Here is a 72,089-nt window from a genome sequence, read left to right as displayed (position 1 = left end):
TCTTACATTAAATAAAATGATAAATTTCACAGTGGAGAATTGTTTTCCTCAGAGATTGGCTTTTCCAGAGTTCAGTCTTCAGAATCAGAGTTCAATGTTTATTCTGATTCTGTTCAGATAAAGGCAGAGAAGGTAGATAGGCTCTGATGAGCTGAAAGCCTAGCTGTGTCAACCTCGAAAGAAAATAAAAAATCCTAAATGATGTGGAAAGCAGGCAGGGAGAGCAGCCTGCTGATGGGAGGAAGGATGTGCAGTTCATGAGTTTAACTGACAGTCTTGGCTCCTGTGCTAAGCAATGCTCCTGCCAATTCTACCATAATTGACATTTATGAATGGTATTTCCAATATCTGTAGCTACTAGATAGTCAGCAATGCAAACGAGTGGCTGAATCAGGGATCATTAGGTGAGGCAGGCCTCGAATATTGTAGCCAGCTACATTAAAATATATAGTGGGGAAAAAAGATAGTGGATATCATCAGTTGCTGGATATTAAAGAGTACTCCAGATGTTGAGGTGTTTCTTCACATACAGCAGTGAGCATTGCCATATGAGAGGAAGTGGGACATAAGCCTAAATGAATCCTTTCCTTCCCTCCCTCCCCTCCTTTCTTCCTTCTGTTATTTAGTAAATATTTAACAAGCATGAGCATCTACCATATTATCTGTCACAGGAGATACAGCATTGAACAAGATAGGAAAGGCTCCTCTCTCATAGCGATTCTGAGAACAGAGAAGTGCATAACCAAACTAATAAATAAGATAATTATGTTTCATAATAAATGCTATAAATAAAATGATCGGGCTAAAGGTATGGGATAATACTTGGAATATGCCATGTTAGATGAGAAAATCAATGAGGGCCTCCAAGTTGAGACATAAAAAATAAAACCAATCCAGCCATGCAAAAGGTCAGTAGGGAAAAAAATTCTAGTCAAAGGGAACTAAACACCTTGAAGTGGAAAATATTTTATTGTGGATGAGAACTCAGAAAGTCAGCATGACAGAGAAAAGTCTTCACCAGCGGCCTTATAGTAAATGAAGATATAAAGAGTGTCGGGGCCAGATTTAGAGAGTTAAAAATATAGTAGCTAGTGATAACAAATCTAAGATTTATTGTTATAGAGAGCATTTCAGCTGAAAGCTATCACCACAAGCCAAGATGGCACAGGGTAAGTATATATGGACCCAAATCAACCATGTAGTAAGTTGTAAAGCCAGGACTAGAGCCTGTCTTCTGATGCTCTCTCCAGTTATCATTACACACTATCACAGTGGTCTGGCAATTCTTGGTCACAAAAGCCCAACACAGCATGGAGGAGAACATGGTCATGGATGTTGGTTCTTAGGGCTGGTGGATATATTGTTTAGACAGTTATATAAAGGGGGAAAAAACAACAGTACCATGCCAGCGATTTAAAGTTGTTACTAAATCAAAACACAAGTTCTGGAAAGTTTCTTAAACATTCAGAACAAGAGTTGTATGGCCTATAACATAGAAGGTTGGACTTAATTAGTGGTTTTAAAATGTGGCAGGACACTTTGTGTTTATTTGAAATAAATTAGATAAAGAACAGCAATAAAATAAAACCCAAAAAGATAGATATGCTCTAGGGCAAATAGAGGGTTATGACTCCAAGGGCCATTCTTGAGATACTGCCATCAAATCTAAGACATCCATGATGAAAATATGTGTTGATTCTGAAAGATATTTCAGTGATAAGACTCTGATCCTATCAGGGCATTCCTTATAGACCAAACAGATTTAAGGGGGGGAACAAACAAGCAATATACAAATAAAACTATATTTGGAGACTAGAAAGCATTACAAGAAGAAGAAGTTTATCTGCTAAAAACACTCAAGAGTTCTTAGTATTGTACTTGGTCTGCATCATATGCTAGAACTGCACAACAGGAATAAAATCAAGAAACTAGAGTGAAATGTAGGGGGCAGTAATCTTAAATCAAAATTAGAGATTTCTATCAAAATTTCAGGCTAAGGTAAGAGAAGCAAAAATAGTCAAAGTTAATACCAGTAGATGATGCTTTAACCAAACCATGAGGAGGATACAAAGTCAGAGTTCAGGCAAGTGTCTGTCATTGTAGCCTAGTTCTCTTTAAGAGAACTGACACCCACATGTGAACTGGTTGCTGTTAAGTCACAGGAAATCAACCAGGCAGTCGTGGGTCCTGGATGAAGCTCCATTGGGTTAGCTGGTTACTCTCAACTATAGGTGACCATTCTTCTCCAACTCTCCTCCACCACACTTGAACAAGGTATCCAGTGGGTCTCCTCAGTTTGTATTGTCTCCTTTCTCTCCTGCTATCTTCCTGGTCTGCTCTGGAAATCTATATGCTCACCATGAGATTAAACAAACAAACCAAAATAACCTAAACCAGCACCACAGCTATGTTCCATGACATATACTCAATGGTCAAGTCATGGTGTAGTAAAAAAGCATAAGCCTAGCTGTCTGCAGACAGACCTAGTCCTGAGCTAATTATTAATGATGTGGTTTTAGTCTACTCACTTAAATCACTGAGTCTCAGTTTGCTCATGTGAGATAATGGCATGAAAATATTTGAAAGTTATAATATGCTAAAAAAACTGAAAGAATCTTACTACTTATTTTAACATAGTGAATGAGAAATCTTCAAAAATCCGAAGTCCTTCTGATTTGTATGTAAACAGCACAGAAACAGAGCCAGAATGGAACACTGGACACATTCTTCCCAACTTTTTTGTTATTGTTAATCCTCACCCTGGGATATATTTTCCATTGATTTTTAGAGAGACTAGAGGAGGAGAGAAAGAAACATCTATGTGAGAAAGACACATTGATTGGTTACCTCCTGCACATGCCTTGACCAGGGCCAGGGATCAAGCCTGAACTGAGGTATGTGCCCTTGACCTGGAATTGAACCCAACACCCTTGGGTCCAAGAGGCAATGCTCTAACCACTGAGAAAACTGGTCATGGTGTCTTTGTTTTTAAATTCCCTGTCCCCACCTCAAATTCTCCACACAAGTCACTGTGCTCAGATACTGAAGATGATGCAAATTATTAATGTGAGCCCTGCTTTCTGAAAATGATAATTTTCTGGAAATGTTCAAGGCATATCTGTCATCTCAGGAGGATATTAGATCCTTAAAGAATTCCTCCTATTTGAGATGCAGCAGGACTGAGATTCTCTACACAATGCAGCATCTGTAATTCTCAAGCTGGGGAAGTCTCAGTGTGAACATACAGGAACTACACACATAAACATAGATGTTTCTTCAGCAAGGCAGTCACTGCAGAGAAGAAAAACATTTTAAAAATCAAGTCAAAAAATAGAAGTTTATTTATTCCCAAAAGGTATTCCCATTTTTCTTGTGCAAGAACATATTTTTGTTTTTAATCTATAAAAGCTCCTAATCCTGTTTCCCTGAGCTACTGTCTTCTTTCTTTTGTTTTACTGCCAGGATTGTTAAAAGAGTTTGCTCTTACCGTCTCTATTTTTCCTTCTATTCACTTCTCAATCTGTTGTATTTTGTTTTCAACCCCCACTACTTCACTAACAATGTTCCCAAGGAGCCCAAGTCTATACCAAATAAACATCTGACTTAATCAAAACAACCCTTTTTCTTCTTTTTTAATACATCGCAAAGAAAACTAAAGCCTGCCATTATCTCTGGTATATCGTCATCACATTTTTTTTTCCCTGGTATTGACCTGCCTCTGTTTTTAAATCCATTTGTTCCTGACAACATGTCATCTAGTGCATACACATACAGGCTGCTAATATTGGGGTCACTAGCATATCAAGGCTAACCAACAAGCTAAAACTCCTGGATAAGCAGAGGTTTCATCCATTAGTAGCAGGGTGCAGTCTGTCAAATGTTTCGACCTAACCAGAAATTGTTCAAAATTCTCTAATGTCAAATGCACCTATGATTACAAAAGAATTCATATCATGTAGTGTTGAACCCTTCAGTTTTTGTATATTAGGCCAGGTACCAAGACGCTCTAGCATCACTCATAGCTAATTCTGGCAGGACAAAGAAACGCAGAGCCATTCAAGAAGGCAGCAGATGGAAGTTCATTCCCCTTCTGTAAACTAGAATAGTTAGATGATCACATTTAAAAGTCAGGCCTAGATTGAGCAGGTTTCAAAAAATTCCTTGGATTTGGTGACTATGTGAACCATAACTAAGTTCAGAAGACCCAGATGGATATAGAAATACTCAATCACTGAACATTACTGAACAACAACAAAAAAAGAGTGTTTTTTAGCATTCCTACTCAAACACATCCACTTGTTGGTATTACACTAGGAAAACCATGTTCATTACTTTGCTAACTTCCAGCTTTGTTTATTTGTTTCTATATAATACTAGGGGCCCGGTGCACGAAATTCGTGTACTGGGTGTGTGTGGCGGGGAGTGTCCCTCAGTCCAGCCTGCCCCCTCTCACATACTGGGAGCCCTCAGGCGTTGACCCCCATAACCCCCCAATCGCAGGATCGGCCCCTTGCCCAGGCCTGACGCCTTTGGCCTAGGAGTCCGGCCCGGGCAGTGGGGACCTGCAGCTGCAGCGGCCCCATGATCGTGGGCTTCGCTTTAGGCCCAGGCAAGGGACCCCTAGCTCCTGGGACTGCCAGCTTTGACCGTGCCCAGCTCCCATCGCTGGCTCCACCCCTACTTCCTGCTATCACTGGCCAGGGCGGAAAAGGCACCTGATTCTCTGATCATGACTCGGGGGCAGGGCAAAGGCGGCCCCAGGGCTGCCTTTGCCCTGCCCCCCAGCTCTTAGCTCCCCCCTGGGTTTCCGATCACTGTCAGTGGCAGGGGGCTTCTTCCTGCTTTCCCTTTCGCCTCCCTGCATTGTGCCTACATATGCAAATTAACCGCCATCTTGTTGGCAGTTAACTGCCAATCTTAGTTGGCAGTTAACTGCCAATCTTAGTTGGCAGTTAATTTGCATATAGCCCTGATTAGCCAATGAAAAGGGTAGCTCGTACACCAATTACCATTTTTCTCTTTTATTAGTGTTGATGATTTCTTTAAATTATCCACATACTATGAAAAATATGCTCAATTTTTCCCTTAATATTACTCTGCATTATTCAAACAAATGTAAGGAGAAAAGGTCATGGGGACATAGAGTCAGCCTTTGGAGCAGTGGTTCTCAACCTTGGCTGCACATTAAAATCACCTGGGAATCTTTTAAAATCCTGATTTCTGGGCCTCATCCTCCAGAAATTCTGTTTCTTTGTTACTCATGTTGTGGCCCCACCCCATCACAAAGAAACAGAATTTCCAGAGGATGAGGCCCAGAAATCAGGATTTTAAAAGATTCCCAAGTGATTCTAATGTGCAGCCAAGGTTGAGAACCACTGCCTTTGAGGAACATGTGATTAAGCACTCAGGAAGAGAATTATAAATGGGCCATGTTGAGAAAGAATGGGGTTGAAGAGGAGAAGACAGACTTAAAAAATATTTGTGAGCCCTGGCCAATTTTGCTCAGTGGTAGGAGCCTCTGCCCTTGGACCAAAGAGTCAAGGGTTCAATTTCTGGTCAAAAGCAGGTACATAGGTTGCAGGTTCCCCAGCCCCAGTAGGGGCATGTGGTGGAGGCGGCCAATCAATGTGTCTCTCTCACATGTCTCTCTCTCTCTCTCTCTCTCTCTCTCTCTCTCTCTCTCTCTTCTCTCTCTCTCTCTCTCTCTCTCTCTCTCTCTCTCTCTCTCTCTCTCTCCCTCCCTCCCCGCCCTCCATGCCTCTAGTGAGGATTAAATATAGATAGATATAGATAGATATAGATATAGATAGATATAGATATAGAGATAGAGATAGAGATAGAGATAGAGATTAGATATAGATATAGATTAGATATAGATTAGAAGTAGATATATAGATTTGTGAGACATACTCTAGTTTGATGGAAAGCAATTTTAGGGATGGAAGGGAGAGTAGTCAAGAATAAGGTCAGAATGTTAGCGTGGGAATTTATGTGAATGAGCATGCTATTCCATGAAAAAAAGGAGTAAAGAGAATATGAAAATGTTTTGGGGAAAATGAGTTTATTTGGAACATGTTAAATTTTAGGTGCTTTAGGTCATACACACTGAAAAGTTCAAAGCGGGTTAGACTGAGTAGCTGGAACTTGGAAAGAAATTCTCCTCTCTCTTCCTCTCTCTCTCTCTCTCTCTCTCTCTCTCTCTCTCTCTCTCTCACACACACACACACACACACACACACACACACACACACACACACACACACTGGAACTGATGTTATACAAACCTCAGGAATGACTAAAACCCTCAGGGAGAACATCTAAAGCAGTGGTTCTCAACCTTCGGGCCCTTTAAATACAGTTCCTCATGTTGTGACTCAACCATAAAATTATTTTCATTGCTACTTCATAACTGTAATGTTGCTACTGTTATGAATCGTAATGTAAATATCTGATATGCAGGATGGTCTTAGGCGACCGCTGTGAAAGGGTCGTTCGACCGCCAAAGGGGTCGCGACCCACAGGTTGAGAACCGCTGAAAGTGAGGTGGTAAGGGAGCCTAGATGAGAATCTTGAGCAATGCTAATATTTAAACAATAAGTTCATTAGAACAGACTCTTGAAAACTTCAAAAGAAGTTAGAGGGAAGGCAGGATCAAATGATGAAACTAAAAACTAAAAAAAGAAACTTTGAAGTTTGAAAAGGAGCTAATTGTCAATAGTTTCAAATTATAAGAGAGGACAAGAGGATTGGCAGCCATGGGGAAAGGCTTGCAAGTGTGAAGAGGACTAAAGAACAAACAGTTGAAGAAGTGGGGACCCAGCACATAGCAACACATTCAGTATCAAAGGAAGGGAAGCCATGAAGACATCCCTGTCAAGAGGCAAATAATTAAGACAATAGCTTATTCATTTTTTTCTTAAATGGAACAGATTTGGATAGCTTTATACACTCCAGCAAAAGTTCTGGCTAACACAGAACTAAATTTAATATAGAGAAAAAATAGAGAATTGGAGCACAGTTCAAAATGAAGAAAGAGTGATCCCACTTCTAGGAATATATCCCAAGAAACTAGAAACACCAATCAGAAAGGATATATGCACCCTTATGTTCATGGCAGCACAATTCACCATAGCTAAGATTTAGAAACAGCCTAAGTGCCCATCAGCAAATGAGTGGATTAAAAAACTGTGGTACATCTACACAATGAAATACTACGCTGTGGTAAAAAAAGGAATTCTTACCATTTGCAACAGCATGGATGGAACTGGAGAGCATTATGCTAAATGAAATAAGCCAGTCAGAGAAAGATAAATATCACATGATCTCACTCATTTGTGGAAGATAATGAATAACATAAACTGATGAACAAAAACAGTTCCAGAGACAGAGAAGCATCAATCAGACTCTCAAATCTCAGAGGGAAGGTAGGGGAGGGGAGGGATAAGGGGGAGCGATCAACCGAAGGACTTGTATGCATGTATATAAGCCTAACCAATGGACACAGACACCAGGGGTGTGAGGGCATGAGTGGGGAGGTGGAGGGGCAATGGAGGGATAAGGACACATATGCAATACCTAAATAAATAAAGAAAAAAAATAAAAATAGAGAGAAAATGAGATTTAGAGCAGAGATAGAGGGTTGCCATCATTAATAGAACAACTATGTCCCTAAGTCTATCTGGTTTCTGAAAGAGGGTATCCATTAACTTAAAAATTTGAGTTGTCTCTCCCTATTCAGTTTTTCTTTGGCCAAGCATAAACATCAGCTCTAAAATAAGACACAGGTGATAGAAGTCATTCTCAGGAAGATCTCATACTGCACTCCTTCTTAATTCTACAGTAACAACTATACTGCCACCAGCACCAATACAACAAAATCTAAGCCTGGAGTATACTAGTGTCAAAAGCATTTTCACATGCCTTAACTCATATGACTTCTCATTAATATCCCCAGCATTCTATCATCAACAAATCAACAAAGGACAAGTGTCGGTGAGGATGTGGAGAAAAAGGAACCCTCGTGCACTGCTGGCGGGAATGCAGACTGGTGCAGCCACTGTGGAAAACAGTATGGAGTTACCTCAAAAAGTTAAAAATGAAACTCCCATTTGACCCAGTGATCCCACTTCTATGAATATATCCTAAGAAACCCAAAACACTCATCAGAAAGAATATATGCACCCATATGTTCATAGCAGTGCAATTTACAATAGCTAAGATTTGGAAATAGCCTAAGTGACCATCAGCAGATGAGTGGATAAAAACACTGTGGCACATTTACACAATGGAATACTACATGGCAATAAAAAAAGAAAGAACTCTTACCATTTGCAACAGCATGGATGGACCCGGAGAGTATTATGCTGAGCGAAATAAGCCAGTCAGAGACAGATAAGTATCATAAGATCTCACTCATATATGATGATCAAAAATAGACCAAGAGACATAGAAGCAGGAATAAACTGTTAAACCTCAGAGGGAAGGTAAGGGAGGGTGGGTGGGAAGAGATAAACCAATGAACATGTATGCATATATGCATAACCTGAGGATACAGACAATGGGATGGGGTGAGGGCATGGGGGAAAAAGGGGTGTGGTAGCAAACTGGAATAGGTTAATAGGGAAAAACGGAGGACCAGTGTAATAAAAAATAAATAAAAACTTGTTTAGAGGTTTCAATAGCATATTAATTAGATTACTAGAGTGTATCTTGCATGGGGTTGCCTGTAAAAGAAACCAGCATAACTGAATCCCTTTCTTGATCTTTATAATTATTTCTCAATTGGAAATCTGAAATAAAAGGACTGCTTTTTCCTGAGCCATTTTGCTAAGGGCAGCAGTCTGAATCATGCATTTATCATCATCCACCTTTTAAAACTCAATAAAAGAGTCATTATATATATTTTTATTACCCTCACTTTCTTTTAAAATCTGGAATTAAGGTATTCTTTGCAATTTAGGCAAACTGTAGGTGGGAGACCCAGGTGACAATTGGACAGAAAATTCCATTTAGTGTAACATTAAGTAACAATCTTCATTCATAGTGGCTAATGTTACATCTGAACAACTGTAATATCTGTCATTACAAGGGGTCTATGCCTCTACTAATTTTACCCTAAAAAAAATCCTCTCAGAATATTTTGTGAAGTATCATAGGAGTTGCCTAGCAACTGCTAAGAACAAATGCAAAGAAAAAAGGCTGATTTAATAAAGAATCCACACAATTAAAACTTGTAGAAAAGAATTAGATATCTGCTTTACTGAGAAAAAAAATTCAATGCTTTGCGCTAATTTAAAGGACAAAATGTTTAAGTACAAAAATTAATAATACTGTGAATCTGCTATAACATATTTAATAAAGGAGAGTAAGATACGAGGATTCATGAAAAGTAACCAATGAAGCATTTAATCATTCTTTTTTTTCCTACCCCACAATGCAGTTTGTTCAGCTATTAGATCCCAAGGCTTATGAATTCATTGTACTCACAGGCAACATTCTCTAGAAACTTCTGGATGTGAAGAAGCAAATAAGAAAATCATATCTTACTTCACATGGCAACATGGAAATTTTACAGGTTTGGAAATTGAACAGGTTCATAAGTTTTGTTGAAGCACTAAAGAATCCTAAACATTAAAGAGATGAAAAGTTAGCATCAGTAAGGGGTGCTTAGAAAAGAAGAAAACTTTAATACAGATTCCAGGAAGTTTTGAAATACAGAGAGATTTGATTTAAAATTTTATAGAAGTTCAGGTATACCCATTCTTTTGCATTAAAAAGAATGTTTTGTTTGCACATAATAGAAAGGTATCTTAACCAAGCTAGAACAAAATAAAAATTACTTGGTTACCTACTGGGCTCTTTCATATAATCTTAGCAGGCACAGAGATTTCGTTTGTCAGAGATAATGGCATAGACATTTAAATACATCCAGTACTACCTCTTTCTACTTTTCATTTTTGCTTCTCTCTGCATAGTGGCTTCTTTCTCCCAGAACAACTTTCTCCACCTGGTCCACATGGTAGAAATATGACCAATAGCTGAGTCCAACTCTCCAAAGTTTCAAGACTAGAAAGGAACTGTTCCTCTTGTCTTCATTAATAGATAAATGATAGATAGATAGATAGATGATAGATAGATAGATAAAGATTTATAGCTTGAAACTTCTCAAGAAAGGAACTGGTTAGACTTCAATCAGGAGTCCATCATACAATCATCCACTGTGGTCTAGGAGCTGGGTCCTACTATCAGTTGCCCCATGGGAACATTTCAATTGGAAAGGATAAGGAATAGTTCTCCTAAAGGAGAAGAGAATATTAGGAAGAAGATGGAAAGGCTTCAGGCCAGACATAATGAGTAAGGATATGAATGTGTTTGGCCTTTGGATTGCTATTTCTTGGTTTGCCATTTCATGCAACATTCTCATACGCTGACTATATTTATCTTATATTCATCCCTATATTTAGATGCCCAGATCTATTTCTCTTTTCATATGTTTTACACTTCGGTTAATCCTTCTCTTATAAGGAATGGAAAAACGATAGCATGGAGAAAGAGGGTTATATAGGCATAGCCCAGAGTGAGATTAAAGATCCTTGAGACCACAGAAGAAGGACTTTCTTGGAAGGAATTCTCATACTTCTGAAACGTAACGATTGAACTCACACCTCTCACCAGATGGAGAGTGAGCCCTTGTGGGTGTAAATCACATTTTCTCATTCTGTAGTTATGAGTAGAGTCTCAGTCAATGCTCAGAGTGTTAGATGGCTGTTTTGGAAGCAGAGGTGACTTGCTCTGCACTAGACATTTCTAAAGCACAGATCCTGGAGGGCAGCAGATAGCTAAGTGAAATTCTTTCCTTGGAGCAAAGAGGATTTAATTCACCTACCATATTAACTTTCCCTTCTAGAGGCATCAGCTTCATCTTATATCAGTTTACAGGAAGTTAGCTGCTGCCTCTGGGATTCTGTACCTGTCAGTTATCAAGCTCAAAATTTAAGGAAATGAACTTCCTAATTTGCACTTTGAGTGGCAGTGTAGGAAGGGTGTAGCTCCTGCATTATTCACAGGATGTCAACTAGTAACAAACTAAAGAAAGTTAAAGCTGGAAAACACTCTTAACTGCAAAGGAGTTTATTTTCTGCAAAATGAGCCATATTCAATATTTAATCATTCAAATGAGAAAACAAAACAGTTACTGTCTAAAGAATAAATACAAATGATCATTTATTTGCTACCTGATGATTTGCATGTGTTCTATATCAAACACTCAGCTCCCTTTGAACTGCCCCAAATTCCTTAGCATAACCAATTTAAGATATTCAGCAACTGGTCCTCAGCTTAATCCATTAGTACTCCTTTAACCCTTTGCGGTCGTTTGTCTACTCTCAGCCAACAAAGCTTTTTTACCGTTCCGGTCGTATGTCTGCTCTCAGCCACCACAGCAAGGAACCGTACGAATCTTAACTCTATTCATTCATGTATCAGTTCATAATTTCTCTGAAAGCTCTTATGTGTCTAAGCGACCTTGTCACGAACCAAAACATTGCCCCGACAAATCGGAGATATCGAAACTCAATATAAACAAATGCGGTCGTTCCACACTCGCCATGCAAAACACCGTGGCGAGTCAGTCGCCTTTTGAGAGTGAAGAAATTGACAAGCTTCGGAGATACTTCGCAGAATTTCAAATAAAGCTTTACAAATTACGTTTAACTGTAACTAGGCATTCTCGCTTGTTAAGATATTTCAAAATAATACTCCAAAATGGCAAAAAGAAAGTTACCGAAAGAAGTGTACTGCAAATCTGAAAGTAATGATGAAGAGTTTTATTTTGGCACCTTAAATACTGACTCTGACGTAGAAAGTGATAATGTTTGTAGTGATTCTACTAGTAGTGACGTAGTTCCAAAAAAGAATTAATAAATCTTGTTTATCCTTCAAAATCTTGCATGTTATGTATCCCTGCTCTTTCAATGGAAATTAATTCCGACCAGTACAACACCCATGTCCAAATTTAATACGACCGCAAAGGGTTAATGAGGGTATAGCCACAGAAAACTCTTCACCATTCCTAGGAGAGACCCTGTACTTCCCAATCGCTTTGTTCTTGCTCCTCCTGATCCTTTCATTCAAATGTATGCAGTCTTGGAGGTCATCTCAGATTTCACCACTTTTGTAAACTGTTCCTGATCCCCAAGCATCACCCTTCCTTCATTCCTCCCAAATTGGCAGTTACATCTCTTCTTTTATATATTTACAACATTTATGAAAAGTGTCTCATTATATAATACTAGAGGCCTGGTGCACAAAATTCGTGCATGGGGGAGTCTCCTCAGCCCAGCCTACACCCTCTCCAATCTGGGACCCCTTGGGGGATGTCTGCCCTTTAAATACAGTTCCTCATGTTGTGACCCAATCATAAAATTATTTTCGTTGCTCCTTCATAACTGTAATGTTGCTACTGTTATGAATCGTAATGTAAATATCTGATATGCAGGATGGTTTTAGGCGACCCCCGTGAAAGGGTCGTTCGACCGCCAAAGGGGTCGCGACCCACAGGTTGAGAACCGCTGCGTCTATATGTTGTCTTTCTGCTCTTTGTAACCTCCCTCCTACCACAGGAGGGGAAGAGCATGCGTACAGAATCTGCTTGTCCACACCGGCCACTACTCCTTACTAAAATCCCTTACCGGCTGAGTCAAATGGTAATTTCCAGCTCTTAATAAATTAATTGTGGTTTGCTGAACACGTGGGGGTTATTCATGCATAGGCACCCTGTTGACATTGATTTGTCGCTCAGTTTAACTAGAGATATCCAATGTGAGGCTAGACTAAATCTCATAAAACATTAAAAATGTCAAACCAGCAAGTAATAGAATACCAAAATGAGTGTTGCCTGGGCATTCTAGGATTTTGGAATAAGATCATGGCTTAGGAAAGTGTGTTTGCTGTAGAATATATGGGCAGGAAAAAGCTTAGGGGCAAGACTATAGGAGGCTCTGTGTGCCACACTGAGCAAGGCAATCAGGGACCCTTTGGAAAACTTCCAGCAGGAAAGAGAAGAGACTGAAAATGACATTAGAAACCTTAGGCCAACTAAAAAAAACATTCTAAATTTCCATTATAGATGCATCTTTAGAAGATGCAACTAGCAGAACAGCTCAAAAAGCACCATGTCTCTAATCCTATAGGGTGGCATGATAGCTTGCAACGCAAGTTAGAGAATGGGAAATGGGTTACAGTTCCACCAGCATCAGGGTACAATATATAGATTAATGGCATTGATAATTTAAAAATTGGGAGCAGACTGCTTTAAAATATTTGCAAAAAACTGGCATGTATAACTGGCAAATGTAAACAGGAAAATATAATTGATCTCCCATTCCAGATTCAGTTGAAAATAGCAGTGCTGGGGCCATTGTTAAATAACAGAGTGGGCACAGAATCTTGGAAGTCTACCCAGTTTTTATTCCCTAGGAAACAGTAGGGGTCTGATGGCTAATGGAATTGTGAATATTCAGTGAAGGCCAATATTCAGTTTACCACACAAATAGCAGCCGTCACAGCTCTGACAGTTTACAGGCTTGCCAGAAAAGGCACCCCTTACCCACGCACACACGTGGTAAGGGGTGGAGGAAACACCATCCTCATAAGCAAGACTTCAAGGCTTGCTTTTCGAAGGTTCTGTTTCAGGAAAAATGAACAATGCACAGCCTCCTTCCCTGCTACTTGCACAGCGAGTGTTTTAATGTGCCCAGGATTTCTAAGGAAGCTGTGGTATCTGACAAACAGGAGCAGGCACTGATGTCCATGAGCTGTTGGAAAAAATAAATAAGACCCCCAACAGCATGTTGGTTACTCAGAAATAGCCCATGTTGGTGTTCAGAGTGAGCATCCACGGGTGCACTGATGGGGGACACATCTTGGAGAGGCTCCCAATTATATTCAATTCTTGCTAGACTCAGGCAAAATGCGGCTGCCCCTTGAACGTTGCTGAAACTGTGCTATTTTTCTTTCCTGGGCTTTCTGTCCATGAGGAGCATGGAATACAATACCTGCACAGAAGCTGAGCTGAAAGATGATTAAAACAAATAATCAGGGGAAGAGTAATAATATCCCTTCTGGTGGGATGCTCACACCAACAAAGCACATGACGGAGGAGGTTCTTAGGTCAGGGCAGATAGTAAAAAGGAGCAGTTGATAACTTCAACCTGGGCGGGATGCCTCCAGCTGTAGCAGGTACAGGCCCACCTCAAAGCTGCCATCAAAGCTGAGTATTGTGAAAAAGTGCCTGAGAAAGCCTCACGTGTATGCCCTGGAGTTTGAGAACAACGTACCTGGTGCTAACTTCTCAGCTGCCTATTACTAACGTGGCTGCACTTGGCTCCGGCAGCCCACACTGCAGAGTAGAGAGACAATGGGTAAGAGGGAATAAAAGGGGGGTTTGGGGTAAGGTGCTTAGGAAGCCAAGGGTGGGAGGGCGTTCCCACTTCTGTTCAACACCCTCCTTGGTTCTGGTTCTACATGAAGAAGCATCCAGGTTAGAGAAAGAAGCAGTGGTTGGGACTAGAGGGCCAGTCAAGGCATCAGTCATTAGAGGGGTGAGCACAGACTTTCAGAGGGCTGGAGGCAACGCTTTCTCTCTATCAAGGGGTCTGCGCTGACAGAGAGAGGGCGAAGCTGGAAGCTATCTCCTCCGCCATCAAGCTTACTGTGAACAAAGACCACAGGCAGCAGAAAAGAACATTCTGGCCAGAGATGCTTCTGAATGCCTCACAGACAAGGAGACCCTTCCTTTTCTCACCTGCCACGGCTGGATACCAGCCAACCCCGTGAAGCCAGACTTAGAAAAGGAGGGAGAGGAATCTCACAGTCAAACGAAACTCAACCAAACTCAATACAACCCTGTATTACCCCACAGTGATGAGTGGAAGGCAGAGAAACCAGGCCCGCTCACCACTCCAAGTAACCCCAGATAAAACGGACCTGCACTGTGGGTGCAGGTATTAAACTGAGCACAAGATGGGAGTTTTAGCTTCAGTGTAATTAAAGCAACACAAAGTAACAAGAAATGGAAAAATAGTGCAGTTGAGAACATTGAGCACAAAAAAGAATGGGTAAAAACAGAGCATGGTTCAAAGTAATAATTGAATTAAAATATACATGTTTTATATTGTTGCCCCACAGCTTTCAGGCTAGTCAACAAACCTCTCACAGTACCAATATGTTTAAGTCTCACAATTATGAAATGAAAATGTACTATATTCACTGGATGGAAGAGTAAATTGAGGCTAAGATAGATAAGCTTCCCACAGTGTTAGTTGGGATTGGAAACGAGGTCCACTTGGCTCTAAAATAACATGCCTTTAAAAAATGTTTTTTCTCTCTCAATCATATAATTTTCTAGGTGGTGGAATACCAGGAACTTCAAGTTCAGAAGCACCTTCTGGGTTGTGTGCCAAATGTTGGCAGTGGGCGCATTTGTTAATATATTATGGCACCAACATGATAAACTACAGCAGTGGGAATTCAGATCCAGGCAGATGGCGCCTGGGATATCTGGCAGCAGGCAGGAGGAGGTCAGTATCTCAGAAGATGGGCAAAGTAATCTGGCATTAAAGAAGATGGGCAGAGTAATGGGCGAAATAAAATAAAAAGGCAACAGAGCCTTGCAGAGAGACCATGACAGCTTCCATTGTTCCAAGGATGGCCATCGCGGTATCTCCAGATATCTAGGTTTTCTAGAACTTTGCTACTTCTCCCCATCAAGAGGTGGAATCTGTGTCCCCTCTCCTCAAGCTGGGCGGACTTTGTGACCACTTTGACCAACAGAATATGGCTGAAATGGCTCTGAGATTAGGCCATAAGAATGCTACACACTCTTGAAATGGTCGCTTTTGAAAGTCAGGCACCATGCTGTGAATAAGACTACGTAGCCCCAGAAAGGCCAATGTAGAGAGAACTAAAGACTCCAGCCCATAGCCCTGGATCAATTACCAGAGACAGCATCACACTGCCAGCCATGTAAATGTCCCACCAAGAATATAGATCCTCAGTGTGCAAAATGAAGCTCATACTTATCAACATTTCTTTGTTGGTGTTTGTTTTGTTTTGAGACCCTCTAGTACCTGTTTGGCCATACCTTGTAATTGTTTTCAACTGAGTACATGGGCATGCATAGATTAAAGTCATAGGTATATATGTATATTGACGTAAGTGTATAACCCTTCGTTGCTAAGCTATAAAATTAAAATTCTATTTAATTGCCAATCAGGAAAGAAAAAGTAAACTAAAACTAAACCACATGGAGCAAAAGGAGCCAATCCGGAAAAGCCCTAGTAAAATTGTACATTTATACTATAGATTACTGTTGCTATTCCCTCAAGCCTATAAAATTTGGGAGTGTTTTTTTTTTTCCACCATAATAGATAATACAGGGATACACTGGACAATAAGAACTGGACTATAGTCTCTTAAAATATAGGGAAGAACTCATGACAAGATCCTAGCTTGTAGAAACTGGGCTTTGCAACAGAACTCTGTTAATGAAGAATAAGATAGAACATTTATTTCTAGACACTGAGTGGAATGTGGGAGCTTAGTCCCAGGAATCAAAGTTTAAGCCTAATTAGTAGGCACTTGATTAGGTCTCAAACCTGATGCTCAAGGGGTTAATTGGCCTCAGATGTGGGAATATAAAGGGCTATCCTGAGGGACTAGAAACCAAGAATGTCATTTTATTGAGTTTTGTACCACAGTGTATGTGTCATTTCAAGATGCTAGTGCCAGAATGGCAAATGAGTTTCAACTTTCAGACAACTCTGATTTATGAGTAGTGGTTGCCTAGAGTAATATATTGAGACCATGAGGCAGCATCCAGGCACAGCAGGAAAGACTAGGATAGTTGATTAATGATGTCTTTCACCAGAGCAGAAAGAACTATTCAGCATGCATACCATGTACTTCCTAATCCTGTGAAATGTGGCTAATTGTAAATGTGGCCCTCATCACAGGACCAGGTATGAAAGCAAATGCAGAATACCTTAGCGCTTTGTACAGTATCCGGTGTTTACCGGGAAGTGAAGAATGGATCTACAGCCATAAGATTAGTGTTAAATTGGCAGCCTAAACTAATTTACAGCATGTCTTTGGCCAAAGGACATGATCTCTTTTCCTCTTCTTCTGCAGCACAGAGGTAACAAATCTTTTTAACAGGGTTATTATGAGGGTGAACCTGAGAACACAACAGAATATGCTTTGTGGTCCATAAAGGCTATTCACATATTAGTAGTTATTAAGACGTATTTTATATGGCACAGTCTTTCTGCATTTTGATCCAAACCTGTAAGTCTTGCTTGTTTGAACTCTTTCACTTCCTAGATCTAACCCATCACAAGTGCTATCATATCCTCCATTACAAAGCAAAGGTCCTTTCCTTTCTGTTCCAACAGATGTCTCCTCAGTTCCTTTCTTACTACCTAATACCAGTTCCTGGTCCCTAGGTCTGTCTACCTGGCTAGAGGAGAACAGAATCAAGGATCCAGGAGGGCTGCTGAAATCTGGAAACAGAGTGAGAATCACAAGTCAGGAATCCAGGTAAGAGTCTGGCCAACAGGAGTCAAATTGCAGAGATAAACAGGAAAAATACAAGGCACAAATATCAAGAAGCTTTCTAATAAATCCACACTGTTATCAAGAATTTTCACCTGCTTCTCTAAAAGTTGCCATCCTGACTTTCCTGTATTCAGTCAAAACAGCTCATTTTTATCTGTATTTTTTTTAAATATTGGGATTTTCATATGTGCATTATTTAAAGAAAGGGATATTTGTTGTAAATACCTTTGAAAGCCATCATCTTGCATTAATCTTTCTTCATTGTAAGGTAGGTCCCTGTGCTATTCCCAAATAGTAGGTACACTTTTCATCTCCACTTTCTTACAACTTTTTCTTTATGATCTCCTCAGATCCCTGTTGTATCTTCTAGCCTCCCCTACTGAAATGCTCTCCATGGGTTAAGACTTAGCTCATAATGCTCCAATCCTGAGTTAATCTCTCTCTCTCTCTCTCATTTTTTTTAACATTATCTCACATCATATTGCCATATGTCTATGACAAATGCAAGTGCCTAATTGGACTTAAGTTCACTTCCAAAGGGAATCAAGAATGGTTATGCTTTTTATTTCTCTTATTACATGATACTATAGAAGGGGCCACCTAATAGTTTTAAATAAATATAAATTGATTGATAACATAATTTGCTTATTATACTTTTTCCTCTAAATGGATTCTACTGATTACAGAATTAAGCAGTGAGTAGCCAGAAAAGATTAGAAACACATTAATTTTCATCATGCACAAAATACCACCCAGATACATTCTCTTTAATCACAAAGCAAACGTCAGACCTCAAAGGGTACTTCTATAATGCTGTGTGTTGGGTATGAAAAAAATGTTTTTTTCACTACATGAATAATTTCAAACTACAATTTTAAAAGCTGCAATTTTCTCATGCACAGAAAATTTCTATCATCTATTCCTCCTGTTAGACAAAGTTAATCTTTTGTATTTCATAATACCAAAGAATTTTCAAAGCTATACTGTCCTTTTCTAACTTCAATTGAGGAGATACTGTGTGAAAGTTTTAATTTAATGTTACCAGTCAAATTAATAAACGATAATACTCAGAAATCAAGTCTTCCTGATGGTTTTATTTGAATATATATAGTGGAGGATTGAGCTTCTTGGTGAGTAAAAGAGAATAGAAACAATATAGTTCTCTGAGGAAAACAGAAAAGAAGAAAAACCCTCAGTGTTTATAAAATGTGTATGGCTTCAGTGGAATCGAGGGAATATCCTTGTCTCTAAACTTCTGAACTGTGGTGTGGAATTGCAGCTGGTCAACAATCAGATTATCATTACCTCTCTAGCCTGTATTTCCTTTTTATTCTAACATATTTTTATTGATTTGAGAGGAAGGGAGAGGGAGAGAGAGAGAGAAATATCAATGATAGAATCATTGAGCGGCTGCCTTCTGCATGCCCCTTACTGAGGAATGAACCTGTAACCAGGGCATGTGCATGTGCCCTGATGGGGAATTGAACTGTGCCTTTCTGGTTCATAGGTTGATGCTCAACTACTGAGCCACACTGTCAGGGCTAGCCTGTATTTCTTCATCTACCCAATGACTTCACATATTTGCCAAGGAAATGTACCCATTTTACACAATCTTGGATATTTGCTTCCCAATCTGCTGGTGAGGAACATGAAGGGAGAAGGTAAGCACAAAGATGTCTTGTGCCATGTAAGTACATCCATATTTGAGAAATGATGAGGATGGCATAGGATCAAGAGTATCCAGAAAGAAAGAGGAGAAACATCTCTCAACATGAAGGCTTGGGATTACACGCTGGCTCTTCTAAAAGTTAAATTGGGAAAGATCTTGGAGGAATTTGGGGAAATCATTTTGTAGCCAATAAAATTACTGTCAATGACTCTCTGAGTTAAACTGAAACTTGGTACAGATGGACTTTCAGGGCATAGGAAGCCCAAACATTAATTCTGTTCCCTGTGATTCCTCTAGCCCCAGAGTCTCAACATTAGTTTGAATTATGCCAAGACACAAGCTGTAGGGTTTAATGAGTATCTGATTACATCAACAGAAACTAACTTTAAGCAGACAGTACTGATATTGAAAAGATTAAAGGACTAATGGGCACGAAACTATCGGAATGGCACACCAACCAATCATAACAAATCCAGGCTGTAAATGACCTACACAGCCAGACCAGTGTGCATTAGTTCTGCCTGCTGGACACTTTGGAGTGATTTATTTTCATTGCTTCCAGTGTCATCAATATCGCCAGCATATTAGCTTAAGTCTGCTTCCTTGACATTCTAGTCACAGTTTCTAGTTGTACCCAATAAGTTCATCTATTATTTGACCTAACATATGTTCATTTCTAGTAAGTTCATACCTAATAAACTAGACACTTACTGCCTGTAAGCTTTGGGCAAGTTACTGTTAAGGTTATTATCTGTGCCTGCCTCAGTTTCCTCATCTTTAAAATGGGAGTAACAATAGTACCCATATCATAAGGTGGTTAAAGGACTATGAAAAAAAACACATATAAATATATGGCCTGAAAATGACTGGCACTCAATACCTAGCTGTTGAATGAACTGAGGATAATTATAAAGATGTCAGTGATAACTATTACATTGAAAAGCATTTTTGGAAAGCTAAACGGTTTGATGAGATTATGACAATCATACAGGATATTCGATTGGTTGGACATCATCCCATGCACCAAAAGGTTGCTGGTTCGATTCCTGGTGGGGGCACATGACCCAGTTGCAGGCTGGATCCACAAGGTCAGGGTGTTTATGGGAGGCAGCCCAATAAATGTGCTCTCACATGGATGTTTCTCTTGCTCCCTCTCCCTTCCTCTCTCTTTAAAAATCAATAAAAATATTTTAAATAAAATAAAACACTGGTTTAATTTATTGTAGATTGAAATAGTGTTTAACAATAATACAAATGAAAAGACTTGGAAAGTTGCTTGATTACAAGCCAATGTGAGCCTAGAGAATGACTTAGCTACTTAAAGGTCAGTGGAGCAGTTTGCATAAAACATTGTGAATTATGTGACAGTGTAGTAAATATCTATCTATCTATCTATCTATCATCTATCTGTCATCTATATATGTAGTAAATATATATATATATATATATATATATATATATCTTTCTATCTAAATCTATATCTAGATATATTTCAGGGTATATGTATAGCCAATATCTGGAAAAATACCCACAATAAGTCACAACGGTTATCTTTCTGAATTAGATGAGGATGCAGTGACTTGGATGCTGCATTTTGTAAACTATTCAGCCATATGAAGCTGTGGATATATATTATTTTTATAATAATTAAAACATAAAGGAAATTCAGTGTAAGTCTGAATTAATGGAAGTAAATGTCATATTTTTATCCAGGTGCTCTAAGTTTTACGAGACTGTGTATTATTCTTAAATTTTTTTCTTGCCATTTGGCAGTATGGTTAAGAGTACATCCCAGAATAATGGTTTTAAGTGCATAAAATACAGAAGATAACGAAGGGAATTATATTAAAATATATTACCAAAATGGAAAACATATTGTGATATATTCATATATAATCTAGTAGTGGGTACAATACCAAAAATTTATTTTAAAATGGAAATGAGCTTATAAAATATCATAGCAACTATAATGTGGTATAAAAGTATTTGATTTCTCTTAGTTACAAAGTCACAAGTATTGCTAATACTACTGTAGTTTATTGCCTACATTTGTAATTGAAAGTAAGTGCTAAATTTTAGAGATTAACTTTTGATGGGGGAAATGGGAGGTGATATCTAAATTTCACTAGCCTGGGATGCAATGAGGCCATCTGATTCTTGGGAGAACATTAGGGAGTCAGAAATAATCTAGAGGAAGGCACAGAGCAGAGCAGGGGTCTGGAAATCGTTTAAAGGAGGATACTTAACCTAGAGAGGAAGACAGCCTGATGGCTGCCTTCAAATAATGACACCGAACCTGACATCGGCCAGGTGCTGTTCTCAGCACTAGCACATTGACTTGCATTACACAGGCCAGGACTTCACCCACATCCTGCTGTAATCATCCAACTTCTTCATAGGAGGGACCTCAGAGACACTAACACTGTAGAAGTTAACCACCTTTTTGTTTTTTTTAATCATTTCAATTTAACTCCTAATTATTGAGTCCTTACTCTGCATATAAATGGGACTAGGGGCTGTCAAGAAACATAAGAGAAAGGAGAGAGAAAGAGAGAGAGGAGAGAAAGAGATTTGGCCTTTGCTTAACACGCAGGGGGCTACATTTGGGAAATGGAAAGGAAAAGACACATCATTTAACTTATAAATAATGATTTATTTGCACACTTATTTTTCCCAGAAAGATAAAATTAAGGAGGTAAAAATTCAGATACCTTATATAATAAAAGCCCAGCAACCCAACGGTGGAATGACCAGAACAATGCTCAGTGCAGGAACTGCCCCGTGGTGGTCAGTGTGCTCCCGCAGTGGGAGCGCCACTCAGCTAACTGGGTAGAGCGGCACTCCCACAGCGGGCCAATCCCTACAGGCCTCACTCCCAACCAGGGCACAGTCCCTGTGCACCAGGCCTCTAGTATATCTATACACACATATACATATCAGGCATAATATAAATGTCACAAACATCAGGAACATACATTCAGAACCAAATCCAGTGAAATACTGACAACAGGATAGATTATTGGAAATCAGATTTCTTCCATAAAATCCAAGATAAAAATCCCCATTGCTACAATAGAAATAAAAACAGAGTGCTGCAACTCACAGATGAGGGAATGAGAAATTTGGCCAGAAATCTAGGAGAGAAGGGGACATTTCACTAGGCCATGAGGGATGAGTAACATTTCAAAAAATGAATGTGAAGGGAAAGGCTTGCCTCATGGGCTGATGGAGGCTGGGCAGCAGTCATGAAAGTTCATTCTGGGAACGAGGAGAGTCTGCTCTAGCCCTAGCACTGATATGTGGACTAAGGGAAAGGCAGGGGAGAATAATAATAAAGGATACAGCTGTAAAAATTGATTGGAAGCAGATTGTGGATGACTTGCAATCACCTGCTAAGAGTGTGGGTTTTATCTTAGAGCAAATGGGAGTCACAGAAGGCTTTCAACACAAGGATTGAAATGCATCTGTTTCATGAAGAGAACCCTGTTCATTGAATGAAATACAGGTAGACAAACATGGAGATTGGGAGCAGGGAAATCTGTTAAGAGGCCAATATGACAGTCAATGCAAGTAAAAGGGCTTAGCTCCCCAAAGGAAGAGATTAATTAAAGATGGTTCTAGCTCTGGGTAGATTTATAATAAATTTGTAACATATAACTATATGATTTTGAGATTTTAAATCATATTTCGTATTCCCCGCCAAAACCACTGCTGTCACAGACACCTTCTCTTGCCCCTACAAATATGCATGTGTACACATGTATGCACACGTGTGCACACAAGCATGCATACACACTAACACAATATACAGAACACAACCATTCCCCACAGCACTGTGCTAACATGAAAAGGGTAGGAGGCTATGGCCACAGTGGGGCTTTCAACCATGAAGGAAGCAGAGTTCCTTCTCTCTCCAGAAGGGACAGTGCTAGGGTTTCTTTTAGTAATAAGTTAATATCTATAAAGGATTCTGCAAGTTACAGAAATCAGATGCCTTCTGTACATCCTATTAAAAAGAAAAGAAATTAGCACTAAAATGGCCATGTTTAGCAACTTTATTGAACCCAATTATAAAAATGGGTTTGATATATTCTTTTACTTGTAATTATCCTTTTCTGGCTGAATTTCTTACTTCCTATGAAATAAGCCTTCAGAAAATAGAAATGACTTCCCTCATATAGGAAAATAGAGATTGCACAATAACAAATGTATCAGAGAAATTCTACCAGAAGGAACACATCATGTTTCTAAGCACACTCATATAAGGACATGCATGCTCAAATGCTCCGAACCTTCATCCTTCCCATTTTATTTATTTTTCTTTAATTTTCATTTTTTTTATTTTTTAGACCAGGTAATATAGATAAAGTGAGTACTTTGCCTGGGTAGGAAGTATGAGGGATCAAATTTAAGCATAGGTCAGTCAGAAATGTTCATCAGGAGCCTAAATTGAATAGAAAATAGTGGTAAATATGGAATGGAGATTATTACACCAAGAACAATATGAGAAATAGCAGAAATCAGTAAAACATCAATAGGTGATATATCCAGATGAATGGAAGAGGATATAGATGAATGACTGAATGAAAGAGAAAAAAGGAAAAAAGAAAGTTACAGTATACATAATATAAACTGGAGGCACAGTTATTGATTTTTACCACTAATTCCTCATTGTGGAACCAGGACATGTTCCTAGGGACATTCCCATTTCTTCTATAACCAAATCATGAGAGTGACCTCCAAGCTTAATGTAACTTTAAATGTATATTTATTATTTTACTCTTCTCTTCCATATGAATTAGTAAAGACTATGTGAACAAATTGTGGAGCACCAGACTTCAAAGGAGCAAATAAAGAGAAATAGGGCCTCATAGTATTTTTTTTTCTAATTTTGCTTATTTTATGTATAGTCTTTTTATTTTTTCTCAAGTTTAATTTCAGAACTGTTTGATTCACTCATGTTAAGTGAAAACCTTTTAGTTAATTTAAATTTAATTTTTAGAAAATTGTTTTCAATTTAGTGGTAAATTAATATCAATAAAGAAAAGCAGTTGGGATTGCCAAGGTATTAGAAGGAAACCCATTCTTATTAGCATTTCATTCCACATTTATCTGATGTAATGAAAACAAATGCATTGTTTCCCACTCTTAATACTTCATTGTTGATGACATTTTTCTTTACCTATGCAGCCTTATATAATTTTTATAAATATATCATATCATATTTTAAAATTATATTTCTTAATGAAACTTGAAGACAAAAGAAATGTCATTTGCAACTCATATTTATGTCTTATCTGCTCTATAGAACCACATAACTTCTCTGATCTTCCCTAGTAGGGTAGCTTGAAATGATACGAACTCCCCGCCAACCAATGCTCCTGGAATTTTCTAGAAAATAATCATTGGCTCACAAAGCTACACAATAAAATAATAATTTTAGCTACATCCTACATGATAATTATCGGACAAAATAAAAGTTCCCATGTGGGGATTCTGATCCAGCCATGTCCTTCCAGGGTTCCTCCACACTCTTCCTCCTGTCTACCCAGAGAACTCTAGTCTAAATGGCAATGCCTGAGTCAAGCTGTCAATGGAGCCTACTCCAAGAAATTACTCTTTTCATTGGCACTTGACTCATGTTTTGATTACAGCACTGATTACATTTTGTTCTAATTGTCTGCTTATAGGGCTGTCCAGTTTAGCGCACCTCCTGGCTCACTAAAGTAGCCCATACTCTGATGACAAAGAGAAGGAACCAGCTCCGGATGAGCTGGTTTTTAAGTGTGAGCATCTACAAACTTAGACAACTGAATATTTTTATATTTATAACTAAATCTTTTGGAAACCCAAACCTTTTCCCCAAAAGCAGAAATGGGATATATCTCCCATTTCTGAACTCTAGTATAGTCCCGTTCTAAACAGTAAGAGTAAGCCTACCCTACCCAATCTTAAATGTTAAAGCAGGCATGCACCTCAGTGTGTCTTTCACTATGGTGACCCTGACATTCTACCCAGTTATCATCTACCATTTATCATTCTCCCCTGCACATGAGTTCTTAATCCTAGAATCAGAGATCAATGATCCCCAAACCTGCCTTCAGAGTTCCTTTCTAATGCACTACTATAAACATCAATCCTGAGATCTATTGCATAATCTGACATTCCCTGGGACAGTCTGCAGAGAATCCTTCACATTTTCACAGTCTCCGATTTAGTTTGCTTCCCATTCAAAGTTCGGTTTGTCAATCTTGCCAATCATCTCTTACAGATAAAACAGAGTGCTCACGGTGGCAGCGCATATACTAAAAAAATGGAACGATGCAGGGATTAGGACGATCCTTGTGTAAGAATTACACACCAATTCATGAAGCTTTCCATATTTAAAAAAAAAGTACATAAACCTAAATCTAGAAATAGAAGACAAATTTGGGGTGTTAAATAGTATTTCTATATCAATGTACAAGTGTAAATGTGATTCCTTCTCAAATATCTGGGGGATGCTGAGCTGAGCATTCACAGCCTGTGTCATTTTTCCATGGTTTTCCAGAGCTTAAAAACAATAATTAGAATGTGAGTCTCTGGAAATAAATGAGCAAAAATCAAGGTTCAGCAATAGCATATAAGAAAGAAGAGAAAGAAAGAATCCTTTCCATTTAAGACAAGGATACTGGTAACAAGAGCTCACCACATTTTTCTACCCTCAAACATTTTTCTATCCTTCCAAGCCCAATTCAAGGCCTGCCTTATCCAACTTTCACTGTGCCCCTTCATTCTGTTGCACTCAAGGACTGTGGTTAATAAGGTATGGTTTATTTTATACGGGCTTAGCCTGCATAATTATAAACTCCTTTTCCCCCTATTTCTTCTGTATCCTTTGGTGTGCTTGCTTCAGTCCTGAATAGATGATAGATGACTGAATGATTAATTAATTAGATAATTTAAGAGAAAGATTTCAACACTAATGAGATTCAGTTCCTATGAGAGATAGGTTTAAATTCAGAAGGAATTGGTAAAATGCTTGTAATTAAAGAATATACCACCTTGGATGTTTTTAATAAATGAAAGGAACCACTCATGACAAACAAGAGGAACTGAGCCCAGAAATAAGGAATTGTCAAAAAAAATATCATCATATCTATATATAAAAAAGCCTAAGTGACCAAACAACCATTTGACCAGTAGTTATGACGTGCACTGACCAACAGGGTGCAGATGCTCAATGCACAGGCATGGAAACATGGAACAGACTAATGAATCTCAGAGGGAAGGGGTGAGGGGGGAGGGTGGGAAGAGATTAACCAAAGATCTTATATGTGTACTAAGGGTCCGGTTTCATGCACTGGTGGGGTCCCTTGGCCTAGCCTGTGGGAATCAGGCCGAAACCACAGTCCGACATCCCCCAAGGGGTCCTGGATTGTAAGAGGGTGCAAGCCAGGCCGAGGGACTACACTGGGCCTCTAGTTATATTCATAATACTTAATACATGTAATTGCATACACTTTATGTGAAAGTTTGGAGCATCTGCTACTATGGCAATATTAGTATGAATTTTCACAGACAGATGCCAGGATGTTTTAAATGTTGCTCTGTACCTATTTTAGAAAAATATACAGAGCTCTTTATATTGAAATCCCATTTTATTTTCAAATTCAAATATATTAAACCGATTTTATGTTTGCAAACTTAACCCTCATAAAATTATCTTAAGCATTTTGAAAATGTGCCAACAACCACAATAATAAACAGCATCTGGAACTAATGAAGCTACTTAGTTTAAGCAGATCAAAGTGTTTTTTAAAAAAAGATTGATGATTTTTAGTATTCTCCTGCCTTCTAAACTGACTTCATTGCTCCTATTCTATAAACTATGTTTTTATTTTTTCAATATAGTAATCTTACCCAACCTGCCATAGATCTTACAGAAAATTCAAGAATGTTATTCTTTAGAAAATAAAGAATATGTATTTTCCTCTGAGGCTTGGAATCCATATATGCTAGAGGGGGAGAGGTGGGGGACAACTTAAAATTTCAACTGTGCTGGTGGTAGGTGCTTCTAACCTGCTCATTGATGAAGGGTCAACTATATTCATTTTTTGGCAACTTGGAGAGTTTGGGTATAGTATAAGTGAATTATTTAATTGCAGTTGTCTCATATTGTTAGCATAGGTAGATGGATATTAATAAAGAAAGCAAAGGGAATCGGACATTGTTGAGCCTAATGGGCTGGGGAGCTAAATCAGACACAGATCCCAACCTGCTTGTCTCACTAGGAAGCTACAGCTTCACACACTCTCCAGGGAACCCAGGGTCCTTTCCAGCAGATCACTGAGGGAAGGAACAAAACCAAGAGGGAAGTAAGCACATGCAATAGAAGCCAGATGGCAACCACAGAGACCTGTCTGTCTAGCCTGGGGAAACAATAGCGTGGTTGGAAGGTGGGCCCAGCGCACATCCAGGAAAGCTTGGGAAGTCAATTGGCTATTTTGAAAAAGTTCCTGGTCCTTTTCAAGCCAGGGAGCAAAGAGCTCTCTTTCCACTCCCTTGCCCCCTTCATTGGGTGCTCTCTCCATAGTCACCATGTGGCCTTAGCAGCCTTGTGGTTGATGGTGGCTCAGACTCTAAACCCAGGTTCCAGGCAGAAGCCTAGGTACAACAGCACAGCAACGGATCATGTCCTGGGACAGCGTTAAGCTACCTGGACAAAGACTGAAACCACTTAGCAAGCTGTCTGTGCCCTGGGACCAGGTGGATTCAAAGCACGAAGCTCTAATATGGCACAGGATTCCTGGACATTGGCCCTATTTCTGGCCCTGATTTTCCATGGTGGGATAGACAAGAGATGAGGCATTGGAAACCCAAGATCCACCTTTTATTTTCACGCAAATAAATCTTACCTTAGACCTCATCCTCTCGTGTGATTCCTTGAAAATGCTTTTTCTTGTGACACCACAAGGACCCCACTTCCACTGGAAACAATATTGGAACAAATTATAAAAAAAAATAGGAGAAATCTTATCTGACTTTGTGCACTATTTTATCTCTAGTACCTGATACAGTATTAATAAATATGTACTCAGTAAGTATTTTTGAATGAATGGATAAATGAATGAGATAGGCTCAGCAGAGCAGGGGTAGATTTTTTGCAGTGACAACTCAAGTAAAATAAGTGAAAGCAAATCTAGATCTTACACTTCTCTGCAAGAAGGAGGTGATGAGAACAGGCGGGAGGCGGGGCTGGCCAGGGAAGAGCTGATATTTTTGGAGGCATAAACTCAGAAAGGCACTGAACATTTAGAAAGAGAACCAGATTCAGTAAACAAATGAATGTGCAGGAATCTAACTAAAACTGATGGAAGGGGCTCTTCTGAAAAGTTTCTTCTGAGCAAGAAATATTGAATGGAAATGTATACTAAATATTATGCAAAATATTAGTATGACTTTCCTGATGTAACTTCCTTGTTGTTTAACTTTATCAAATATAAGAATATTGATGAGGCCTCTATAGGCTTACTTAATCCAGCTATTTTAATTTTGCAGAGTCCTCAAATGAGTCAAATCAAATATTCCTACCAAGAAGGACTTTAGAAACCTGTTTAACTGAGGACACACAAGTGATTAATTATTATATATCCTACTGGCTTTAACAAATATATGATATATATACTTAACTTCTTAATTGTCTTAATTGTTATGGAAAAGAGTTGAGCTGACCGTCCAAGTGAACATACAGGCCCATTTTACTTGTCCAACTTGCTAATACTAACTTTTCTGTGCAGAATATTATCTTTTCCTAGTTGTTCCTATCTCTCCTTTCTCCTTCCCTTCTCTTTTCTCACCTGCTAAAGTCCTACTAACACTTCAAGACCCAACTAAAATGTTATGTAGTCCTAAGGAGATGCCTAGCTCAGAAGAGTCAGATTTCCAGCCATCTGCAGTCTTCACTTATCACATTCTCTGTTTACATCCCCTACAGCTCTTTTCCTTATCCGATCATGATCCCTTTGACAGCAGGGATCAAATCATTCTCATTTTTGTCTTCCAGAACCTGAATATAGCAGATGCTTAATAAATAATTTGATGGATAAGTGATTGAGTGAGTGAGTGAGTGAACAGCTACTTTGCAAGAAGATGTCTTCTCTGTAAAAGATACAAACAAAACACAATGGTCAGGTAGAAACAAAATGGTGAAGTGAATGAGAAATGAATAAACTTGAAAAACAAGAATTCTTTATTTAATTTATTTTTATTATTATTTTTCACTTACAGTTTACTTTCAATACTATTGTGTATTGGTTTTAGCATAGTGGTTAGATAAACATATACTTTACAAAGTGTTCCCCCCTAATATTTCTAGTACCCACCTAGCACCACACATTGTTGTCACAACATTATTGACTAAATTCCCTATGCTGTAGTTTACATCCCCATGACTATTTTGTAACTGCCCATCTGTAGTTCTTAATCCCTTCACCTTTTTCATTCAATCTCCCAACACTCTTCCCTTGGGCAGCCGTGGGCAAACTACAGCCCGCTGGCCAGATCTGGCCCTTTGGAAATGAATAAAACTAAAAAAAAAAAAAGACCGTACCCTATTATGTAATGATGTTTACTTTGAATTTATATTAGTTCACACAAACACTCCATCCATGCTTTTGTTCCGGCCCTCCAGTCCAGTTTAAGAACCCATTGTGGCCCTCGAGTCAAAAAGTTTGCCCACCCCTGCCCTAGGGCATCCACAAGACTTTTCTCTGTGTCTAAGAGTCTGTTTCAATGTTGTTTGTTCATTTATTTTGTTCTTTAGATTCCACATATAAGTGAAATCATTTATGTCATTCTCTGACTTATTTCACTGACTATTGAGTACCAAGTCCTGACATGTGGTAAGAGGTTGGTATATGTCAAATCTCAGATAATCTAAACCTTCTTAAGTCAGCTTTATATCCAGTAACAACACTAACAAAAATTTCTTGCTCTTATATCAATATTATTTAATATATATTCCTATTTGATAAAGACAGGTATAATTAAGATAAAATGTTCATCCTTTAAGTGAATGGACTCCCCTATCACAAAACAGTTCCATTTATTTATTTATTTTTTTAAAATATATTTTTATTGATTTTTCACAGAGAGGAAGGGAGAGGGATAGAGAGCTAGGAACATCGATGAGAGAGAAACATCGATCAGCTGCCTCCTGCACACCCACCACTGGGGATGTGCCCGCAACCAAGGTACATGCCCCTGACCAGAATCGAACCTGGGATCCTTCAGTCCACAGTCCGACGCTCTATTCGCTGAGCCAAACCAGCTAGGGCAAACAGTTCCATTTTATATGAAATTTCCTGACTAGTTTTATACTATTTATGCAATTCTATAGTTTATTCCCAAAATACCAGATCTCAATGACAGGTTATACTTATCCTTTAAGAGAAAAGTGTGCTTTCTACAGTTGTGTGTGTTAGTAGATGTTTTTGAACTCTAATATCAGGCTTCATAAATATATACCTCTGTTCTTATCTATGCTGGGTTTATTCTGTTTGTCCAAGCCAAGAGCTAGGACATAAAAGGGTGTTTTCTCGAGAGACCAAGTATTAGAAAGTCATGCATCCAAGGGCGTAGAACTGTTCAGTCTGCCAAGAACAGAATCGAATATCTGAAAGTGTAGGTTGATTTCTTAGTTACTAATATTTTATAGTTGTCAGCCTACCCTCCCTGAACAGAATTGGTTCCCGAAAAAGAGCAAAGAAACTATGGTAAATGTTGTTGGGATAACAGGGGATGTTCAGGGCACAGTGCCAGGCTGGCCTCATGCTGAGAAGCAAGTTTGGAGACAGACAGTGTAGGCCGCTTCCTTTGCTCCTATGAAACATTTTCCTTTGGTCAGAAAATACCAGGGAAGGATGAGTTGTAAAAACTAAAATCTGAGGTTATGAATTTCTATAAGCCCAGTGAATGGAGGGATTGGAAGTAAGAATTAGGAGGGTGGGATTTCCAAAGATTTATCTAGATTTAAATTTAAATATACTCTAATTTCCCATAAAGGCAGTTTAAGGCTGGGAGAAGAACAAAGAAACAAAGTTATACAAAAAAGCAGAAGAAAGGAAGTAAATAATAGGAGAAAGATGTTGGGAATCATTAATTACCTTAAGTTAGAAGCATTCATGTGCAGTCAGGGGCCCTGGGGATTCACAAGGTCAAAACAAGTTTCATAATTATGCTAAAACATTATTTGCCTTTTTCACACCCATTTTGACATGAATGCACAATATTGTTTTCCAAAAGCTACATGATGTGTGATATCACAACAGATGGAGTGCAGAGGCAGGTATGAGAATCTGTCTTCTACTAGGTCAGACATTAATGAGCTTGACCAAAATATAAAACAGCGCCATTCTTTTCTCTTCTTGCTTTAGAAAATAAGTATAGTTGTTCTTAGAAAACATGCTATTTAGTGTGTGGTTATTCACTAGTTTTATTTTAAATGAATCAATGCATATTTTATTTATTTTTTTATTATTCTCCCAGTTACTCAAGTTATGAATCATGGAGTAAGCCTGCATTTTTTTCCACTCACTCATTTCCCTATATTAGATCTCAGCTATCACCAGAGCCTGTAAGCTTTACAAAATCTGTCTCCGATTTGCTCACTTCTTTCTCTCTCTAGTGCAGCACCATAACTTGAGACCCAATATTCTTTGACATGATAACAGCACCTTTGCTGACACCCTTGCTTCTCTTTTACCCTTGCCTTTCTCAAACCCATTCTTTTACTCAGCAAGGCAATTTTATCCCAATGCTACAGCCTCAGTGTCAAGATCCTGGGAAACTTTAAAGGATATAACACACTGTGACTTAAGAAAAATGATCATTAATTCAATTTAAAAAAATATATACACAAAATAAAAAAATAACATATTTATTTTAAAATCTAAAGATGGCCATATCAGCTAATCAACAGAACATAATTAATTATAGAAAAGTTACATTTAATTAGGGACATGGGTGCAGCTTAATATGCTTGATAAGATGTAGTATAACGTCTCCATAAGAGAGAATGTTTGGTTCATGCTTATCTCTCCATCTTCATCTCATATTTTCCCACTTACTATGATCAACAACACTGATGGGGTTACTGGTCTCAGAACATGAGATGGTCTGTCCTACCTCTGAGTCAGTTTCTTGAATCTAAGATATTCTCCAAACTATTCAATAAATAGTAGTCATTATTTTTGCTCAGTCCACCACCTGAGAAAGACCCAAAGCACCACACTATGCTTCCGACCGGAGCAGAAACTCTTCCTCAGGTAGTCTAGTTCACAAATGAGGCTTTGAAATAGTAAAGCATTATCCTGAACCAGGAGTCTTGTGGATGAATTATCCTAGAAGCATTTTCTACTTCTCATGCTACTCTAGGGTTTTGATTCTTTCTTGTAGACATGCCCTGGGTGAACATACAATGAAACTAGACTAGGTTATGTCAAGGAATTCTCCAATTTCCTGGGAAGGATGGAAATTAGGACCCACTGTCACGCTGACAAGGAAAGGACACTTATTCCTGCCAGCCCCCCAGGACTGGAAGGCTGTCCCTCTCCCTAGTTGGTGTAGATTAATAATAACACCTATAACAAAAATGGCTACATATTTTGAACACCTGTACCATTTATTTCTCACAACAATTCTGAAGTAAGAATCATTACAATGCCATTTTTCAGACCAGGAAACTGAGTCTCAGAAATAGAAGTGTGCAACCACCAAGTGGCTGATTATGTCTTTTCACCTCCAAAACGATACAATGAGACTTCCCCATTATTTCACTCTCCTAAACAGCTATTAAGGTTGAGAAGAAGAACATCACTGGTATAACCTCTATAAATGAAAGGATATTGTCTTGTCTTCTCCAGGGCAGAGCAAAGAAATATCTTCCAGCGAAGGGGAAATAAAGTGTTGCTAATAAAGGTGGATGTCCCTAAAGCACTCACAGAATTAAGTTCATTGGTCATTCTAAGCAACTTCTACATCATGCTAAGAATACTGAGGATAATAAAGGTAAGAATGATTCCTTTCGAATAGTTATGTGCTCTCGGATCTGTTAATTTGGAACTGTCATCTCTGGGCCAAAATTAACATACTTCTGAAATCCTGAAACTATCCTGGAACACTAATCCCATCTCACTGAAGCTTTTTTATTGATGTCTATATAGTTATTGTAAGATGAGACAGGAAATAATTACAGAATAGAGTCTGTTATTGACTCTTGGTTGTGTTTTGGAGTTATTTTTCTCAGAAGTGTGACAATTAGAAGACAGAAATTAATATTTTACTATGTTCCTAGTGAGATATAATGGCTGATATTTTTAAGGAACATGATAAATGCTAGTATGAAACTGAACTGTGACAACTAATGACAGCAGGGAGACAGATTCTGATTAAAGCTATTGTTCTGCAGCTCCTCCAAATCCTATGAATATCTGTAGAAATTAAAATACATGCTGCACCTTAAAATAAGATGTCAGTAAATTCTTCAGAAACATTCAAAGTTCAAGAAATAATACTAGGTTCAACTATATATAATAGTCAATATTTAATCTTTATGATCTATAAAAGTGTCATTCATACAGTCCAACCTGAAAGTAAACCTTGCATTTCCTAAATGTATCCTTTCTGATTACTTTTACTCCATAGGCATGAGTTTCTTTATATTATTTAAAAATCATTCAATATCCTGTCTTTACTTGTCTTATAGAGAAACTAGAATAATCACATGGCTCCTCAGGTCACAGAAATATATAAATACATCAGGATTAAAATAATGGCAAAGAGATAGAAAGGGAAAAATAATAAAAAGAAATAAGGAAAGAGAGGGAGTACAAAAAAGAGAAAGAGATGAGACACACACTAAAACATCTGCATGAGAGAGAGAGCAATAGAGGAAGAATATAAAGAGAACCAAGTGAATGAAAAGAGAGACTGAGGAAGGGAATAAAAGAGGAGGGGGAGGAAGAATAAGGAGGAGGTGGAAGATAAGGGAAGAGACAGAGAATGACCCATCTTTGCTCAGGAATGTATCTCTTTCTGACTATATGCTGGTTTGTAAACCCTTAATCAGTGTTTTGGTGGTGGTATTAGTGATGGCACTGCTTGTTTTATATACAATGCATTAAGAAAACTATGTACTTTTTTGGCTTATGTTCTGTTTCCTATTTTTTCACTGAAATTAGTTCTAAAGGGGAGCAGAGGGTAGTGGAATTAGGAAGATCTGGGTTTAAGATATTGGCTATAAAATTTATGAGCTACACTAATTAGAGCAGAGAAGGGTAACTTCTCTGAGTCTTAGTCTCCTCTTTAAAGTGGAGTTAATTATCAGTAAGTACTATGGATAAGTAGCTGTATTAATATAAACACCTTAGATTTTAGAATTATGTCTGCCTAAAGAAAAACACAGAAGGAAATAATCTATAATAATAAAACCATAATATGATAATTAGACCAGACGTCCTTCCAGAAGTCCTTCCTTCCGAACAAAGCCGCAGCGGGCGAGGGCTGCAGCAGAGAGGACAGTGGCGGGCGAGGGCCAGGGCCAAGGCCCTTGCCTGAATTTCGTGCATCTAGTCCTATACAAGAACAGTGGTAGTGAAAGGGTAATGACAGGAGAATTTTGAAAGTTTGGGATAATATGTTATGTTACTAGTAAAATGGAAATGCATATATTTATAAAATGTTTAATTTAAATATTCAGTACTGAATATAATTTTGTATATTTAAAAGACAAAACTACAGAACATTGTTCTTTTTCTGTTGCATCTTGATCTTTTTATTTATTTATTTTTCTTTATTAAGGTATTACATATGTGTGCTTATCCCCCGATTGCCCCCCAACCCCCCACTCTTCCCCTCACCCCCCTTGTGTCTGTGTCCATTGGTTAGGCCAGGGGTGGGCAAACTTTTTGACTCGAGGGCCACAATGGGTTCTTAAACTGGACCGGAGGGCCGGAACAAAAGCATGGATGGAGTGTTTGTGTGAACTAATATAAATTCAAAGTAAACATCATTACATAAAAGGGTACGGTCTTTTTTTTTTTTTTTTAGTTTTATTCATTTCAAACTGGGCGGATCCGGCCCGCAGGCTGTAGTTTGCCCACGGCTGGGTTAGGCATATATACATGCATACAAATCCTTTGGTTGATTGCTCCCCCTTACCCCAACCCTCCCCTACCTTCCCTCTGAGGTTTGAGAGTCTGATAGATGCTTCTCTGTCTCTGAGTCTGTTTTTGTTCATCAGTTGTTCATTATAATCCACAAATGAGTGAGATCATGTGATATTTATCTTTCTCTGACTGGCTTATTTCACTTAGCATAATACTCTCCATTTCCATCCATGCTGTTGCAAATGGTTAAGAATGCTTTCTTTTTTACCACAGCATAGTATTCCAATGTGTAGATGTACCAGTTTTTTAATCCACTCATCTGCTGATTGGCACTTAGGCTGTTTCTAAATCTTAGCTATGGCGAATTGTGCTGCTATGAACATAGGGGTGCATATATCCTGACTTGATCTTTTTAAAATCACCTCCTTTTCCTACTTTCTGATGAAAACACTTCATCATGTTCCAAGAAGATAATGCTCTTTTTTTTTTATTGGGGTGCCATTACTCAACATGAACATGTAAGTTTCATGTGTGGATTACTAATTTACAAATTCTGTATATAGGACCATGTGCCCACCACCCAAAGTCAAATCTCCTGTCACCTCATATTAGGACCCCTTTCTTCCCCCACCCCCCTCCCTCTGACAACCACCACACTGCTGTTCATGTTCATAAGTTTCAGTTTTATATTCCACATGTGAGTGAAATCATATAGGTCTTAGCTTTTTCTGTTTGACTTATTTCACTTCACATAATGTCCTCAAGGCCCATCCATGATGCTATTTCATTGGTAAAGCTCTTAAACCTATACTTCCCAGTGCCAAATCTCTATTTGGGCACAAAATATCTACCGCCTGGTTACATGCCTTTTCAAAGAGAAATAAAGTGGATCTTGACATTATAGATTTAGCATTCCTAGCTAACACTTCAGGAGTGACCACAAAGTCCCAGAATATGTGGTCAGCTTGTCCTTTTGGTGAGACGTGGGATGTTACCACAAGTCCTTCACAGCTGGTATGAGGAAGGAGCCACGGAGGAAATGAGAGAGCCCAGCAGAGGCACTGAAAGGCACAGCGTGACACGGTTGTATTGTCCTCTTTCATTATCATTTATTCACTTTATGGGGAAAATCAGAGACTAAAGAGGTATACATGACTCTGAGGATTGACAAGTTCCCTGTAGGGATCACTCACAAATGGAGAGGGTTTACTGTGTATCAAAAAGTTATGAAAATCTGAAGTCCCTTGCCTCAAACAGGTCAGACCAACACATTGCACTTCGCTAATGGACTCTTTAGGCACAGAATGTATTAATTTGTGGTAGGAAAAATGTAAGCCTTGTGACAAAACATAAAAAAAGGTGCCCTTGGTAGTGTGCTGTGAGCAGACGCTCTCTAAATTTCTCTAAATTGGGGGCCTGGGGACAGTCATTGTTGTAATTCACTACTGAACTTTTTTTGGCATGAAAGATTCATTTTTCCCTAATAAAATTTCTGAATACCCTGTGAAAGCAATGGAATAGTATGTTCTTAACATCCAGATTTCCTTAAGGATTAAAGGGGAAATAATATAAGAATTGCCTTTCATTAAATTTCCTTATTATGTCTCCTAAAAATTAATTACTCCTTGAACAGACCTGATGTAAAACAGCCATGCATTGTATGCTTCCTATTTCCCACGTAGCATCTTTTCAAAAAGTTAATTATAGCCCATGGTTTCAATTCAAAGGGAAATAATGAAAAGCAATGTGGGGGAGTGAAGAGATAATGATATCATTCTTAAATTAGTTGAAGCATTTAAAAATTAACTGGCCTTTCTTGAGTGTACTTTCTGTTAAAATGTAATAGTTTATATACATATATGAGTATTCAATATTTATATTAAATGTGATTTTGAATGTTAAGTCTGAGGAGTAATAATTTAACAGGTAATTTCTCTTATTTAAAAACATCTATCCATGTGTATAAGACAAAATGAAACGTTTCAGATAAAGAATTTCTTTCAGCTGAAAACAAGAGGCCTGAATGGGACTGCTAAGCTTTGTCTGTGGATGGGATATGGTCAATGTCCTGTGGTCCTCCTAATGAGCCCACTAGAGATATTAGCATGACGTCTAGAGTTACCGTAACATCTCTCTCTCTCTCTCTCTCTCTCTCTCTCTCTCACACACACACACACCAGGAAAATGACATCCAGTGGTCATGAGTCTAGTTCTTCTCATTACAAGACATATGCAGAAGATGGAAGACATTTCCCTCTCTCACCCCAAAAAAGAAGCCCCTGGGAATGAATGTGCACAGGTCACTACGCAGGTGTAAGTAAATTTAAGGATACAGCACAGGCCTCACTCATATTTCCATTGTAGTCAATATGCCTGATTTTTGTCCACTCTGGAACCCCTATTGAAAGAGGAAGTAATATTCTTCAGTCCTATTTGAGCCAGTTACTCCCATACTGGGTCCGGGGAGGTCAAGGAGAGATTAATTTACTTAGAAAGGTTTTGCCTAAACCTGTCTGCTCTGGAGCAATCACTCCCTGAGAGTACTGAATTTACTGTAGTTTCTGGGAATTTTCCTTTTCTGAAAGAATGTAAAATATTATGGGTTAATTTGGAAATTACCAACTCACCTACCAAATAACATTGTAGCTAAAGACATTGACAAGCAGACAAGTCAGTGGTCCTGGGAACTTCCTTTGTGATCACAGTAACTATCTAGGGACTCCTTGTTTGCCCAACTCATGACCCAGTAGTTTTAGTTACCATCTCTCAGACCAATCTGTCTCTTATTATTTGACTTTGCTGTCCCTACACTATGGACATGAGGTGCATCCACCTGTTTTTGTTAGATTACATTGCAGTAACAAATAAAATAGTTCTCCATGGCTTACAAAATCAAAGTTATTTCTCACTCACATTACATGTTGAATATTGGTTAGCAATGTTCTGCATTCCACATATAGTCTGAAATATGAAATCCAGGCTGAAGAATAGAAAAAAAGCAAACACACAATATTATACACAGCTGTATCCACAGCAGAGGGGATAAAGCAATGCCATACCTATGTGATGGCTCTCGAAGCTCTTCATAGAAGGTGCAATATCAGGCCACATGTACAGGGTGTGGCAAAAGTAGGCTTACAGCTGTTCATATGGAAAGTAATAATATATATATATATATAGAAGCCTAAGCAACCATTCAGATGGAACAACCAGAACGACCAGAATGACCAGTCGACCAGTCACGATGATGTGCACTAACCACCAGAGGGCAGAAGCTCAACACAGGAACTTCCCCCTGGTGGTCAGTGTGCTCCCACGGGGGGAGTGTTGCTCAGTCAGAAGCTGGGATCACGGCTGGTGAGCGCAGCTACGGTAGCAGGAGCCTCTCCCAACTCTGTGGCAGCACTACCAAGTGGCAGCAGCAAGCGCAGCAGGCCAGGATGAGGGTGACTGGTGTGGCACCCAGCCCCGGTTCAGGATCCTCCCTGGCTGCCTGGCACTTGGAACACTGCTACATCCCCCAAGAGGTCCCGGATTGTGAGTTACTATGTCATAGTTTATAAACTGCTACATCCCAACACAGTTGAACAAGGAAGGTGGCTTCTGAAGTATTTGAAAAAGAGATCTGTAGCTGCTTAATCCTAATTCATCAGAAGAATCTCCAAACTGTCCACATCCTGTTTATTCTACATGGGGATGAACATGCACTCCTATATATTGGGAACAATCTCTTAGATTTAATAATTAGAACCTGTTAAGGCTACTCTAACACTGAAAAAATAGGATGATATACCGATGACATGCATGGACTCTGGCTTGCACATTTTGTGGTCAGCCCTGATTCTGACAATTATAACTGTGTGACAAACCCAATTACTTAATTTATCTCTGCTTCAGTTTTTCCACTCATAAGATGGGGAAAATGGAACTTCTGCCGCAGAAGGATCATGTTATGTACTAATTTTTATAATCAGGGCAAAAAAATGTAGCTACCCATACAACAGCAAGATGCCTTTCATCTGTATGAAAAGTATGGTCACTGGTGCATGCAGCATCCCGGATTGCAAGTGTGATGTCCGGCTGCTGGTTTTGGCCTAAACCAGTGGTCAGACATCCACCGAGGGGTCCCAGATTGCAAGAGGGTGCAGGTCAGGCTGAGGGACCCCCCGACACTCTTAATGAATTTCGTGCACCGGGCCTCTAGTAATAAATGAATCCTATCTAATAAAAGGGTAATATGCAAATTAACCATCACTCTGTCACAAAGATGGTGGTTCCCATAGCCACAAGATGGTGGTGCCCAGTCCTCTCAACCCTTCTGGAATTCCCCAGTCCTGGGGGGTGGCCACTGAGAGAGGGCAGCATAAGCGACCTAGTGGAATGCTTGATTTGCCACTGTGGCGACAAGGCAAACGTTCCGCGCCTGGCCACGGATGGTCCTCTGGCCAGGCCAGGGCACAGAACGCTTGTGTAAGAAGGGAAGGAACCAATGAGCTGAGCAGAGTCGAGTGGCCCCCGACTCCTGGGCACGATCAAGTCTGGCGGCCAGAGGGTGAGGGGTGGTGGAGGACAGTGTGACAGGAGGGGCTGGTGGTGGAGGCACAGGGTGAAAGCCAGCCGAGAAAGAAGAAGGAAGCCCTTTATCGGAGTTCCTGAGAACAGGGGGAGAAGTCGTTTGCATTTCCCAGCCGCGGATGGGCCTCTGGGCTGTGGAGAGCCTCTGGGCAGCAGGCACGGAGTGGCCAGGCCCCGCAGAGAGCTACTGGTGCACGGATTCATGCACAGCGCTACTAGTAGTAATATAATAATAAACTTTTTTTGCATACTCACGACTGTAAACCTATTTTTGACCCACCCTGTATTTCAGGAGCTATTGTATGCACATGGCTAAGCTGAATGTTTTTCGGATGAGGAGGTATAACTTTCTCACAGGGCGAGGTGGGAGGGTAGTGAGCAATCCTGCAATTCCCTACACATCTGGCCACAATACTTGGCCACTCTGACCCACCTCAGCCCTCAGGACCCTAATCCCAGCCTTGCAGGCCTTGGTGGGCTCAGAAGGAAACAGATTCGTTTTTGTCCATATGTAAGACAGAAAACGTGAAGTTGAAAGCAGCTCAAATGCCACAGAAATATGCTTTGACTTGACCCATTTTTTTCTTTCAATCCAGTCAACCTTATGTGTCAGATTTTGTACAAGAATCACAGGTTCATTTATGGTGTGCCATTTCATCTCAGCTCTGTGTGAGGCTCAGCAGTTATGTCAGTTCTCATCCCATCTCTTCCCATGCTCACACCCCACAGGGCTGTCCCAGCCCACGGCTCCGTTTGAAGTGATTTTCTGCACTGGAAGAAACTCCCAGGTGTCACATGTCAAGACCAGAAAATAAAATAAAATGAAAAGGGATTTGTTGCACATTATTGCTCATCTTTCAAAATCCAGTGACCAAACATTTACTGTTTACATATCTGTATCCAGTTATTTGCCAAAACATATATATGTATATTTGCCTAAACATAAACATATTTCCTGTGGATTTTAAGGATAGTTTTCAGAAATTATAATTACAATTTTGAAATGTGTGTCATTCAATTGAAATAAACAGTGTTGTACTTCTTAAAATGCACTTCAATTTCTCTGCTTGGTCTACTTCTAAACAAAACAGTTCACTTCAACAAGGCCCTGTGCTTTCTGGTTGTCTGATACATCCTGGGCTATAGCAAGAAAAAGACTAAAAAGCTTTTCTTCTATCCTTCCCTGCATGTCAAGGAGACACCACTGAGTGAAAGGCAACAGGAAGACAGCTTACGTGTACAGCAGGAAAAGAGACGGATATATGGAAAAATATCCACTTTATTATCTAAATTTAATGTTGGTAATAGCAGTACAACTTTGTGAATAAACTAAAACCATTGTCTTGTCCACTTTAAATGAGTGAATTATATGGAAAGTGAATTATCTCACTAAAGCTGTTAATATATATATATATATATATATATATATATATATGTGTGTGTGTGTGTGTGTGTGTGTGTGTGTGTGTGTGTGTGTGTTTATTCTCAATATTGTTGCTTCAAACTAACATTACTGGTATATCCTATAAGTAGTATCATGTTATAAATATCGCTCTCATACCAACTGTCACCTCTTCCTGTGTTTTATTTTGAAGATGGCTGTTGAAACTCCCACTTCTTCATCTCTTCTTCCCACTCTCTCTCCCCAGCTGTCCTTTCCAAGGCAGTGCTATTGTCACAACTTAACTTCCTTAAGCGCTGCAGACCTAACCCCTCCTCTGCCGCTTTCTAGCTGCTCCTTACCAAGACTTAAGTCCATAGTTCCTCCTATGCTGCCCACTTAATATTGGTAACCTTCCTGGGAGACGAGAAATGGGGAGAAGGAAAAGGAGTCCTTATCTCTCCCTGAAACCCTCCCGTCACCTGTCCTTCTGTCCACATGGAGCCTGTGCATCTCTGTGATGTGCACTACCAGCCCTCCTGGTCCCCAGCCTGCAAACAGCAGGTCATGGGACTTCTCAGCCTCCGAAATCCTCTGAGCAATTCCCATGATAAATCCTCTCCAAATATGTATCCCCACGCTCTTGGTTCTGTACCTCTGGAGAAGTCTCACTGATACAACGCCTCACCTGCTAGAGCCAACGTCTCTAACATCCCTAGTCTTTCTTAAAGCAGTGGGTCTTATGGGATTCTGTATACTTGGAAGACTTCAGAAAGAAGGCAGAGGTTAAAAGGGAAAGTGCTGGCGAGGAAATCCTTATCACACTCTTACTCCCCATCTTCCTTTCTGAATTCTACCTCTCCCTGTAACACTCCTGTCCCAGCTCCACAAGTGAGTCCCTGACCAACAGTTAGTGTGGGGGTTCTATGTAGTATGCACATTTCTGGAAATAAAGTCTGAAAACTTCAGGGTGTGAACTTTCCCACAGGGCTTCCCAATTCCCTGGGCTTGGAGAGCCAGCTCAGCAAAGTCTCCATTTCAGCTAAGATCCCCTTATATTGCTCTTGTTTCTCTTTCATCAGACAATGACATCCTTCAAGGCAGAAACCATGCCATCTTCATGGTTTTCTCCTGTGCCTTGAACAGTGCCTAACTATAGAAAATCCTATATAATAAAAGGTTAGTATGCAAATAGACTGAATGGTGGGACAACCAGACAACCAAACAACCGGTTGCTATGATGCACACTGACCAACAGGGGTCAGCTGCTCAATGCAGGAGCTGCCCTCTGGTGGTCAGTATGCTCCCATAGGGGGAGCTCTGCTCAGCCATAAGCCAGGCTGATGGCTGTACATGTAGCGGTGGTGGCGGGAGCCTCTCCAGCCTCCTCGACAGCACTAAGGATGTCCACCTGACGGCTTAGGCCCGCTCCCCCGGGGAGGAGTCCCAGACTGCAAGAGGGTGCATACCAGGCTGAGGGTCCCCCCCACCCGAGTGCACAAATTTTCATGCATCAGGCCTCTAGTCTTTCATATAAGTTTGCTGTATAAATTTCCAACTGCCACACTCCTTTCAAAATCCCACCTCATATACCCTGTTTTCTTTAACCACTTATCTGGCCCCCCTTTCCAGGCAATTTGATACCATTTTCCTTTCAATCATTTACCCCAGTGATTCCTCTATGTTAAGTCCACACCCACACCCATATTATTCTAGACTCACAACCACCCCCAGATTCTGCATGCTACAAATAAGTAATAAACAAAAATGCCACCATACATTTGCACAGATCTCTTCTTTTTGTTTTGTTAAGTTATACAAATTGGGTCCACTCATCACCAGCGCAATCCTTGTTATGTAGCAGGGGACGATCAGGACACTAAGGCAACAAGAAAAACATAACCTACCTGGAGTTTCTACAGTCATTTCTTGTAAAACTGAAGCCTAAATAGTGACAGGAAGAGCCCAAGTCAGGTATTCTTTCTGTAAAGTAGCCTTGCTTGATTCTTCCCTCATTCTGAGCATAAGACAGGACACATATTTAGGGGGTTTGGGAAAACAAAAACCTCAACATCCACACCAGAATTTTAAGCTTAGGTTTCCCACCCGTAAGTATACTTGGTCAAAAACATCTGAGAGCCACTACATTTTTAAAGCTGTTCTTTACATTTTTAAAGCTGTTCTTGTTCAAAGCACACTTAGCAAAAACCCCTCTGCTTGCTGGTTTAATAAAGTTCATTTCAAACTGCATATGTTTTGGCTTGATCCAAAACAAACTTTGGGTAGCAAATTGCAAACACCTCAGGCACCTCTTCCATCCCCTCCGTAGGTGACTCAGTCCCTAAGGCAACACTCTATCCGGCAGGTGAGAACACAGAAAAACGAGCCCTGAGCTTTGTGTGCGCGCCACACAAGCCCAGAACAACAGCACCTGCGTTAGCTAAAATGCAGCCTATTCCAAGTTAACACTGCAATTCAAAACAGGACCTAAGTGGGATGAAAGAAACCTCTCCATCCACAGAGTTTACCAGAGACATGGGAAACTTGGCTCTACTGGCATCACCCTGCTTTGCACCATGCCCACATATGCCATGGTGCAGAATTCACAGAGGAAGCTGAGACTTTTGCAGTGCTAAAAGTTGACCTATTTTTCTGTGAGGATAGACAACATACACTTGCCAAGCCCCAACGAGGCCTTTAAACATAACACAAGTTCCTGAGCTTTGCAATATTCTCTCCCATCACTGGTATCCAAATCTATGCCTCCCTTCCTCTCTACTTAACTAATTCTGACCTCCCCTGCAGTTAGTTCTCAGCTTAGATCACGATTCTCCCAGGAAATGTTCTTCATCTGTTACCTCACCTGATTTAGGAGTACAACATCCTGTACGCCTCTTCATTTTAGTATTCATCACAGTGTTTTGGAATTGGCTGGTCTATTTTTCTGAATCCTCCACTAGGCCACCAGGGGGGAAGCCTTGACTATTTTGTGTGTACTAAGACCTCCCGCCTAACACCTTGCTAGTACAGGGTAAAACTTTGGTAAATTCTTACTGAAAGAAAGAAGCTGTGCTTACAAGTCCGAGTTTGGTTCTGTGGTTCCTTTTCAAACTGCTCCTTCCTTCAAGGGGTACTTGTACATGATTAAATAAAAATTTAATTTTTTACATTTAGCTCCTTTTAATAACTTTGATGTTCATTACTTGAACCACTCTTTCAGCAGTTCCAAAATGGAACTAGGCCAGGTAGAAAATGATAATATCAACAATTTGAAAACTGTAGTCTAATGGTAATAATCTTGAAATCCTGTTCTGGCCATTGTAGATGGGCTACTAATGATAATCAGGTGGAGAGACATAGCTGAGGGGAGAGTGAGAAATATATATATACTGGTTTGGTCCAGGGGCTTGGTCCCTCAGCTAGCGCTGCTCTCATTCTTTCTGGGAAAAGGCGCTGCTTATATGGCACCCGCGACCTGACTCCTCCTTTCCTAACCATTTGCTCCCCAAGGGCTAGGCAATGTAACTATTTCTGGCTAATGAATTCTGGGCAATAATGACACACACTGGCTCCAGCATGTGAAGAGTTAATCCTAGTCTAAGAAGCTCTAGTTTTATCCTTGTCCTACCACCTCAACGTGTGACATTCCAGAGGATAGAGTGCATATTAAACAGAGTCTTGGAACACTGTCCATATGGAACAAACTTACTGCCAGTTTCCATGACCGGGGACACAGAGTATGAGTTCGAAATTAACTGCCATTGTAGGGTGTATTGTTACTGTGTCATAGCCTAGCCTACACTAACTGAATTCCTCTTTTGTTTAAACAGGGGCTCCCAAAGTGTTCTTGAATGCATTTCACAGATTCATTACTATCAATTCTTAAAGTGAATTAAAATTTCATTTAAGGGTATAATATCAAGAAGTTAAACTAGTTTCCAGTTATTAAAGACAAACTATTCAGCAGCTATGGATTAGAATGCAATATAGCTTTGTTATCAGCCACACGTGCTCCAGAGGCATTCAGGGTTTAATTCGAGGTCTCACCATCCTACCTGTATAAACTAATTTTCCATTATTGAAAGAGAGGGTGAAATAATTTGTGGTTGCCTCATGGAATAATTAGGAAGATTAAATGAGACAATCCATATAAGTCACTTGGTCTGAACTGGGGTCAATTCCTCCCATCCAAGATACATGTGGCATTGATGGAAACATTTTTGGACATCACAACTTGGGAAGAGGTGCTACTGGCATCCAATGGGTAGAGGCCAAGAATGCTGCTAAAATCTTGCCATGCCCTACAAGGCAGCACACCATAATATTGAGGGGGACACTATGTAAAGTATATGATTGTCTAACCACTAAGCTGCACACCTGAAACCAATACAAAATAAAATGGAAAGAAAAGAAGATATCAGGCCCAACATATTACTTACAAAATGGAGAATTTCTGATTAAGGCCACACTATTAAAAGTGCTCAAAACTCTTATCTATGATAAATAATATGAACAGGCTAGTACCATGGATCATGTTGTAAATCAGGGACCCAAAATTGTCTAAGGTATGCCTCTGCCTTTGAGGGACCCAATAGCTATAAATTTTAAGTTTAAATAATTACTATGCACTCATAGTGTCATATGCAAAGCAATATTTTGGGAGTGTATATTAGTTCTATTTGTAGAAACAGGGGAAGGCTTTACTGAGAAAAAATATTTCCCTTGGGCCTTTAAATATAATGGGAATGTGACAGAAAATGAATGGAATGGTTGTTGGTTTAAAAGTTCTGGTTCTGTGCAGCAAAATGATGTTAGAATATGAAACATATAAAATAAAAGTTATAGCAATTGTGAAGGCTTAAAAAAAGACTTTGGAGTTTGTCATATTCAAGATATTGTGAGTATATTAACAGAAGAATATGACATGATGTGGTATGATTCTGGTACTAGAGTAGATTATGTGCTGTGAAGAGAATCTGGAAACGGAGAGCAAAGTAAGGCGATTACAGTGAAAATCCAGGTGTAAGATTCAATCAACATAGGAAGTGGGGTGGGAGCAGGGGAATAATGGAGAAATAATAAGTTCACTGATAGAGTTCTGGTCAAGATGGCCACATAGGTAAATGCTGTATTTGCATCCTCCCACAACCACATCAAAATTACAACTAAACTACAGAATAACTATCATTCAGAACCACTTGAAATCTAGCTGAACAGAAGTCCTATAACAAAAGATATTAAGAAGAAGCCACTTCAAGACTGGTAGGAAGGGAGGAGATGCAGAATGGGCTGGTCCCAACTCACACGTGGTAGATAAAAATTGAGAGGTTTATCTCAGCTATAGAGGTCCTCCCTAAGAAGTGATGGGCCTCAGCCCCACATCAGAACCCACAGCCCAGGGTTCTGGTGATGGAAAGAGAAATCCCCGTAACTTCTCACCGTGGGAACCAGTGGAGATTATATCAGAGTGAGATCAAGGGCTGCTGGAGTCCCAGGCATTCCTTTTAAAGGGCCTGTACAAAATTTTATTTGGAACTACTTGCTCTGAACTCCAGTGCTAGGGCAGCAGCTCACAAGGTGCCAAGGACATAAGGAGAGAAACTGAACTGTATGGCTTCAGAGCAAGGAGGGGCAGCTTTCTCCCAGACAGAAGTGCTGGCAGAGGCCATTGTTCCTTTTTGAGCCCTTCCCTCTCGGAGCCTATAGGCAGGCATGAGAGTCTGGCATTGAGGGGAGGTTGGGGTCCTCTCAGCTCAGCCTGCACCCTCTCCCAGTCCGGGACCCCTGGCTCCTTATCTTCTACCTGCTCACTGCTCCTTACCACTCAGCTCGCTGCTCCTTAGCGCTGCTGAGGCGGGAGAGGCTCCCACCTCTGCCACTGGGCTCCCAAGCCATGAGCCCAGCTTCTGGCTGAGGAGTGCTGACCACCAGGGGGCAGCTCCTGTGTTTAGCATCTGCCCCCTATTGGTCATGCGCATCATAGCGACCGGTCGTTCCACCGTTTGGTCATTTTGCATATTAGGCTTTTATTATATAGGCTGAATACAGAGCCAAAAGGAGTGTATATTAGGTAGTTCTCTGTTTCAAAGTATAACTTCCAGGGGAGCTGTGGATGACAGATAAACACAGATCCACTCATGATCTTGACAGTTCTGGGACTGTCTGTATAGTGTTGAACTTCCTTCAAAGATTGATAAACAATGGCTCTTTAATTGATGCTCTTTCTTATCACTGCATGTTTTCCAAGGTGGTTTTAAAAACCATCTGATTTCCCTGATTTTTTTTTTGGATTTTTGTTAATCCTCACCTGAGGATATTTTTACCATTGATTTTTAGGGAGAGTGGAAGAGAGAGGAAAACAGAGAGAAACATCTATGTGAGAGAAACACATCGACTGGTTGCCTCCTGCACGAGCCCTGACCAGAGCCTGTACCAGAGAGGAACCTGAAACCAAGGTATATGTATTTGACCAGAATTCAACCCAGGACCCTTTGGTCCACAGGCTGACACTATCCACTGAGCAAAACCGGCTAGGGCTATTTTGGCTATCTAAATCGTTCCTTTCTCTGGTCTACAGCTAATGATTTATATATTCGCCACAGAAAATGTAACAAGATAGGTGCCCTGACACACATATACAAGCAATCCCTTTAACTTTTCATCCTTTTGTGAGTGGAAAACATCCGAAGGTATAGCGTACCCTAGATTTCAGCAGTTGTGTCAGGTACTATCTGTCCCAGATACAATTCATTGGATCTCCAGAGCCAGGGTGTTTAAAGCATTGCTAGTTTGCTCCCAGTCTAGGGGATCAGCCTCTTTGGTTCTTTCTCCCATCACTGCCTATTCTTGCCTTGGTCAACACTCTGGGTTTCCCTCTGGACTGCAAGGGAGGGCCCCAGGCAGAAATGGAATTGAAAACATTCTTTGTGGACTTTGATCAGGATGAAAACAAGACAACTAGGAGATGGCAATTCATAAGATGCTTATTTCGAGATAAACCAAGAGTTGTGAAACAGCTTGGCCATGTTACCTCTATGTTCCAAGGGTGGGAACAAGCCAAATTATAACAATTTCAATGATCAGGTAGAGTAATTGTAATAGTACCAGCAATAGTCCTGTGTTCTTTGGGGGAACAGAATTTTGTTATACTTAGAAAAGTGGTTTCATTTCCATAGAGATTTTATGCTTTACCTTCACACTAATAGTTTCTTGTTCCTGATCATCTTTTCACAATATATTTTGAGCATCCTCCATGGGGCAGAACTGTATTTCTCACAGAAAATAAAAGTAGTAATGTATATTCCTTCCCTCATGAAGCTTATAGTCTAGCAGATGAGGTTAATTAATCAATAACTTCATAAACAAATATGTTACCAGGTGCAGTGGGGTTATGTTTGCTTTAAGACCAGCTCTCAGAAAAGGCTTCCCTAGACTGACCCCAGATAAGTGATACTTGAACTGATGACTGAAGGGCAAGTAGAAATTCAGTATGGAAACTGGTGGGGATATAAAATTCTGAATAGATGGATTAACTTCTGTAAATGTCCTGAGATGGAGACAAAGAAGCATAAGGAACTGAAAGTAAATCACTGAGACTAGATCCCAGGGAAAGGCTGGAGGCAGGCAGTGCTAAATGGTACGTCACATAAAAGATTCTGGTCATTAACTCTGGAACACAGGGGGAATTACTGAGGGCTTTAAAGGAGAGGAATCAAATAATCACATTGACACCTTAAATAAAATAGATGAAGAGAGAGCACCGAGGAGGATATTAAAATAATCCAGGAGGAGAGGAAGTTAGCATGAATAAATGGATCCTGGTAGAAATGAGGAGAAGATGATGAATTTAAGACAGTTAGAGGAGGTTATCTGATAATCCGTTTGTGATGGGAAGTGAGGGGGAGTGAAGCAGGATGAGTTCTTAAATCTCAGGCTTGCACCTCTGTATGGATATTAGCTCCTGTCAACCAGAAAATGACAATCACGCTTTTTATTTGTTTATTTGAAGAGCAACAACAGGGGGGCTGACTCTAAGTTCTAGTATTAATACGTCAATTTTAGCATAAGTTAGAGTAACCTGAGTAGATCTGTCTAGGATTCTTTGCTATTTGGATTTGGAAAAGAGAAAGCCGAGCCCAAGATTCAAACCTGTGAATTGCCTTAGAAATAGAAATTGGAGGCCTGGGCATGAAGAGAATTTCCTAGAGAAGGTATAGAAAAAAACTTAGACTAGAACTGAGTCTTGAGAAATTTCAGCATTCAAATGCCAGGTTACAACAACCAAAAAATTCTGGACAGTACTTTTTGAGCTGTTACTATGTGCTACTTATAATTAAGCCCATGCTGCATGTTAACCACTTACTGTTCATAATAAACTTGTGAGAACAAATGCTATTTTTCCATTTTACTGATGAGGTAACTAAGGTGCAAGGAGGATATGTGTCACACACATGCAACTATTTAGTGGCAGAAATAGGCCTTAAACCCATGCAGTCTGATTTGAGAGTCCATTCTTCTGAACACTCCAAGCTGCCAGGGTGTTAGGAAAATTAGCAAAAGAGCCTGAGCGGGCATGTAAGAATTTAAACTCACATCTGTATTTGTCCTCTAGATCTGCATTGACCAAAGCCAATTGCTAGCAACAAATGACTTTGAGCTCTTGAAATATGGCTAGTCCAAACTGACATGTGCTGCCAGTGTAAAATATATATCAAATTTTGAAGTCTTAATACCAAAAATAAATAATGTAAAATATCCCATTAATATTTTTTACATTATTTACTTGAGGAAATGATGGCACCTGGGATATATTGTGTTAAATAAAGTATGTTATTAAAATTAATTTCACCTCCTTTTTTCATGTTTAAAAATAATTTAACTTAATTTCAAACTAGAAAGTGTAACACTTCTTTATGGGGATCACATTATATTTCTATTGGACAGCACTGTTCTAGATATTTCTCCCATTTGCTCTCTGAATTCTGGCTCTGGATAGGCCCTGACAAACAGTTAACATGTTCTCTTTGACATACAGATTCCATTCAGATCTGAGCTCTAAGTTTCTCCCACAGGCTCGCAGGCCCTGCCTCTGTGGTGTTTCCATGGTAACCGTGCCTTAGCAAGAGAAAGATGCTTTTAATCTGAGTTCTAGAAATTTTCCTCCTCAGACTTTATCTCACTTCATACTGATTTTATGGTTCTCTCTTCTGTTCTTCTCTAAGCGTGTATTTAATTTTTGACCTCATGAAATTTTAGTTCAGTGGGTCTCAGGCAGATGAACACTTAAGAAGCACTTGGGAAGATTTCTCAGATTATACAAGGCCATCACCCTGGGAGATTCTATATGTGGTCCCCACTCCAATGAAGGACTACTGCTCAAACTCTCTATTGCCTGAAAAATGCACTTGCTACACTTTAACTACTATATTCTCATTTGCTTCCTGCCTCCTTCTGTCTACTCAGTCAGCCTTCAGCTCTCCAACATCATGCCTGCTAGTCATCAAAAGTTTCCATTTCCGTCCTATGTCAACAACTCGGAAATGCTGAGTTTAGTTCATGTGGCTATGGAAAGCTGACATTGGATCTGACCAGGATAATAGTGACCTCGGGGTCACACATCTAGTTCACATGAGAATATCCACCTGCCTCTTTAGGAGACGCTGGTAGACACAGACATCTGCTTAGAGAAAGCTTTTCTAAAATCAGCATATAAATATTTTATAACACACCATTCAAAATGAAGCCAATAGTGAGTTCCCCCACAAGCAGTAATGCATTAAAAAATGGAATCTGCTCTGGCCAGTGTTGCTCTGTGGTTAGAGTATTGACCTGTGGACCAAAGGGATCCATTCTCCTTCAAGGGCATGTACCTGGACCGGTTCAATCCCCTGCCCCAGGTCAGGGCAAGTACGGGAGGAAACCAGGGGACGTGTGGATGTGTGTCTCTCACATTTCTCTCTCCCTCTCCCTCTCCCTCTCCCTCTCCCTCTCCCTCTCCCTCTCCCTCTCCCTCTCCCTCTCCCTCTCCCTCTCCCTCTCCCTCTCCCTCTCCCTCTCCCTCTCCCTCTCCCTCTCCCTCTTCCTTCCATTCTCTAAAAAGCAATGGGAAATGTCCTCAGGTGAGGATGAAATACAATGGAAACTGATGGATTTGATATAATTTAGGTGCTATGGAAAATAAAGGTATTTTCCAGATGCAGTTTTTATAATTTTTTTCTTACTACTCTGAAATTTCCTTTCATGTTTAAAGCCCCTTTGATGTGACTTGTGACTTTTTCATAGATATGTGTGTCATAACACAAATAGAGAAGAGATTTAGAAATTAGGGCATTTTATTCCTTCATCTGTAAAATTGGGCAATAATACTCAATTCAGAGATCAGATGAGATGATTCAGAAGAAAAACTTAAGATATCTCTAAATCTTAGTTGCTTTTCTCAAGCAGAGCTACTTTCAAAAGCTTAAGATTGTTTACTTTTCCCAATTCTTCTTTCTCTATATAGTCCACCGCATTATTTTCTAAAGCAGAATTGCAGAGATTTAATTTACTCCTTTAATTATTATTTGGGGAATAGGTTGTAAAAGTACAGTCTCTCAAGGAGACAAAATTAGGACACTGATTACAGTGGTGCTCAGTTACACCATTTAAGTATACCCACCCAAAAATAAAAGGCTGAGAGTCTACTCATTGCTAATTAGTACACAGCTAATATCTTCAGAATTTGAGTAATTCAGCTGAAGTACTTTACAAAGTAAGTATTCAAATGAACTGGAACTTTTTAAACTCATGGATTCCTAATACACTAAATCCTTCCCTTACTCTAAGGATTTCACTCATATTTAATATATCATTCATTTATGCTATTGTGATTCTTCCTCTACTTCATTAATTTTAGATCAAATAATCACTTACTTCATTTTGTCATAAGTTTGAAAGATGTATTAGGAGAGCCTAATCATTTAGATAAAAGCTAGAATCAGAGACCAACCTAGTAAACATAATTTTTTATCATTGCTCAAATCCATTCTTAAGTATTATAATATTCAAATTTCATCCATACATTCAGCAAATATTTATTTGGTACTTATAGTACATGAGATATGATAAGTTAAAAATGAATATGTAAAATGAATTTTCTGTAAAAATAAAAGAAAAAGTTAAAATTGTAAACTCATACTTTATTTTAAACTATTTAACTCTCATTAAAATAAAACTAAACATTTAATAAGACAAGCTTAAACTGTGATTATTTGTATTTATCTTCCAGACTAAGAATGTTTTTTTACTGGAAATTTGACTCAAAGGAATGTCCATCAACTAACTGAACTTCAAATAACTTAAATTAAATATAGATATATTACAGTTCACATACCCAGAGTTATATGTGGTAAATAATTAAGAAAACCTGAGAAAGAACATCAACTTGTTATTTTAAAAGTAAACATTTGGTTCATTAAAAAAAAATCTCAATGTGATGATTCATTTTATGTGTCAGCTTAGCTACATCATGGTGCCTTGCTATTTGATCAAACATTATTCTGGATGTTTCTGTGGTGTCTTTGGATGAGAGCAACATTTAAATCAGTGGACTTTGGGTAAACAGATTACCTTCCAGAATGTAGTTGGGCCTCAACCAATAAGTCAAAGGCCTTAACAGAACAAAGACTGACCTCCCCTGAGCAAGAAGGAATTCTGGCAGCAAACTGTCTTAGACTCAAACTCCAAGTAGTCCCTGAGTCTTCAGTCCACCGGCCTCTCTCATCAGATTTTGGACTTGCCATACCTACATAAGTTAAAGCTCTCTCTCTCTCTCTCTCTCTCTCTCTCTCTCTCTCTCTCTCTCTTTCTCTCTCTCTCGTGATAGATATAGTTATATGATAGGTAGATGATAGATAAAGATAGATGATATAGATAGATATAGATATAGATGATATAGATATAGGTATATAGATGATATAGATATAGATATAGACATACCTTGTTGACTCTATTTCTCTAAAGAACCCCTTCAAATATACTCACTTTTTACTTATTCTCATATAGGTCTCATAAAAGTTAGAGGGGATTAATACTGACTTTATCTCTGGCAGGAGAGTGTAAATGCACTTTGAACAAGTGTTCTGCTCAACACTGCATTCAAAATAAACTTACTGTTTGTAAACCTGTGTGTATTTATCTTAAAAATGAAAAAAAAACATTCCTAGGCTTAAACAATTTGGGATTAGAATCATGATACAAGAGGAGAGGTGCATGATTATGAAATGTGCTAATGAACCCCATTTTATCTCTAGTAAGCTAAAAGTTCTCTCAAGGGAATAAAAATGTTGTGACTTTCTTTAAGCAATTATAAATATCCTCATTAAAAATAATAGCTTCAACTGAGCTAAACTTTAAAAAGTAGCCCCTAACATAAAAGAGAAAAATCAGAGAGCTGTAGGACAACAGAATCTCAGAAACCTCTTTTCTCAGCCTCTTTCCAAACCAATCCCGGCCCACAGCAATGGAGTTCCCAAAGCCCAGGGAATCCTACAGCTCTGAGAAGCCTGCTTATGAACGTAGGGGCCTGAGAGGAAAAAGGATAGACATTTTTCAGAGATGTTAATGCAATTGTAAATATTGATACATTAAAATAATATATTTGTGTCATATTCTAATATAAAATGAGGGTAGCGAGTTGTTTTTGTAAAGCATCTCTAATCCTATTTGTATCAGGTATATTTTGATGGCAAAAGAACATTCGTCACTTTTGTCATATATATGTTTAAAATAATATATATATTTAAAATCTTTATTGTTGGAAGTATTACATATGTTACCCCTTTTCCCCATTGACCTCTTTTAGCCCGATTTTCTATTATCTAACAGAAAAATGGCTGAACAATTTAATGTGATTATTTATTTCAAATCATCCAGTCTTATAGAGCATATACATAATAAACTTCTAAAGAATCAAACATAACAAGACAAAATTAAATCATAATGAATACAATAGATTTGTTCAATGATGATTCAAAGGTAATTTCAGAAGCTTTTACCATTATCATTTTGGTGTATACAAGTATCACTTAAAAATAATAGATAAAAATTATTCATGGTTAAGAAAGTCTTTTGGTCATATCATTAAATATAGATAAGACTTAAGTTATAGCCTTACAAATAAAAAGGATCTGTTAAAACCAACATAAATAGTGAGAGCTTGAGTCAGTTATTAAAATAATTAATCATCAAATGTTTGATTTATGATTCAGGAATCAATCAGACTAAATAGTCCTGACCACAAAGTTTGTTTTACAATAAAAAATGACTATTCAATATGCCATCAAGTAATTAGGCATTTTTGAAAGTTAATCTTGTCTATCATAATATGGGACCATAGAAACTATTTCTGCAAGATAGACAATGAAAATGGGTACATCTCATACTAGCATACACCATCATAATGTATAATTAAGGCTATCTCTTTGCCTATACCAATAATGTTTTTCTGGATTGAGCAAAAGGCAAGCTTAGTTACTTACAGAAATACTGAATACCAATGATGTTTACAAATCCCTGATCATTTAGCAGTCAAGCTATTTATTTAATGCATTTATTGTGTATAGACTTTACATAGAGGAACTCTATATGAATATATGTATTATCATTAAATGAAAATATTTAAGTTTCAAATTGTTGTATTTGTGATTTGGGTTAGAAGTACTCACTCAAGAATCTGTTTCTGATGTGTATGTTTCTTAATCAGGAAGTATTATAAATTACTTTTCAGAAAGAAAACAGAAGAGAGAGCAACTATATAAAATATGTATTATTTAAGTAAATAGACAATAATTTCTGGTGCATTTGGCACAGCTTTGATAATAATTAACCCTAAATACCAAATGGAAGGATTCTAAAGTATATTTACCAGGGATCTCTTGACCTTGTATGTCTTGTAATACCAAGTGGCTTGTTTTCAATGGCTCAATAAAGGGATCCTAGGCAAGGAGGTGTAGATCAACTGCAGAAGCACCTGTCAAGCACTATGAATTACTTTGTAAACCACCACCACGTTAGCTTAGATATGGTGATTCACAAAGAAATCCACAGCGCTTCACAGCTTGGGTAAAGCTCAGTACCTATGAACCAATAAAAACAGTACCCTTACACAACCAAAAGTTGAGGGAGCATTTTCAGCTATTTTTACACACTTTCATGTGACATTAAAATAGAATGATACAGCTAAGCAAGACAGAGCAACATACACAATCAGTTGAAGACTATGTCTGATTTTGTGCCATCTTCTTTAATTGGAAAAATACAAGAAATATTGAATATTTATTTTAAATAAACAAAACTTAAAAACAAAATGTATGCTTTCTGTATTATATACCAACTTACTTTGATTTAACATGATTTTTAAAGCAACAACTAGCATTATATTACACGGGATGTTAAAACAGGTTTCTACTCATAGAAATAAAAGGCATGGTTATTAATATACTTGTCAGAAGTGGGAAGTAAAATAAATAATAAAATTATATGTGATTCGCACTTATATATCACAGTACATAAGTGTTACTGGAATAATTTGCTCTAAAAATATACTTTGTTAGCTTCACATTTTATTATCACATATTCTTATATTGTATAAAAGTCATTAAATTAGTTTAAGCTGAGTTTTTTTTTATTATATTTGTTTAAATGGGCACTTTTGTCATGTAAGTCGCTGAAATCCAACTAAATGCTATGTTATACATATTAGAGTCAACTCTGAAAAAAAATCACACCAATAAAAAAATTCAGTAAAATCAAACCTTTTATTTATACTTTTCCTAATGATAGCATTTACCTAAAAAGCAAGAAGAAAGTGTAAAGGTTTCATTTATAATTAATGAAGAAAAAGAGGTCTACTAGTATAAACCTTACTGGCCTGGGAAACATCATATCAGTCAGGTAATACATAACTTTAAACTTTTGAACATTTTTTAGAGTACACCATCAAATGTTAATATTAACTAAAAGTTATGTTATTCAGAAACTCATGAACATACATTCCCAAGCAGTTCACTATTGTCACCATAGGTCATTGCTTAGCATCTCTCTACTCATCTTCTCCAACCACACGGGCAACAACTTTGCTAAACTTGCTGAGTCATTGAACAATTAGATTATATATATATATATATATATATATATATATATATATATATATATATATATCCTATCTAATAAAAGAGAAACATGGTAATTAGCGTATGACCGCTACCCTTCCCATTGGCTAATCAGGGCGATATGCAAATTAACTGCCAGCCAAGATGGCAGCCGGCAGCCAGGCAGCTTAAAGCGAACATGAGGCTTGCTTGCTTCAGTGACGGAGGTCTCCAATGTTCCCCGCCTGCTGCTGCCGGCCTCTGAGCTGCAACTCTAAGCAACTATGTTACAAATATAGAAGCTAAACAAAACCCCAGAAACCTGCTTTAGTCGGCCAGGCTTCAGCTAGCAGGACCGCGACATTGTTTCAAATACAAAAGCTAAACAAAGGCCAGAAACCTGCTTTCAGCAGCGGAGGCCTAAGAGCTGGAGCCTCAGAGCTAAAGCTGGCCCAGAATAAAAAAGAAAAAGAAAAAAAGGAGCAGTTGGGAGCTTCAGTCACCCGCCAGCCTGAAAACAGCCCTCAGCCCCTCACCCAGACTGGCCAGGCACCCCAGTGAGGACCCCCACCCTGAAGGGTGTGTGACCAGCTGCAAACAGCCATCATCCCCTCATCCAGGCTGGCCAGGCACCCCAGTGGGGACCCCCACCCTGATCCAGGAAACCCTTCAGGGCAAACCAGCCAGCCCCCACCCGTGCACCAGGCCTCTATCCTATATAGTAAAAGGGTAATATGCCTCCCAGCAATGGGATCAGCGGACCCTCGAAGCCTCCCGGCACCGGGATCAGCATGACAGGGGGCAGCGCCCAAACCCCCTGATCGCCCTGCGGCTCTGTGTGTGACAGGGGGTGGGGCCACAACCTCCCTATCCATCCTGCTCTGTTCGTGACAGGGAAAGGCACCCTAACCCCCTGATCAGCCCTGGTCTGTGCCTGATAGGGGGGAGCTCCCAAACCCCCTGATTGCCCTGCAGCTCTGTGTGTGACAGGCTGGGGTGCCCCAACCCCCTGATCGGCCCTGCTCTGTGTGTGACAGGGTGCTGTGCCCCAACCCCCCCTCCCATGGGCCCTGCTCTGTGTGTGACGGGGTAGGGCCATAACCTCCCCATCGGCCCTGCCCTGAGTGTGACAGGGTGCCGCGCCGCAACCCCATGATCGGCCCTGCTCTGTGTGTGACAGGGTACGGAGCCCCAACCGCCCTGATCGGCCCTGCTCTGTGAGTGACAGGGGGTGGCGCCTCAACCTGCCCATTGACCCTGCCTTGAGTGTGACAGGGGGCGATGCCCCAACCCCCAATCAGCCCTACCCTAAGCGTGACTTGGGGTGGCATCGCAACCTCCCAATCCGCCCTGCTCTGTGCATGACAGGGGAAGGCGCCCCAACTCCCCAATTGGCCCTGCTCTGAGCCCGACTAGGGGCTTCACCTAGGGATTGGGCCTGCCCTCTGCCACCCAGGAGTAGGTGTAAGCCAGCAGGGCGTTATCTCCCGAGGGGTCCCAGACTGCGAGAGGGCACGGGCTGGGCTGAGGAACCACCCCCCCCAAGTGCACAAATTTTTGTGCACCGGGCCTCTAGTATACATATAAAATGCTAATATGCAAAGTGTCCCCTTGGGAGTTTGACTGAGACCTGTAGTTTGATGGCTCACTATGACGTGCACTGACCACCAGGGGGCAGTGCGGACCATGGCGAATGACCAGCAGAGACAGGGTGCAGTGGGAGACAGGGTAAGAGCAGTTGGGGAGGCGGGGATGGGAGGAACCTGATCGGTCCTGATCACAGGCCCTACCTGTGCACTGGGCCTCTAGTATTTAAATAAAAGAAAATTTATAAAATAATTATATATATATATATATATATATATATATATATATATAGAGAGAGAGAGAGAGAGAGAGAGAGAGAGAGAGAGAGAGATATCTGATATGCCTCTTGTATGCTAGACATAGTTCTGGTTAGATACTGGGACTATAAAATCAACTCAATATAGTCCCAGCCTTCAAGGAACACAGTGAAGAAAACAAGCAATTGAGAAAAGGGGAAGTATAAGCCATGAAAAGGTTCCACAATGGGTGCATGAAGACCACATGTGTTGGCCACTTTATCCAGCCATAAGAGGGTTACTGACAGCTTCTCTTAGGAGGCATCATGTGAAAGAAAACTGGAGGAACAGCAGGAGTTAGAAATGAGAAGGGTAGGGTAAGACCCTTCTAGGTAGAAAGAAAACTCACAGCCTGTCAGGAAATGGAATGGATTTCTTTAATCTGATAGGCGAAATGGAAAGTGTTCACTATCTTTGGATGGCTAACAAGTGAGCATCGCCAGATGGGGAGCACCAGGAACAGACAAATTTGAAAAGAGAGATGTGGAGCACAAGGACTCAGCCTAAATGAAACATGGGCAGGGTAGAGGAGCAAACGGAGAGCTCTCCAGATCTAAATGACAGTCCCAAACTGGCCCAGGCAAAATGCCTGGAGGAATTAGGCCAGTTTTCCCTTTGAGGTTTAGGCACATCGGTTGGGTTGACACAGGTTTGAAAACCGATCACTTAATTTAAGACATGATCGAAGTGTATCTTTGAATAACTATCCCAGATGTGAAATTAAGTTAATCAAATAATGTTAGAAAAACAATTCAGAATGAATTTTACAATGCTTCACTCCTATTTGTCCTTCTTTCTCGAAATACAACAAGTATGGTCTCCATACCAGCTATATATGTTAGTTGCACACTTTGATTTGCTTTATTCCTGAATTTTTAAAAGAAAAACTTTAAGCATGCCACATTCACCTACTTAAAAATATCCTCCCACATTTTCTGTCAAATGTGCTCTCAGTTCTACATAAGAGGATAACTGATACACTCTGAGAATAAAACGTGCTGGTGCACTGATTAATTTCCCCCCAACTTGCCCCTGTGGACTTCAGAAATAGGAGAAGCCTATTTTTCTTGATGGATGATGATATTGCAATGCTCTACATTTTTTTCTTTGCAGTCAATATTTCCTATAATGCATCCGTTACCCATTCAATGCCTACAATTTGAGAAGATAAAGTTCCTAACCCATGGAATTGAGAGTGCCACGAGTATACAAAGTTTACTCTGCCTCCATAGTTGGGAACTGTATCATAAAACCTTTGAAAAACGGTAGGAAAAAACCCACAACAACATGCTCACAGCCCTACAGGTGCAACGAAGAGGGAAGCAAACACCCAAGTCCTCCAGGGCAGAGGGAAGGTTGGTGTGGATTTGGCTTATGTGCTGCACATTACGGTACACTGTGTGCAATTATAAAGTACGAAATAGACTGATATTTCTGTGTTCTGACACGAGAACAAATCCTGATGGTTGTTTGTGGGGTAAGTCACTCTGTTGGCATGAATTAACTTCATTCTCTTACTATTCTAACACCGGGAGGAAAGTTCCAGCTCAGTGAGAAGTCTTTCTAACTGGGCTCCAGCCAGTCAACAGGTTTATCAGAGGACAAATGCCATCCAGGAGTCTTAAAGTGAGTGCCATAGTTCCAGTTCAGAAACCTAAACAGAAGTCTGTACTAGAATCTAGTTGCTAGAGTCATCCTTATGTTCAGAATCGTCTATCTCACATTGTTCAAGCGCTGCAAGAAAGGAAACTGAAAATTAAAAAAAGAATAAGGAGAGGTAAGGACTAACTCATATCACAATGATATTGACTCTATTTAAAGCAGCTATGGCAGCTGGTAGGAAGTAAAACACCTGCAGAACTGATAGGCATCTGTGGTTAAGGACTGTATCACTCGGGTAATATGACAATCCCCGCTGGTAAATGAGGGAAGGAAAGCTCCAAAGGAAGCCTGCTTCCTGTCCTGGTGATGAAAGCCAGAAAGAATGGGAATGATACAGCAAGTAAAATAATACAAAACCAAAATAGAACGGGGAATGAAAAATGCTCGCACAGTAAGTACAATCTTCCTGCTGGCTGCATGTCCCCTTTCCTCTCATAAACTCTTTCTTTTGCCCCTCATTATTGAAAACAGCAGTGCAAATCAGAGGATTAAAACAAGTGATGGCTAATAGAGAATAATAAAGTACTCACAGGAAAGTTGCTAAGGAATGATGGCAAGGAAAGAATATATATTTTAGTGGCATCTCCACACTTTTAAGCTATAATTTGTAAATAATTTATGTACTTAATTAATGTAATTGTTAACAATAACTGAGTTAAGTATTCGGCATGATCTGTGTTTCAATTTAAAAAAAAAACACAAACAAACAATTCCATTCCTACTGTGTCAATGTAAGAATTTTAAATAAATTGCAGAGACTCAAAATGATTGTAATTTTCATTATTTTTGAGGGGGAAAAACAACAAGAAGAAAACATTTTTATTTAACAAGCTCCTACAAAGCACTGATACTAATTCATGTATTTCTGACAACAACAGAGAAGACAGAATCCCCATCTTAAATATGCAGATACTGAGGCTCAAAAAGACAGTAATTTGTCCAAGATTTTTTTTAAAAGTATTTAAATGGCAGACAGAGATCTGTCTAGATGTTTATGTTTTGTTTTTTCCCCATAACTCCACAAGATGCAATTCTACCTGTAAGCATTTGGGAAAACTACCAAGAAAAAAGTAGGTAAAAATATGAAGTTTTTATAAATCATACTAAATACTATGTAGATCAAATATAGAAATATATGTATGAGACCTGTAAGATAATTCCATTGACCAAATTAATAAGAAACGTTATTTTATACTACTCAAATTAAAAATTTGCCATGGAATGCCTAGTTCACTGAAGTTAAGCTTTTAGAATTTTACATAAAATATCAATTTACATAGTAAGAGACATTATGTCAATTATCTAGTATTCCTTTTCTATTTATTGAAGAGAATCCCTAGAAGGCTGACAGAATTTTATAAACTAGTTTATGTTATTAAAATTGCTTATATGTTATAAAGTCTTTGGTCTTTAAAGGCATATTATGACTTATGTACCTTGAGTTGATTATGGACTTGTCGTGAATAAGCCAATTTTAATGACATTTTATGTTACAGAAAATATTTTCCAGCAATTGATGGGTTTGGCTCACTGTCAAAGATAAATAAGCTAAGGAATAATATCAAGAGATACAGTTTATGAAGTAGATATCTACATTTACTCATGGGTTCATTAGAATACTATATACGTGTGTGTGTGTGTGTGTGTGTGTGTGTGTGTGTGTGTGTGTGTGTGTCTATGTGTGTTCCTTTCTTTTTTTCTACTTCAGGACAATGCCCTTAAAATGTGGCATCATGGGTAATGTTCTGTCAGCTTGGGGATAACTCATTCTACTTCAAATATCCATCCTAATCAACTCTCCATTGTTTTTGTTGTTGTGGTTAATGCTCATCCAAGGATATATTTTTTCCATTGATTTTTAGAGAGAGTTTAAGGGAGGGGGAGAGACAGAGAGAGAATCGGTGTGAGAAGCACATCGATGGGTTGCCTCCTGCACATGCCCCAACCAGGACTGGGGATCGAGCCTGCAAGCAATGTACATGACCTTGACCTGAATCTAACCCAAGACCCTTCAGTCTGCTGGCTGATGCTCTAACCATTGAGCAACCGGCTAGGCCAACTCTCCATTTTCTTGAAAGTCAATTCAATTGCCCATTTATATGAAGAGCAGCTATAAGTGCCTCCTTGAAAAGGGTCTGAAAGGATAGAAAACAAGTAAGTGTTTAAAAATGCATGTAAGCTTTCAGTGCTTATTATTTCCTAATTAATGAAAATCTCATATTTGGAAGAGCAGTTCAGCTGAGTAACTGCAAACATAATTTGGTTCCTGTGGCTTGATTTTGTTCCAAACCTCAAAAATTATATTTTGTAATTGAAAATTAAGCTTGCCACTCTGATTTTGCAGATAGAAAGAAGTGAAATATATTATTAAGCCCCAATTCACAATCTTTCCAATACTTGAGTGACTATAATGTAACGATACTTTTAAATTATTTTTATGGATTATTATTATTTGGGGTAAAACTTTTGTGATTTTGGCGCTAGCTGACTTGATGATTTAATAGACCATGCCTGTGTTTAACTCACGGCTATCTGTTGAATATATTATAAATATAAGTGATACACTTCTTAACTACATGTTAATAACTACCAGGATTAGGCATAGTTATAACAATGAATTCAACTTTAGTTTAGACTTAACAAACATCTAATTATCTACTCATCAAAGGCATTTTGAGCCTCTACTATAAAAAGGAAAGTATGATGGACATGGAGGAACCAGAAAGGAAACGATACCTCAGCCTCCGAAGAGCTCAGTCATTGGGCAAACTGCGAAATCTGAACTATTCCTATTACAGGGACACCTGCAATGCTGGGCGGAAGAGGGTCCTGAAGGAGAACTGGACAGTCCAGATGGGCCTTCTAGAAGCGATGAAGCCCAAAGTCAGCCATATCGGGTGAAAAAGTACTTGACCAGACAACTGCATGAGGAATGGGGATTTGGGGAAGAATAATATTCCACGTAAAGGAAATAGCATTTGCAAAATTCAGGAAGAAAATGTTTACAGGGCATTTATGAGAGTACACATTAATTCTATGTGACAAAAAATATCAGGAAGCTAGAAAGAAGGGTTAAAATGAGGTAAAAGGCCAGTGGTTAGAGCTGTGTGACTCAATGAGGTAAAATGCCAATGGTTAGAGCTGTGTTTAATTAAGGTGACTCAAGACTTGGCCAGTGACTGTCCTCAAGGAGCCCACATACTGGTGGATAGGCCATTTTGAACAACCTTGTCTTCGTCAACACTACAATTCCAACCATTGCAACCCCCACCATCAATCACAGCACTGCTGCCCCATTCCCTGTGGAGAGAATATGGTTCTCTCCCTACCCTGCTCTCTAGTCTCCCCTCCCTACCACCCCACATAAAAACTTATTCAAAGGAAAGGCAAATCAGTCATGTTCAAAACGAAAATGATAAAACCAGGTAAATGAAAAACTATAACATTAAAGATGAAAAAATTTAAGAATCAGAAAATATCTCAGATCACCAAGTATATATATTGATATCCAAAGCAGCCCCAGCCAGGTGGCTCAGTTGGTTGGAACATAATTCCCATCAGGGTGCATACAGAAGGTAGCCAATCTCTCACCTCTCTCTCTCTCCTTCTCTCCCTCCTTCCCTCTCCTCCTCTCTAAGAATCAATAAAAACATATCCTTGAATGAGAATTTTAAAAAAAATCTCCAAAGCAAACAAACACATAGACCAAGACAATAGTAGTGTGGTTAACAGAGGGGAAGGGGGTGAGGGCTGATGGAGAAGGTGAAGAGGGCCAGAACATGGTGATAGAAGGAGACCAGCCTTGGGGTAGTGAGCACACAGCTCACTGTACCAATGACGCGTTACCGAATTGTACACTTGAAATTACATAATGTGTTAACCAAGGTCACACCTTCGAATTTAATTCAACAAAAAAGATCCCCTCCTTTACTCTTTAAATTATTTGTTATTTTATTTTCCCAATACAATGAAACAGTATACAATTGACAGCCAAATTCTTTAAATCATACTGATCTTTTTATTCACTGCTTAAATACTTCATTTTCTAGGCACTGCTTTCACAGAAAATCCCAGCCCACAACGTTTAATACAATCAGGCCACAAACTGTCCAAAATAATTTCTTGCCACTCCACTCCATGTGTGCCATGTTCTAGCCCCATTTTATTTCCCATTCTTAAACAAAGCTTCATGCCTTGAACATGAAACGTCTTTACCTGAAATGTTTTATACTCACGTCTTCTTTAGAAAACTCTTGCTCATTTTCAAAGACCCAGTTCTCATGCCAAGTCCACCATGAAGCCTGATTCCCAAGAGGTGGTAACTGCTCCCTCAAACCCCCATAGGCTAAGGTGCCACTGCTTTTATAGCAGTTCCCATTCATGTGTAATGCCTTGTGGGTTTACCACTCTCCAAATTATTTCACCTCCTAGAGGCCAAGAATTGTTTCTTAGTCATTTGAGACACAATTGATGAGAAAATATTTGACGCCTATGCAGTGAACTAGGGGTCTATAGCCACAATCAGGAGAAACAGCATTCAAAAATATCAATAAGAACATAAACAACACAATAGAAAAGTGTACAGATTTTTCAAACTTAGAAACCACAAAAAAGAAAAAAACTACTAAAAAGTACACAGTGTGCTTCACTTCATTTGTATTAAAAAATTCGTAAATCAAAGAGTAGCAAGATATTCTGTCCATCAGATTACCAATAATTAAAACATTTGTCACTCTAGGGTGTCAGGAAATGGAGACTCATTCACGACTGATTGCTGGCAATGTAAGTATTAATGCTTTTTGTAGTACATAGTAGGAAATAAAAATGTACAATTGTAACCTAAAAATACTCTTTATAGGCATCTACAAATGTTTATATTAGAAAAAATATATTTACAAAGACATTGATTGCAGTGATTATTTAAAAATTACAACTTGGAAACAACTTAAATGTTCATCAGTAAGAAAATGATTAAATAAATCATAATTTTAATACTATGTAGATACTAAAATGAAGTGGATATTAATGTGGTAAATCTCTGATATTATAAGTGCATTCTTTAAAATACTGCATTATTATGAAAATATGGTTCTAATTATCTACAGGTTTAAAACAAAATTAAGTTATATGACAATATAGATAATATAAGCTCTTTAAAAACGTATATCTATATACAGACACACTTTGTTTTATTGCACTTCACTTTATTGCACTTTGCAGATACTGCATGTTTTTTACAAATTGAAGGCTTGTGGCACCCTGCATTGAGCACAGCTTCACCAGTACTATTTTCTCTTTGTCACATTTTGGTAATTCTCATAATATTTCAAACCTTTTCATTATCATTACATTTGCTACGGTGACCTGTGATCAGTGGTCTTGGACGTTACTATTGTAGTTGTTTTGGGGCACTATGACCCACTCCCATATAAGATTAATTTAATTGATAAGTGTTGTGTGTGTTCTGACTGCTCCACGGACAGGCCATCCCTGCCTCTGCCTCTCTCCCTCTCCACAGGTCTTCTTATTCCCTGAGACATAACAATATTGAAACTAGGTCAATTAACCCGACCACGAACTGTAAGGGTTCAAGTGAAAGGAAGGGTCATACTTTGCTCACCTAAATCAAAAGCTACAGATGATTAAGTTTCATGAGGCAGGTATTTGAAAAGCTGAGACAGGCTGACTGCTAGGCCTCTTGCACAGAACAGTTAGCCAAGTTGTCAATGCAAAGAACAAGTTCTTGCAGGAAACTATATGTACTACTCCACCGAACGCACACATGATAAGAAAGCAAACAGCCTCATTGTTGATATGGAGAAAATTTCAGTGATCTGGATAGCAGATCATACCAGCCACAACGTTCTCTTAAGCCAAAGCCTAATCCAGAGCAAAGCTCCAACTTGCTTCAATTCTGTGCAGGCTGGGGCAGAGGAGGAAGCTGCAGAAGAAAAGTCTGAAGCTAGCAGAAGTGGGTCATGAGGTCTCAGGAAAGAAGCCATCTCCTATCATAAAGTGCAAGGCGAAACAGCATGTGCTGCTGTAGAAGCTGCAGCAAGTTATCTAGAATATGATTAATGAGAGTGGCTGCACTAAACAATGGATTTTCAATGTCTGTAGGTGAAACATCCTTATAGGGGAAGAAGATGCCTCTGAGAACTTTTCATAGTTAGAGAGTCGTCAATGCTTTGCTTCAAAACATCAAAGGACAGGCTGGCTATTATTAGGGGCGAATGCAGGCTGGATGTGGTGATAATAACCAGAGAACTAGAATTAGAAGTGGAACCTAAAGATGTAGCTGAATTGCTTCAATCTTATACAAAACTTTAGTGGACTAGGAGTTGCTTGTTCTTATAGACTAGTGGCCCAGTACACAAAATTTGTGCAAGGGGGGTGGGGGGTGTTTCCTCAGCCCAGCCTGCACCCTCTCCAATCGGGTACCTTTTAGGAGATGTACGACTGCCGGTTTAGGCCCTATCCTTCTTGCAATTTTGGACCGCTGGCTAAAAACCGCTCACCTGCCTGCCTGCCTGATCACCCCTAACTGCCCTTCCCTGCCTGTCTGATCTCGCCCACAACTGCCCTCCCCTGCTGGCCTGATCTTACCCCTAACTGCCTCTGCCTGCCTGATCACCCCTAACTGCCCTCCCCTGACAGCCTGATCTCGCCCCCAATGGCCCTCCCACGCTGGCCTGATCTCGCCCACAAATGCCCTCCCCTGCAGGCCTGATCACCCCTAACTGCCTCTGCCTCAGCTTCCACCACCATGGCTTTGTCCAGAAGGAAGTCGGACGTTAAGGAAGATGGCCAGTTGACCTGGTCTAATTAGCATATTACCCTTTTATTAGTATAGATAGATTATATAGGAGAGGATTGCTTACATGGGGTGGGGAGCCTTTTTCAGCAGGAGGAGATGCTCTTGGCAGACAAAAATACATAATCCCTATATCTGGACTGATAGCCAGCCATATACACTATTTTGCCAAACCAGTCATTAAAAAATTGAACACTTTCTTACACCTTACACCAAACAGCTGTTGCCCTTAAAATCCCTCCTCAGCCCCCATCTTAGGTTTTACCTTCGCAGTTCACCCAGATTAGGTTCTGATTGGTCGGTTTCTACGCCAGTCAGTATCAGAAGCTCCGCCTCCTAGGCAGCCATCGGCTCCTCACAGTTCAGCCAGATTTGGTTCTGACTGGTCAGTTTCCATGCCAGTCAGCATCTCCAGGCCTATCTCCAGGCCTGATCAGAGAGGCGGGGCTGATCAACAGCCACCACAGGCTGCTGGTGAGTGGGCTGAACCACTGATCTTTCAGAGAGAGAGAGGTTTGGCTGCTGGCAAGGCCCAGAGAGACAGAGAGAGAGAGAGAATCAGACCCTCTCCGGGCCTCACCAATAGCCACAGCAGCCGCTGATCAGCCCCACCTCTCTCTTTCCCAGAGAGGTCAGCAGTTCAGCCCATTCACCAGACCCCGCCCACCAGAGCCCGCTGTGCACGCAGCTTGGCATTCAGTCAAGCCTTTGGTCGTTTTGGACATTATGGACCCTGGGTTTTTATATATTAGGATTAGGATGAGCAAAGACAGTGGTTTCTTGAGATGGAATCAACTTCTGGTGAAGACTGTTGAAATGGCAACAAAGAAGTTAGAGTAGTACATGAACTTAAGCGATAAAGCAGCAGCACCTAGTTTGGAGAGAAAGGACTCTAATTTTGAAGGAAGTTTTACTGTGGGTAAAATGCTATCATCAGCACCATGCTACAGAGCAATTGTTAGTGGAAGGAGGAGTCAATGGGTGTGGTCAACTTCATTGTTGTCTTATTTTAGGAAATTGCCACAGCCACCCCATCCTTCCCTCACCACCACTCAGATCAGTCAGCAGCCATTAAATTTAGGCAAGACCTTCCACCAACAAAAACATGGCAACTCACTGAAGGCTCAGATGATGATGGTTAACAATTTTTAGCAATAAAATATTTTATTTTATTTTTATACATATGCTATTGCACAACTTTTAACTACAGTAGACTATAAACATAATTTTTATATGTATTGGGAAATCCCCAAATTCAAGTGACTCACTTTATTTTGATACTTGATTGAGTTAGTCTGAAACCCAACCCACAGTATCTCCAAGGTTTGCCTGTAGAAGACACTCTTGACCAGTGATGGCGAACCTTTTGAGCTCGGCGTGTCAGCATTTTGAAAAACCCTAATTTAACTCTGGTGCCGTGTCACATGTAGAAATTTTTTGATCTTTGCAACCATAGTAAAACAAAGATTTATATATTTGATATTTATTTTATATATTTAAATGCCATTTAACAAAGCAAAATCAACCAAAAAAATGAGTTCGTGTATCACCTCTGACACGCATGTCAGAGGTTCGCCATCACTGCTCTAGACACATACCAACTTGTTTACAATGTTTACATTTGACAAATACAAATAGGAAGTGGGAAGGAAAGCACACGTGGCAATAGAAAGGGAATTTTAACATTTTCTTTGCTATAGTTTTGTTTACTTTAGGCATACAATAACATACCCAGTATTAAAAACAACAAGAAAAGCAAGCAAAGTAAATCATTTGTGTAATATAAGAATATTAAGCTCAGGAACATTACCAACTATACTCAATTATAATAAAATGATGCTCATATTTACATCTTCAAACCACTAAGACTTTTATCTTTGCAGCATATAAGTTGATAGAGTAAAAGAATAATTTCCTGAAAACACCACAGAAGGAGTAAATCGAGCATGAGAGACTAAGTTCAAATCCTACTTCTGAGACATATTAACTGCGGGGAGGGGGTGTTATTTCTACTTACCTTCTCGGATTTTGAAAATGCTTGGTTAATAAGGTGCTTAATAATTTCTAATTTATTTCATCTTCTGCTATTGAAGGATACCTGTCCTCTTTGGAGATGAATGATTAGGTTTGCACCAATATATTTTTTACTGGAGGGGAGTGTCACTCTGCAGTCAATGATGTGGAGATTTCCTCTCAATTTATAATAAAATACTCCTCTAATTTCAAAATCATGATAATTTTATGCTTTAAGTCAAAAATTATAAAACCATAGAGCTGGAAAAATAGTGTCAAAGGTCATTTAGCTCAGGTTTCCCATCTATAGGCAAAATGATGGATATCATAAAAAACCTATTATGTTTTCATGATTTCCCCCCCAAAAGTATTCTAGCATTTGCTTGACTGACTAACCCCATTAAATGCTTAGTAAGTCTTTTACTTAAGTAATATCTTAAAAGAAATAGACACATAGAGAAAAAAAAATTCTTTTTCTTTGAAATTAAATTATTTTTGTCCTTGTGTATTATATATCAAAAAGAATGGAACTGTTGACATTAACAGGAAAGATAAATACACAAACATGTAGGAAACAATAAAATTGTGATAGGAAGGCAAAACTAATAATGTTACCTTTTGAGGGGAAAAAGTGAAAATAAGCTACAATTCTGGATTTGATGGCAAATTCATGAGTGTTCACCCTGTTACAATTCCCATATCAGTTGTTTGATTAGATGCTCATGGCAAAAAGATTCCAGCACAGTTTGATAGACAGTTCTAAGAGACTTGGCAAAAAATTGCCCCACAATACCCAAACTTAAATATTTTCTGACAGGTGATCATGACCAGACTGTTTCAGGAAACAGACAGACTGTGCTTTATATTATCAATAACACTTAGATGTATGAAGAAAGCTTAAAGATTGACACTATCCTATATGATAAAAGCCTAATATGCAAATTGACCGGACAGCAGAACGACTGGTCACTATGATGCACGCTGACCACCAGGGAGCAAATGTTCAATGCAGGAGCTGCACCTGGTGGTCAGTGCGCTCCCACAGGGGGAGCGCCGCTCAGCCATAAGCCAGGTTCACAGCTTATGAGCGTAGCAGCAATGGTGGAAGGCCTCTCCTGCCTCCATGGCAGCACTAAGGATGTCAGACTGCTAGCTTAGGCCTGCTCCCCTTAGGGAGCTGTCAGTCAGACATCCCCCGAGGGCTCCAGGACTGCGAGAGGACACAGGCCAGGCTGAGGGACCCCCCCCCCGCCCCCCAATTGCACGAATTTCATGCACCAGGCCTCTAGTGAAGTATAAAGATTTGCACCTACAATCTTACTATTAGGGAGATGTAGAGTTAGTTTTCCACTTGATAACACCTATGCAAAACCAGGCAAATAGTTTCTAAGAGTTTGAAATAGGGCAATTAGAATAATCAGAGAAATGCTGAGTAATAAATCACATTTTAATAAAACATAATATCCTTCTACCAGAGGATTAGAATTCCATTAACAATAACAAAAGAAAGAAACTAATTAAGCATAATCCATATTTAACATCTTCCAAAATTTGATGATCAAATTAGACAATATTTTTTCTAATTGTAACAATAGCAAATAAATTATTTCTACCTGAAAATAAACTATTTCTCCAAATACACTTCAACTATGGAGTTTAAGTCTAAAAAAGGTTTGATTAAAACCCAACCTTACCTATCCTATAGATGATTATGATCTGGAATCCAAAAATTAGGAGGTAGGAGTTGGGACTGATCACAATATCTATGACTTCTACCTTGGGGCTCCTTTGATTTAATTTACTAAAGAAAAAAAATTATTTTCCTTATCTTTTGATGTTCTACAAAGATTAGCTGTTTTTATTCAATAATCCTCAAACTTGTACTGCAACTGAGTATCTAGAAGATGGCACTCTTTGTAGAAGATAGTAATATAAATATTTCATTAAAATTCCACCATAGAAATAAACAAAAATGTAAGTGAAAATAAATATTTTGCACTACAAATAACATCCAACACTCATTGAAAATAACATTTTCACCAATGATACATTTGATAAGGAGTTAATATCCCAAATTTATATAGAGCTCATATAAGCCAACACCAAAAAACAATCAAATTAAAAAATGGGCTAAGGACCTGAATAGACACTTCTCCGAAGAGTTTATTCAGATGGCCCAAAGACATATGAAAGATGCTCAACAACACTAATCATCAGAAATTGCAAATTAAAACCACAATGAGATCTCATTTCACACCCTTCAGAATGACTATTATCAATAAATAAACAAAGAATGAGTTTTGGCAAGGATATGAAGACAAGGATAACCTTATGCACTTTTTTAAAAAATATATTTTTATTGATTTCATAGAGGAAATGAGAGAGAGAGAGAGAGAGAGAGAGAGAGAGAAACATTGATGATGAGATAGAATCATTGATCAGTTGCCTCCTGTACACCCTCTACTGAGGATCAAGCCTGCAACCCTGACATGTGCCCTTGACCGGAATCAAACCCAGAACCCTTTAGTCCACAGGATGACATTCTATCCACTGAGCCAAACCAGCTAGGGCAACCTTGTGGACTTTTGGTGAAATTGTAAATTGGAGCAACCACTATGGAAAAAATATGGAGATTTCTCAAAAAATAAAAATAGAACTACCTTATGACCCACCAATCCCACTTTTATTTTTAGTATATATCTGATTAAATATAAAACACTAATTTAAAAAGATATATGCATTCCTATGTTCACTGCAGCATTATTCACAATAGTGAAGATATGGAAGCAACTGAAGTCCCATCAGTAGACAAGTGGATAAAGAAGATGCGGTACATATATACAATGGAATATTACTTGGCCATAAAAAAGAATGAAATTTTACCATTTACTACAACATGTATTAATCTAAATGATATTATGCTAAGTGAAATAAGTCTGACAGAGAAAGACAAATACAACATGATTTTCCTTTATGTAGAATCTAAAGAACAAAATAAACAAATAAACATAAGAGAAACAGGCTCATAAATATAGACAACAAACTGATGGTTGTTAAATGGGAGGAGGGTTGGGAGACTGAGTGAAAAAGGTGAGGTATAAAGAAGTACAAATTGGTAGTTACAAAATAGTCACAGGGATGTTAATATACAGCATAGGAAATATAGTCAACATATCATGATAACGATGCATACTAGGTACTAG

The sequence above is a fragment of the Myotis daubentonii genome, chromosome 11 (assembly GCF_963259705.1).
Source record: "Myotis daubentonii chromosome 11, mMyoDau2.1, whole genome shotgun sequence".
Classification (NCBI taxonomy): Eukaryota; Metazoa; Chordata; class Mammalia; order Chiroptera; family Vespertilionidae; genus Myotis; species Myotis daubentonii.
The sequence above is the reverse complement of the archived record's forward strand: the minus strand, read 5'-3'. Positions refer to the sequence as shown.